The sequence below is a fragment of the Ipomoea nil genome, unplaced genomic scaffold (genome assembly GCF_001879475.1).
Source record: "Ipomoea nil cultivar Tokyo-kokei standard unplaced genomic scaffold, Asagao_1.1 scaffold1125, whole genome shotgun sequence".
Classification (NCBI taxonomy): Eukaryota; Viridiplantae; Streptophyta; class Magnoliopsida; order Solanales; family Convolvulaceae; genus Ipomoea; species Ipomoea nil.
Window position 1 is genome coordinate 19,873 of NW_017617553.1, and position 72,089 is coordinate 91,961.

The 72,089-nt window shown below is 35.8% G+C and overlaps 4 protein-coding genes and 1 long non-coding RNA gene across 5 annotated transcripts; 1 reads left to right on the top strand and 4 right to left on the bottom strand.

The window, feature by feature from the left end:
- Positions 1 to 22,118: 22,118 nt before the first annotated feature.
- LOC109183408 lies at positions 22,119 to 36,986 on the bottom strand. Its single transcript, XR_002054537.1, has 4 exons — positions 36,660 to 36,986; positions 29,499 to 29,506; positions 27,112 to 27,123; positions 22,119 to 22,131 (listed from the first exon to the last, which is right to left on the bottom strand). It is a non-coding gene; the product is annotated as an uncharacterized LOC109183408 (long non-coding RNA).
- A 4,874-nt stretch (positions 36,987 to 41,860) lies between these two features.
- On the bottom strand, positions 41,861 to 43,021 carry LOC109183378 (uncharacterized mitochondrial protein AtMg00810-like). The gene is made up of 2 exons (XM_019333459.1): positions 42,470 to 43,021; positions 41,861 to 42,421 (listed from the first exon to the last, which is right to left on the bottom strand). The coding sequence occupies exons 1-2, from the start codon at positions 43,019 to 43,021 to the stop codon at positions 41,861 to 41,863; spliced, it is 1,113 nt and encodes a 370-aa protein (XP_019189004.1).
- Positions 43,022 to 44,875: 1,854 nt separating this feature from the next.
- Positions 44,876 to 45,208, bottom strand: LOC109183379. Its single transcript, XM_019333460.1, has one exon. The coding sequence runs from the start codon at positions 45,206 to 45,208 to the stop codon at positions 44,876 to 44,878; it is 333 nt and encodes a 110-aa protein (XP_019189005.1).
- A 10,346-nt stretch (positions 45,209 to 55,554) lies between these two features.
- LOC109183381 lies at positions 55,555 to 57,524 on the top strand. Its single transcript, XM_019333461.1, has 3 exons — positions 55,555 to 56,131; positions 56,233 to 56,939; positions 57,102 to 57,524. The coding sequence occupies exons 1-3, from the start codon at positions 55,555 to 55,557 to the stop codon at positions 57,522 to 57,524; spliced, it is 1,707 nt and encodes a 568-aa protein (XP_019189006.1).
- Positions 57,525 to 67,046: 9,522 nt separating this feature from the next.
- LOC109183437 lies at positions 67,047 to 71,285 on the bottom strand. The gene is made up of 2 exons (XM_019333528.1): positions 71,145 to 71,285; positions 67,047 to 70,084 (listed from the first exon to the last, which is right to left on the bottom strand). Exon 2 carries the CDS (start codon positions 69,937 to 69,939, stop codon positions 67,693 to 67,695), a length of 2,247 nt encoding a protein of 748 aa, XP_019189073.1. The 5' UTR covers positions 69,940 to 70,084; positions 71,145 to 71,285; the 3' UTR covers positions 67,047 to 67,692.
- Between the last annotated feature and the right edge of the window lie 804 nt (positions 71,286 to 72,089).

Genomic DNA, 72,089 nt, shown 5'->3' on the forward strand with positions numbered 1-72,089 from the left:
GCAGTCATGCATGCGCTTTGGTTCCAACGTAACTCGGCAGTATGTGAGGCCAAGTTGGTTCATCCCAAGCGGGTTTGGACATCAGCACTGGGGTCCTTGGAGGCGTGGCGGCTGGCGAATATGGAGCAGTCCGCTTCCTCGTCACCGGATGCGCAGCTGGAAGATCATGTTTCGGCGGTGGTCTGCGCCTTTGACGCGAGCTACATTGCTGCTAGCGAGAAAGCCTCTTATGCTTTGTGGCGGCTACCAATGGGATTTTTCTGACTAGTACGAGGCCTTTTATACCGGAGGCGTTAGTTTGTAAGGAGATGGAATGTCAAAGATGTGGTGCTTCGTTCGGACTGCTTGAACCTTTGTCATTATCTTTCCTCGCATTCATCTAGTATTCGTTCGTATGATAATTTAGTCTTTTTAGATTGTAGGCGTTTGATGTGTTCCTTTGATTCTTGCTCTATTTCTTTTGTTTCTCGGGCATTAAACTGTATAACACATTCGTTAGCTTCTAAAGCTCTTACACAGGCACATTCAATGTATAAGGAGTCAGTACCTCCTGAATTTGTTTCTGCTTTGCTCAATTAATATAGCAGTTTTTTCTTTCAAAAAAAATAAAATAAAATTACTAGTGATACTAGCTAATCAATTTCTTAATATAATTACTCTAATATAATTTTCCTATCATATTTTAATTTTTTATGAGTACTGCCTATCATATTTTAATTAATTAATACTTTTCTTAATATATCTTACCTAAAAGGCTTCCTCCATTTGTTATAACTAGTATTTGCGCCCGTGCGTTGCACGGAATGAATTTGTTATAAAATTTTAAAAATATTTATATCGATATACAATTGTATAAATTATAAAATCGAATATTATATAATATAATTGAAGAATTGAGTTGCACTGATTATGTTTTCTAATGTTACCAATGCTTGAATTTGAATAAATAATTGCCCAATTAATAGCTAACGTGTAGACATACGCATTCGGTGTTGCAACTTTAGAGATTTTATATATCAGTGTGTATAATTTGTATTAATTGGGCTAATTAGCTCGTTGTCTAGCAACTCAGTTATATAAATTATTTATACGGAAGATATATTTTCTATGTAGATCAGCTATATAGCAATTTTGTCATTTTTGTATATATAAAAAAATATAATATCAATGGCTTAAATTATACATTATTGAAAATATCTTTATAGCTAGACGACATTGGTAGTAGTAACGAAATTTTATCCATCATCGTCTAAAGTTAAAACTATCAGACTATCAGGATGGGTGACTCAGAAAAAAGTAACATACAATTAACCGTGATTAAAGACTGATTTTTCAGTAATAACTCAAATATTATATAGTGCAATTAAAGATATGGTTTCGCCCGTGAATTTGTTGTAATATATTAAGAATATCTGGATTGATATATAATTATTTAAATTAGAACATTAAGTATTATATAGTACAATTAAAGATATAGTTTGGATCGTTTATATGTTTTGATGTTATCGTTGCTTGAATTTAAACAAATAATTGCTCAAATTAATAGTTAATGTGTAGATATACGCATGCAGTGTTGTAACTTTGAACCTTTTATTTATCATTGTTTAGTATTTTTATAAATTAGGCAAACGTGCTCATTCTTTAGCAACTCAGTTATAGGAATGAATTGCTATCCTAATTCATTTGTATGAAAAATATATATATATATTTTTTTGTCTAAATTGCTTTAAAAATTTTTATTTTATTTTTTGTGTGTAGATATATAGCAATTTTGTCATTAAAAAAAAACATAATATCACCAATTGTATTTACACATTATTAAAACCTCTTATTGTAGACGACATTGGTAGTAGCAACATAATCTTGTCCGTCCTCGTCTATAGCTAACATCTTCAGTCCATTAGAATGGGTGACTCGGGTGAAAATATATTATCGTAAAATATCAGTCAATTAGTAATATCATATTCATTTTCAACCAATTATTCTTTTTATTTTCCGTCAATTAATCAATTATAATATCATATGCAATGGTATTTTTACCTAATTTCAGTTTTATTTTTAATTGGTGATGTAGAATATTATTATTGAAATATTTCCGTTCAATTTTTAATTTACCTTTACTATTGTTTAAAATATGCCTTTACTATTGATGATGTGGAATATTATTATTGAAATATTATCTTTTCATTTTTAATTTACTTTTACTTGATGATTTAGAATATTATTATTGAAATATTTTTGTTCTATTTTTAATTTCCGTTCTTTTGTTTTAAATTTTGAAAGATTTCTTGTGATATAATTGGTTCACATATTTCAATTCTTTATTTTTTTTCTTTAATAATTATTATAAACAGAAATGATATTGTACTAATTAATTTATGATATTTATCAAATTGTATTTTTTAAAAATATAAGATTTACACATGTTATGAGGGGTTAAAAAAATATTTTAAAATGATTTTTTATTTGTATAAATTTTTATTTTAAAATATTTTATAGCAATCCAAACACTCCATTAGCCTCCCATAAAAAATTGATAAAAGAAAAGTCATTTCATTGAGGAAATTAAAATTAATTAAAGTAAATCAAATCATGCTATATTTATTTGTAACTGTATATTAATTTCATTTTGAAATCATTGGTTCACATATATGAATTTTTTTTAATTATTATAATTTATAAACAGAAATGATATTCTACTAATTAATTTATAATATCTATCAAATTGTAATTTTAAAAAATATAAGATTTACACATGTTATGGGGGGGGGGGGTAAAAATATTTTAATTTTTTTTATTAGTAAGTATTCAAAAAATAATAATAATTTCCAGCAACTCAAACACTCTCTTAGTCTCCCACAAAAAACTGATAAAGAAAAGTCATATCATTAAGGGAATTAAAACTAATTAAAGTAAATCTAATCATGCTATATTTATTTGTAACTGTATATTAGTTTCATTTTGAAATCATTGGTTCATATATTTGAATTATTTATTTTTTCTTTAATTGTTATAAATATAAATGATATTGTACTAATTAATTTATGATATTTATGAAATTGTATTTTTTTTAAAAATGTAGTGTTTTACCCGTGTGTTGTACAGATTTTTTGTTTTTTTTTTGTTTTTATGAATTTAAAATTCAAATAAAAAATAAAAAATATTAAAATGTACAATATAATAATATTGTTGGACTTTTATATATTTGGTCAAGTATATATTTTCATAACATACAAAATTTAAATTTAAATTTTGTATGGTTAATATAATCTCTAATCATGTACATATTTAGATAAATTTATAGAAAAAATTCATATAATTAAGTTAATTTATTCCAAATTGTATTTTATATATATATATATATATATATATATATATATATATATATATTATTAATTCTAAAAATATGAATAATAATAACTAAGAGAATTATACTTAGAAATCAATAAAAATATAAATTTTAAATTTTGTATGAATAAATATAAACTCTAATCGGATGCATATCCTTATATGATTGTATAATACATTGTATATACACATAATATTTATTAATATGTATATAGGAAAATTATAATATAATTTCATTAATTTTAATTTATATTGATAGATTTATACTTAAAAATTATATTTAGAAATTTAAAAAGTGTATGTATGTATATTTAAAAAAAAATTATAAATATTCATGTTTTGTTAATTTTATAATTTCATTTCTTTAATTATATTTCATATTTTATTAATTATAATTTAATGAAATTATCACAAATATTTCTACGGAAGAAATCTTATATTTCTCAAATTTCTTAATTATATTATTTATAATTACCAAATATTGTGGCAATTACAATACTAATTTCATTAATTATATTAATTATAACATTTTTTCTCTTCCAATATTTAAATACATTACCATAATAATTACACAAAAAAGGAAAGAAAAATTATGAGAATAATTACCTTTAATAAATTAGGAAATTATATTTAAAATAATCTATATATATTAAGGTAAGTATATTTATTTTGTGCCCAATAATATTATACATTAAGTATAAAAATATATATGTATATAAATTACCATAATAATTACCCCGAAAAAGGTGACAACGCATAATTATTAGGCAATAATATTAATAATTAATTATTAAGGCAAGTATAATTGATTTTGTACTAATAATATTATACATCTATACACTTTTAATTCTATATTGATAAGCATAATCTGTGTATATACTTTAAGAAAATATTCATTATTAAAAAGGGAATATAATTTAAAAAGTAAATTATTAATTATATTACCTAATATAATTTTCCTACTAATTAATTCCATGCTACTATGTATAATAATTCATATATTTGAAAACTTTTTAAAGCTAAATACCTATTAATTGCTTTAATAATTAAGATAATTTTTAGTCAATCAATATTCAATAGTACTAAATGTATTATTTTGAATTTTTATAAATAAGATATAATATTATTAAACCGAAATAAATAAAATAATGTGTACATATTACCAAAGATTTTATAATAGTAATTTTTATTGCCTAATTGAATTTGTCAATTATTAAACATTGTTTATGGTAATTATTGTATGACATTTAATACTAAAATTATTAGGTAGAATTTTTATAATTAAGGTATAATATTACTACGGAATGAGGCATCGTCGGGCTGTCAATAAGGCATTGCCGAGGCGACTTCAATTTCGCCGGAGACCTTTCCACCGACAGAGGAGTTGAAGAAACCAGACCATTCGTTATAGAAGAATCAGACCCGAATCTGCGTATACATGGTTTTTTTTTAAAAAAAAAAATTAGTTTGAATTTTGTTTAGTTATGTGTTCTGGAGGATATAATATCACTGTAGCTCTCTAGTGATGTGTGATTTAATATTTTTATCTTCTGTAAAAATAGATCCCGAGCAATTAAATGCTGTGAAGGAGGCATTGCATGTATCTACTGCTCTATCAACCATAATGTGTTGAGATGCTGAGCAAAATCGTGCTCTGGAATTTTGCAAGCAATGTGTTGAGCAGGGGAAGGCTGGAAGTTTGTATGTTTTGGGTGTCCAGGGACTGGAAAGTCACTCTCAATTGAAAAGGTCAAAGAAGCATTGGTTGATTGGGCTAAAAAGGTAGTGCTCTTATCATCATCATCACGTGGCTTGATAATAGATAGTCTGAAATATGAGGAGCATTGCAGTTTGAACACATAGCACAATGTTTGGGAGCTACAGTATTTTTTTTCCATATAAATATGATATGTGCATTTTTTGTAATTCAGTTGATTAGTAGATATTCTGCTGAGTGAATCACATCTGTTAGCTTTGTAAGATTGTATGCAAGTTAGAGACCTTGCTTATTCTTTTTAAAGAAAATTACATTTTCTTGATTGTAAACAGTATTGGACGCATGTTGTCTTTGATCTGTATATATTACATACTGGTAAACTTGATATAACATGTACAAATCTCGAAGTCAACATACTAACTCTAAGTTTAAGAAAATCTTACAAAATTATCAAATTTACCATCGTTATATCCTCGATCGCATCTTCACAATCTTCAGTAAAATATAAACATATTCATTCGTTTTTCATAATATTTCATTTCCTTTTGAATATATTCATTTCTTTTCTTTTTCCTTCATAAAAAAAAAATTAATATTGATTTCTATTCATTTTTCCTAATAATTATCGATTAATTGGCCTAATTTCCATGTCGATTAGGATATTAATAACGGATTTTTGTGTGAAATATTCATTTCTTTTCTGATTAAAAAATAATATAATTATAAAAATATAATTACTGATTATATTTCCAATAAAATATTAATATATTCATTTCATTTTTCCTTCATAAATAATTAATATAAGTATAATAATTATAATCATATAATTACTAATTATATTTTAAATGAAATATGAGTATATTCATTTCCTTTTTCACTCATAGAAGGAGTTAATATTCATTTCCATTTCTTTTTCCTTCATAATTTTTTCCTAATATTTCATGTGGTGGTTACTAATTTTTTCGTAGGGAAAGCGGTGTTATATTTTCAATAAATTTTTAATATTAAATATTTTTTTCATTTGGCATGATTCCTGTGTCTATTAGTAAAAAATATTAATAATAGATTCTCGTGTGTAAAATTCTTTTTTTTTTCTGTTCATATTCATTTCCTTTTTCCTTCATAAATAATTAATATAATTATAATAATATAATTACTGATTATATTTTAAGTGAAATATGGATATATTTATTTCCTTTTTCATTCATAGAAAGAGTTAATATTTGTTTCCATTTTTTTTCCTTCATAATTTTTTCCTAATATTTCATTTGGTGCTTACTAATTTTTTTGTAGGGAAAATTGTGTTATATTTCCAATAAATTTTTAATATTAAATCTTTTTTTCATTTGGCATGATTCCCATGCCTATTAGTAACATAATATTAATAATAAATTTTCGCGTGTAAAATTCATTCCTATTTCTGGTCATAAAAACAATCTGGTACGTTTGTAATATTCATTTTCAATCACAAAAACAATTTGGTACGTGTTTAATAATCATTTTCTTTTTTCTTTACCCTAATTTTCTGTGTAGCAAATTAGTTATTTACTTATTAAGCACATTTTTTTTTAATTCGAGTCCATTTTTAATATTAATTTCTTTTTTCTTTTGGTCTGATTTCTGTGCCAAAAGCTGTGTTATATTTTTAGTGAAATATAAACATATTTATTCGTTTTTCTTCATATTTCATTTCCTTTTGAATATATTTATTTCTTTTTTTTTTCCTGCATAAAAAGAATTAATATTGATTTTTATCCATTTTTCCTAATAATTATCGATTAATTGGCCTGATTTCCATGTCGATTAGTAACATGATATTAATAACAGATTTCTTTGTGAAATATTCATTTCCTTTCTCGTTCATAAAAAGAATTAATATTCATTTCCAAATAATTAAAAAGTAATATAATTATAAAAATATAATTACTGATTATATTTCCAGTAAACTATTAATATATTCATTTCATTTTTCCTTCATAAATAATTAATATAATTATAATAATTATAATCATATAATTACTGATTATATTTTAAGTGAAATATGAATATATTCATTTCCTTTTTCACTCATAGAAAGAGTTAATGTTCATTTCCATTTCTTTTTCCCTCATAATTTTTTCTAATATTTTACGTGGTGGTTATTAATTTTTTCATAGAGAAAGCGGTGTTATATTTTCAATAAATTTTTAATATTAAAATTTTTTTTTCATTTGACCTAATTCCCGTGTCTATTAGTATAACAGAATATTAATAATAGATTTTCATGTCTAAATTTTATTTTTTGCCTTTCATATTCATTTCTTTTTTTCTTCATAAATAATTAATATAATTACTGATTTTATTTTAAGTGAAATATGGATATATTCATTTCCTTTTTTTCATTCATAGAAAGAGTTAATATTTGTTTCTATTTCTTTTTTCTTCATAATTTTTTCCTAATATTTCATTTGGTGGTTACTAATTTTTTAGTAGGAAAAACTGTGTTATATTTCCAATAAATTTTTAATATTAAATCCTTTTTTCATTTGGCATGATTCCCATGCTTATTAGTATAACAGAATATTAATAATAGATTCTCGTGTGTAAAATTCATTCTTATTTCTGGTCATAAAAATAATCTGGTACGTTTGTAATATTCGTTTTCAATCATAAAAACAATCTGGTACAATGTTTAATAATCATTTTCTTTTTCCTTTACCCTAATTTTCTGTCTAGCAAATTAGTTATTTACTTATTAAGCACATTTTTTTAATTCGAGTCCATTTGTAATATTAATTTCGTTTTTCTTTTAGTTTGATTTCTGTGTCAATTAGTAATAGAATATTAATAAAAAAATTTCATTATTACAATTAATTCTTTAGTTTTTTTTTTTTAATTAGAATAATGATAATTGTAATTATATTAATTAATTAATTGTATGGATTTTTTTTGCAATGAGATACAGATCCACTAATATGCAATGTACCCAGATGTGTTCTCCTGCCTCAAAGCCTAATGAATCGTACACATGTTGCATCTTAAATGCACGTAGATATAGACATTCAATTTTTTTTTTTTTGAGAATGCTAATCGATTCACTGATAGTTGAAGGTAGATAACAATACTTACAATATGAAATTAAACCTTTTGGAAGAATAATATGAAATTAAACTCAAATCCAAGTTACTTTACATCTATTAATCCCTAATTGAGATTATATAAAAAGAAAACATAGATTTAAATGATTTCATCTAAGAGCTTGTAAATATGGTGACTGCTTTAGTGTTTTTAGAGAGACAACGTGCTTTACCAATTCGCCAGGAAGAACCAATCTCATGCCGGCCTGGATCTCGCGGGAAGTGATTATCGGCTTCTTGTTGTAGTGGGCCAAGCGAGTCACCTCTTGGGCGAGCTTCAAGAAGATATCGTTGATGAAGCTATTCATGATGTCCAAACTGCAAAACATATTGAAGTACATGAGAATATAGTTAGAAAAATGTAGAAAATTCATACAAAAAGAAAGCAGAAAGATGAGTATGAGATTCTTTGATTGAAGAAGCTCTTGTATTTATAGGTAGAAAATACAAATTCAAAAGGAAAGTATAATAATTTATTTATTTAAGGTAATAACATTATTATTATTATTATTATTATTATTATTATTATTATTATTATTATTATTATTATTATTATTATTTAATTTCCATTCGACATTTACTTACCAAATAAGTTTTACTACAAAAGTTTTGGGGGGAAAATTTGTTAGGAGGATTTTACTTTTATATATATATATATATATATATATATATATATTGATCCATATATTAATCCATTTATTATGGTAATCTATATATATTGATCCATATATTAATCCATTTATTATGGTAATCTATATAGGTAATTACCATATACTATTTACCGTCCAAATAACCTACGATAATTACCAATCATATTTAACATCTAAATTTATTATGGTAATTAAACATAGAGAATGAGTCGTTATGCTATGCAACCGTGTGCACCATGCATGGTGCACATGGTTACAAAAACGACGTTGTTTTCACGTCTGACTTAAAAAAATGCTGGATATTTAGTTCATTCATTCTAGATATTTAGTTCATTTAATATATAGTTCAAATTATGCACAACATATCGCCGTTGACGAAAATTGAAACTGATTTTTTTATTTATTAATTCTGGATATTTAGTTGATTCATTCTGGATATATATATTTCAAATTATGCACAACATAACGCCGTTGACAGAAATCGAAACTGATTTTTTTTCATTCATGCTGAATATTTAGTTCATTCATTCTGGATATTTAGTTCATTCATTCTGGATATATAGTTCAAATTATGCACAACATAATGTTGTTGACGGGAATTGAAACTGAATTTTTTTAAAAAAGTTGGACGCGCGTTTTTAGTCAAAACGACATCGTTTTTGCAACCGTGTTGCACAACATAATTTGCCATAGAGAATTCCTTCTCATGACGATTATATATATACACACACACACACACACACACTCTCTTCAAATAATATCAATTACCCGCGCACTTTCTTTGATTACTTTTGAATAAATTCATAAAAATTATGACAATTAAAGATTTAATACTTTCAGTAATATAAATTTTATATAATCAGTTAAGAAAATTGATAATACACATATTACGTCCATAATTAAAGGAGATTTAAGAAAAAATATAATAATTATTCCAATTCACAGTTTATTACGTTAATTCATAGATTATTACGTCCGTACATTTATGCAAAATATTTCAATTCACAGAGTATTACACATATAAAGTTATGCTAATTGTTACTTTTGAACAAAATCATTATAATTATGGTAATTAAGAAATCAATTCACACATTATACTTTGATTAAACTATTTTCTATACTTGTCGTAATTTAGAGTTTATCTAATCAATTAAGAAAATTAATGATACACATATTACAAACATAATTAAAGAAAATTAAACATACACATATTACGCTCATAATTAAACGAAAGTAAACATACACATATTATTTTATTAAGAATAATATATACTCCTTAATTACCATAGTTATTCAAATTACATGGACATCATAATTAACATAATTTTAATTAAGAATAATATATACTCTTTAATTACCATATAGTAATCATAATAAAATGACTTCATTTTTATTGGAATTAATGATAAATTTTCCTGCCCATATAGAAAATTAAACATACACACATTACGTCAATATTACTAACAAGTATTTAACACTTTAATCTTACTATGTTAATTAAACATAGAGATTCCCTTCATTTGATTATAGTATATTTTTGTTACTTAAAATAATATCAATTAGCCATGCTCTTTCTTCTATTTTTTGTTTAGAATTTTCCTAATATAATTTTGGGATAAGGGTCAAATAAGCCCATCAACTATAGGCCAAAGATCAATTAGCCCATTAAACTAAAAAATGCTCCAATTAGACACTTTATATCTTCACTTTGATACAATTTAGCCCATAACCTCTTAACTTTATACAACTAGCTTATTTTGTAGGTAAATTCAATGTAATAACAGATACATTTTTTTTTAATAATTTTAAAATAAATTAAAAAAAAAAACGTATTGCCACTGGCCGGCGGGATATACTTTGGCAGACCACGTCGTGTACACGTAGGTGGCGGAGCTCATCTCTATTTGACAGATTCTTACTGCGCCGAATATCTCTAATTTCCGGCAGCCCCTCCTCCGACTGCAATTCTTTTCTGATGGATGCTATACGATGGCCATGATTTGGCGTTATGAAACTGTAACTCAGGCAACCCATTTGATTTTCTTGTTGATTATCTTGTTCCATGATTTTGACCCCGGAATGGAAGGAAAGAGATGTGGGAATACCGGTGATGACAGTAGAAAGGCATGAGTGGCAACAACAAATATTGCGCTCCCCTATTTTGGGGGTTGTTGTTTGCTAGAGTTTTTTGCATTTTTGGTCCCACGACTATAGTGGCAGAATTGATTCACGACTTTCAAACCTTGCAATTTTAGTCCACGACTATTGTTTTTTTTGGCAAAAATGGTCCTTCTTGCTACTTTTCCGTCAAAATTCCACCGGAGAAAAAATTCTTCCTTTTTAGGAGGGCTAAAATGGCTAAATCTGCCTAGTACAAAAAGTGCAGAATATGCTTTTATATACAGTGTATTGCAAACCTGGAGTATTGATGTTGTTATTGCAAGCGAAATGCCAAATTTAGCCATATTCAAAAATGAAATTTTTTTTCCTCCGGTGGAATTTTGACGGAAAAGTGGCTGGAAGGACCATTTTTGCCAAAAAAACAATAGTCGTGGACTAAAATTGAAAGGTTTAAAAGTCGTGGATCAATTCTGATAGTGCCACTATAGTCGTGAGACCAAAAGTGCAAAAAACTCTTGTTTGCTAGGATTAATGTGCCAAAATGCTAATATGAGGTATTTGATAATTTTGATTTTTGCTTTTCATTTTTTCTTGTTGATTCTCTTGTTAAATGGGTTTTGATTATGAAAAGCTAAGAAAGAACAACGGAAATGCTGGTGAAGAAGAATTTTGGTTTTTGCTTTTCATTTTTTCTTGCTGATTCTCCTGTTAAATGGGTTTTGATTATGAAAAGCTAAGAAAGAACAATGGAAATGCTGGTGAAGAAGGAGAAAGAATGGTTTTTGCTTTTCATTTTTTCTTGTTGATTCTCATGTTAAATGGGTTTTAATCCCATGTCGCTGCCAGAAATTTTTTTTTTTTTAAAATTAATTACTTTATATTAATAATACGTTTTTTAATTAAAAAAATGACCATTTACTTAGAGGTAACCTGTTAAATAACTTAATTGCATACAAATGAGAAGTTAAAGTGCCTAATTGAAGCTTTTCTAAGTTTAGGGGGCTAATTGCACTTTGGCCTATAGTTGAAGGGCCTATTTGACCTTTATCCCTATAATTTTTAATTAATCAATTTCAACACTAATATACAAATCTTATAATTTCAAATAATTGTACACTTTCAAATATTAAAATTGGTTATAATTTTATCTAATTATATAATTTAAATATATAATAAAAAAAAATTATCCGTGCGTCGCACGGATAATTTACTAGTTATTATACTAGTTATAATTTACTATAACACTTCTTAAGCAAAATAAGGCTAAGTATGGAAAATATATGGAGTATAAATATGAACAATTATGCACTTATCAAGTACCCAGTTGATGATTCGAAAATAGATAAATCCTGAGAAAAAAATACATACATATCAAATTATCAATGCACCTCCACTAATTCGAAAATATACAAAATCTAGCCAAAAGTTACCTGCATCCGCCTCAGATTTGCAAAGCATCGAGGGTTTTTCAACCACCGCGGGCGAAAGGGATGCCGGTAATGGTTGACGACTAAGCAACGGGAGATGGTGGGCAACGAACCAGAGAACATTAGACGATGATGTGTTAGGAATATATTGTAAATTTTGATGAGCCGAATGTATTTTTGAAAAATCAAGTAGTCCCCATTTGTATTCTATTTGAGTTAGTTTAAGTCTACGGAGTATGGTGCACCCATATCATGCATCCCATGTACAAGTCTGGAAGATCATAATTTATTTGAAGAAGTTAAGTGGGATTATAGCTTAACACAATTATGATGTGGATAAGCCACCAAGAACCATGCTAGAGGAGTTGGAAGAAATGCGTGTGAGCTATGCTAAATGATTCTAAGTTTGAACCTTAAGTGAAGCATTTTTACCTTGCTTGGGAGACTAACCTCCACCAGCTCATACCGTATGGGAGAAGCTAATATGGAGACTAGCTGGGAGACTAACCAAGAGAGGGAGAAGCTAAGACTAAGTAAATTGGAGACTAACCAAAGTGAATGCACAAGTCTCATAAATTGGAGACTAACCAAAGCGAATGCACAAGTCTCACAAGAGCCATGCACCAAATAGAGAAACACACCAAGTATGGTGGACCAAGCTTAAAATCGAAACAGAGCATGGTGAACAACTATGAAGTTTTTTACAGAGGTTCCAGTATATTATTTTACAAGGATCATGAAGGAGAAAATATCTGATATATTTTCATCTGAACATCAAGTTTTTACGGTGAAACCGGAGACGCTTGAAGAAGGTTGATTCGTAGAGAAATTGTTTTATACTCAAGCAAGAATCAGCAGATAAATTATTTGATCAACTTGACATGTCAGAGCATTTATGAAGGACAAGAAATATCAAGCTTGCCGCGCCGAACTTATTCAAATTTTGGAGGCTACAAAATTCAAGACACGGCAACGGGCAAATTATTCAAATCATCTGACAAAAGGAGAAATGACATCTACCTAATATTTCAGATCAAGTTGACAATATCATTTGATCAACTACAATTCAAAATGGACGATCGAGATCGAAAGTTGATTAACAGATAAATAGTTTTCATTAGCTATAAATTGCCCAAGCAGACTTGAAGACAGAGCAATTCAACGACTTGAACAACGCTAAGACATACAAGCAAAAGATACAAGCTATATTTCTAATTAGCCGAAAAGGGGAAACAGAGCTTCATAGAATTACATTCAAGTCTGAGTGAGAGGGAATTTTTATCTCTTTGTAATATTCTCTACTGAGTGTAGAAAGAGGGCGGAGTAACTAGAGAGAGTGAAAAACCCTGGTTGAGTGTAGCTTTGTGCGTAGCACTCGTTGTAAAGAGCAGAGTAACAAGAGGAGCTTGTGAAAATCCTGTGAGAGTGTAGCTTTGTGCGTAGCACTCGTTGTAAAGGGCAGAGTAACAAGAGGAGCTTGTGAAAACCCTGTGAGAGCGTAGCTTTGTGCGTAGTTCTCGTGGTGTAGGAGTACAACTTGGTGCGAAGTACTCGGGAAGGCGGAGTAACAAGAGGAGCTTGCGAAAAACCTTGGAGGAGCGTAGCTTTGTGCGAAGCACTCGGAGAAGTGTCAGTGGACACTTATTCACTATTGTATCTGGGTTATCGAAGAATAGTAAATTTCCTCCTTGAAGTGAAAGGAGAAGAGTGGACTAGGATGATTACACCACCTTTGAATCACTATAAATCTCTCTCTCTATTTACTTACTACTCATATATTTTGTGCATGCTTATTCTAACTGTGAACTAACCCGATTACGATTTATCGCATATCTTTATCTGTCTGGGTTTGATAGTTCCCACGTTTGCATGCAAGTCAAACTTTACGTACATCATCTTTGAACCATATCAAGTGTTTCTAACGTGTTGCATGTTTAGAATCTCTCTTTGAGCACTGCACTATTAAGCATAACACTTTACCGCTACTTATTCCGCTGCACACTCTAAGTTGTTTATCTTGTTGATGCTTGTTACTTAGAGTTGAAATTACCAAAGTGTTATTTTCCTTGTGTGTTTTCGAAGAAAGTTGAAAAGTTAGAGAAGTCTATTCACCCCCCCCCCTCTAGACTTCTCGCCACCCTTTCGGGACCAACATGATGGAACCAAAGAACGTTGGACTGCGACGAAACTAGACAAGCGTCCGGATCTCACTGCTGGAAATCTGCATTTTTCCGACCACCCAAAAGTGGTCGGAAAAGGGAGATTTCCGGTCGGAAATGCAGTTTCCGACCAACTTACCGACCACTTCATGGATTCGGAAAAAAAGCCCTCGCTATTACCGACAACTACTCAAGGTGGTCGGAAATACCGGCTTCTTTTTGAGGACGTCGGAACTACTAGTTGTCGGACAAAGAGAACATATTTCCTACCACTGGTGGTCAGTAATTGGTCGGAATTACCATCCACCAGTGGTCGGTAAGATTTACAAAGAAAAAAATTAAAAAAATTGAATTACCGACCACTAGGTGGTCGGTAAGATTTACTAACAAAAAAAAAATAAAAAAATTTTGAATTAGACCTATTACAATTATACAAATTTCAGCACCACAATATTAAATTCTACAATACAATTAACAATTTAAGGAAATCAAACATTAGTCAATCATTTAAATCAAGGTGTAGCAATTGTTTCACCATCAAAAATACATTTATCAAAATATTAGCAAACATGCATGCTAATAAGGTTTTGTAGCAATTGTTTCAGCATCCAAATGAGTTATAAGAAGCTTGAAACAATTGCTACAAATGGTCGATTCTTAAGTGTTACTACAAATGAGTTATAAGCATCTATTTAAAGTTCTAAACCATAAATGGCTACCACAAAACGGGAGAAATTTTTGGGTTCAATGAAGGGTGAAAGAGGATTTGACGGAAATTTAAAAAGAAAATTGATTGCTCGAGTAGACAACTTAGATATCTAGGTACCTATCGGGATTATTTCTCATTTGGAAACGTGAATTTCTCTCTAACTTGAGGCCCCGATGATTTTTTAGAAAATAAGCTACGCTTTGTCGCTTTCCAACCGAGTGAATCTGCTTTTGCATAGCCTTTAGAAACACCTCGACCTGTAAGAAACAAAAAATTTAAGTTCTGTTAACTCATCATATGCATTTAAAAACAAAAATTAAACAATATTTTTCTTTTTTCCTCTTCTTTAGATTATACCAAAATTTTGTTTAATTGGTTGAAAACAAAATATTTCTTCTTTTTAATAACTATTAAAGTCTTGGACAACAAAAGCTCCAAATAAAAGAAGGCACTATTATCAAGGTCAAATGAAAGCAATTTCTCAAGTATAAACAGAGGGCAATTGTAGCTCAAACCTTGGATATAGTAAGCTAAATACTCTCTTATTACTAATGAGATTTATTCAAAACTCATGTACCATGGAGTAGTAGGTTACCTTAGCCAAGCCTTTGATTGATTCAGCTGTCTCTTCAGATAAGAACCTCTTCAAGACATTATATACAAAGCTACAAGGGTTTCTACCAGAATGCCAGTAGAGGGACTATTTCTGCCCACTTTCTATCAATTGAGGGGTCATTCTTGTCAATTTTTTTTAACTCAATGGGGAAAAAAAGGAATTTCCATCACAATGATCATATACAAAGGATGAAAAGTGAATTACCTTTATTTCATAATAAATGTTGAATTAGTGGAATTGGAAAGCTTTCTATTTTCATACTTCTATCCACACATCATACATGAAAGGGCAGAACTAGGATGCAAACATCAATAAGAATAGCATAGTGAATCATGTATATATGAACTATGAAGGCAGTTACCTTAACTGCAGAAAGCACAACAGCACAATTTGCATGCTGCAGTCGTGGAGTTACTCGCTCAACTATGTTTCCAGCTTCACGAGCATCAGTTGCTTTGTATTTGGAGAGAGCATCCAATATAAACACTCGACCCCGCCTAAATGAATGGATCATTACTCCCATTAGTAAAGAAAATAATAGAAAGTACAGCATGTTTCATCTAGTTTAACTGCTAGGAAGAAGTAATCACAACTTCTCATAAGCAAGCATTTGAGATTTATGCCAAATGAATACTAGATGAATAAACTTAAGAGCCAAAAGCATCAAATGTCAAAATCATAATACAGTCCTTTGCAGAAAACTTACTCAGTGCATTCATTCAAAGCTGTAAGGAGTTTAGACAGTGTATGGCTGGATGAAATAGTCTTTTCTGTCCAATGGCTTACCACCAGTTAGCAATGTAGCACCCTCCCTCTTCCCATGCTCTATATATGAAAGTATCTTCTCATACTGGTTTTTGCTAGCCTAAATGCATCAAATACACATGCATGTTAAAGCATATTGGTATTGGTAAACTTAATGGTGTATATGGCTTGTTTCAAGCAAACTAGATCATACTTGGGGTCCCTGTTGAACATTTGGATCAAAAGGGTCATCAACCACCTTTGCCTTCGCCTTTGCGACCACTTTCTCAACAAACTTGTCATAAATTCCTTCCTGGACAAACACTCGTGAGCCAGCCACACATATTTCACCCTGCCAAAATGCCAAATTAAAACCCCAATATCAATCAGTATATCTACATGCTAAGAGTTGAGGAAAGGAAACCTGGGATGGATATTACCTTATTATATGCGACACCAGCTAAACCAAGATAGCAATTAGAAGAAATGCATAGTAATGATCTGTATAGCTAAATTCTCACATGCTCTTGTTTTAAAAAAAAAAAAAAAAAAAAAAACAAAGTTTACATAATAAGAATTAGATAAGGCCACCTTAATGTGCAGTTGCTCCTTTTTAGATCCCACAATGACCTTTGTGTCCTGTTTTGATTGAGTGACCTTAGTTCCAGGAAAGATAAAGGCAGTAGTAAAACATCTTAACTAATAGGACAATGGCAATTGACAACCAATTGAAGTTAGGGTAGGTAGGTCTTGAGGAGATAATAAGAATCAGTGGTTTTTAAAATCATTTTTAATAATAGTGAAGATGGAGTGTGAAAGAAGAATAACCTTCAGGATGAGGTTCTGTCACGTGATGAGCATCAGAAGTGAAACTTCCACCGAGAAATTCAGCATAGATTGTTGCACCCCTTTTCTGCTCACTCAAACAAGGAAAATTCGGGTTGCATGTGATGATAAGGAATGGAATGAAACTACTAGACTTGGGAAGTACATGCAAGAGTTTACCTTTCCGTGCTCAAGTTCTTCCAGAAGCAGAACTCCAGCTCCTTCACCCATGACAAACCCATCGCGGTCCTGTCAATAGCAATATCAGCAGATGCATGTAATTCTAATCTAACAGAGAAGATGCAAATGAAAGAAATGACATTACACTATCCCAAGGCCGTGAAGCTCTAGTAGGATCATTGTTTCTCTGAGAAAGTGCCCTGCAAGCAATAAATCCACCAACTCCTGCAACAAGGACGTTCGATATGTGACAACCAAAAATAGCTAGCTAAATCAATGTATAATTACAAAAGAAGATATAATAACAGTTGGTATAATTACTGAATCAGATCCCCCAGAAAGCATCATATCCTGAAACTTTTAAAGCATTTTAAACAATATAAAGTTCAACTCATCAAGATATAGTCATCGTTTTAACCACATTAAAATTATTAGTAAAGTTCATGTTGTAGGAAGTAGGCAAATCCACTTACAGCTTCACCTCTGATGATGTGGTGTATGTATGATTCTTATAGGATAATAGAAGCATAGTTTGGTGATCTTAGCCTAACAGTTTATGTATATTGAACATCAAGAGTCATACATAACCCCTTTATGCATATTGAACAGCAAGAATCATACATACACCCACTGCATTTAATTAATCCAAACATGTGATTAATCTAGATTCTAGTGCAAGGAAATCCAGTGCATTTAAGCATTCCAGTGAACGGAACTTATATAGATTATTATTTTCATGACTTACAAAGTACTCCTTATATTGCATTACCTCAATGGTGAAAAGAGCTAATGCTGTTTAATTCACCATAATTACAAACTCACCTAAGAAAAGGTCAATCATAGCAATTAAAAAACTGCTCATGTCAATTTGGTTCAGAGCAATTTGCTAAGCCACACACCTAAAATGACTTTGTACAATTCTATGCACAATTACGAAATGACAGACAAATATGAAATCATGAGAATATAGATTTTACAATCCATACCAGTTCCTAATGATTCATAAATCTTTCTTTTCCAGGCAGCAACCACTAACCACCAAGTCAATTTTAATTAAACAATAACAATTCTAGACAATAAATCATCTATTAATCCTAAAAGAAATCAAGAAATAGAAATTTTACTGTCACAATACTTCGAAAATTTTCAAATTCACCACTTTTAGAATTAGGAATTTAGGGATTAAGGTTTAACATTTGAGTAATACAACTAACTTGTAGCGCAGCAGAGACGGCAACGAAGATGAGCGAATTTGACGGGAAGAGGCGTGCGCTGTCTCGATGGGAAGAGGCTCGACGGCAACCTAGCTCTGAGACGGAAAAGCTCGACGGCAACCAAGCTTGTTGTTGTTGACCAAGCTCTGCGACGAGAAGTGGCTCGACGACAGCGAGAAATTTGCAGAGGTGGGAAATATTATGAGATTTGCAGAGTAAACGTGCGAGGTCCGCGAGGAGAAGAGTGAACGCTGAGAGCAAATGCGCTTTTTGTCTTTTTGTTTTTTTCCAAGTAGAAAAAGATGTCTAAGCAAATTGAAGTGTTTTATTTTATTTTATTTTTGCATACTGAAAATTAAGATTAATTAAAAAAATTAAACTGCTGAATAAAATTTCCGAACATTCCGATCACTAATTAAAAGTGGTCGGAAACTCCGACCAATTTGCGTCCACCACAATCCTTCAACGAAAAATTGAAAAAATGTAACTTTTTCCGACAAATTTTTTAGGTGGTCGGAAAATGGTCAGAAAATTAAAGATTTCCAGTAGTGTCTGTACAAGAAGAGAGGAGTGTGGAGAGAGCAGCTTTTAGATAGAGAGGCGTTGGAATGTGAATTTAGCTTTTAGATTCGGAGAGGCATTGGAAAGGAGAGGAGATTTGGTGAAAGCTTTTAGGTCTGGAGAGACGTGGATTTGTTTAGATCTCCCGAAGCTTTTATTAGCTTTTTTAGTATTTTTCTGATCTGTTTTCAAATGTTTTTAATTAACTTTCCGCGACCCTTTCTCCCCAAAAGGGACGCGAAAAGTGAATACCTTTTTTATTATTATTTTATTAGACTAATTTCCACAACCCTTTCTAGGAGAAAGACTTGCGAAAACTCGGCACGATTTTTTAAATTTAGAAACCGCGTCCCTTTTTTAAAAAAAGGGTTGTGATTTCTTGTTTATTTCTTTATGATTATGCCATCACAAATTTGTTTAACAATACACTACCATTCTTTGAAGAAAGGTAGCCTAAAGTCACATTTATTTGCTCTTTTTTTTTTTGTACTAGTGTGTATGTAGAGATGATACAACTTAGAAATATAATATTTTTAACAAGTGTCATAAATATGCCATTTAATTTTAGTGTTTAATGAATCTTAAATATTACCGTCACAGTACTGGTTAATTGATTATGAAATATTTTTTCCAAAAAAGTTGAATTCCCAAACCCAAGGGCCCCCAACACCCTGGCCTGACAGAGCATATGGGAGAATGTAAATCATGGTGACTCAGCTGAACACAAATACTAGACCTTTGAATACTGCGCACAAGGAACCCCACTCACTTTGAGAGGTTGCTCCCACACTGCCGCTGATGAGACCCGATCTCTGATCATTCTTTCTAAACTTCACCCTTGAGACCAACTGAGCTGCCCATGCGAGCGTTATGAAACATGTATAGGCGTCATGCATGTCGTTTATAATTTAAAATTTAGCCTATGATTTGTGGTTAGTTGTTAAAAATTTTTAGGTCACGAGAGAAATTCATAATAATTATTTAACAGTGTGTTATGATTAAATTATATTTTTGTGTAATAATTCATAAATCACGTAAGAAAAGTAAATTGTATTAAAAAAGATTCAATGTAACGATGAGGATTGATATCTTTGAATGAATATCACGTAATACTATACAGAGATAATATATGAATACAATTAAGAATCCTAATACAATATAACTAGTCAACATATAATAGACTCCTAACACTCCCGCTCAAGCACAAAGTTTATGAGAAAGAACATTGAGCTTGTCCTGTAAATAAGTAAATCGCGGTCCTGGGAGAGCTTTAGTGAAGATGTCCGCCAGCTGATCCTTCGTAGAGATAAAATGCAACTGCAACTCCCTCTTAGCCACCTTGTCATGAACAAAGTGATAATCTATCTTCATATGCTTCGTCCGTGCATGAAAAACCGGATTAGCACATAATTATTGGGCGCCCAGATTATCACACAAAAGCGTGGGCGTGGACATATGACACAAACCAAGCTCCTTCAACACCGAAACCAACCAAGTCACCTTCGCAGACACATCAACCAGAGCCTTGTAATCATCCTCAGTGGAAGAACCCGCCATAGTGCGCTTCTTATGACACGTCCAAGGCACTACATTGCGACCCAAAAACCAAAAAAAAAAAAAAAAACACGCGTAGACTTCCGGTCGTCCGGGTCACCAGGCCAATCCGAATCCGAAAAGGCAAGGATTTCAACAGAAAATGAATTAGAAACATGCAGACCAAAATGAAGCGTACCTTTCACATAACGCAGTACACACTTAAGCATACCCCAGTGCTCCATAGTTGGAGCATGCATGTGCTGACATAGCTTGTTCACCGCAAAAGACAAATCAGGTCTCGTGACCGTAAGGTATTGTAGAGCACTAGCTAAGCTGCGATAGCGCGTGGGGTCAAAATAGAGAACCTCTGTGGCATCACCAGCACGAGACAAAGAGACCGGTGTAACACGCGCCTTACAGTCAACCATTCCAACACGCTTTAAAATGTCATTCATGTACCGTTATTGAGACTAGAGCAAACCACCACGCCAAGGAATAGTCTTAATGTCCACGAAAAAAGACGGGGCACCCATGCTACGAATCTTGAACTCAGATGCCAATTTGCTAATAAGGCAGACACCTGAGCCGAGTCAAATCCCATCACCAAGATGTCATCTACATACACAAGCAAATAAAACCGCACAGAATCATGGGAATAGATATAAATAAGGAGACATCCGTTTTTGACAGAGTAAAACCAATTGAAACCAAAAAAGTGTGTAACTGGTTAAAACAGGCACGAGGAGCCTATTTAAGACTATACAATAACCTCTGCAATAGGCACACGTGACCTAGCACAGTCTTATCTTCATATCCCGGTGGCTGCCTAATATAGACTGTCTCAACAAGAGTACCATTCAGAAACGCGTTATGGACATCCATCTACCTTATAGTCCAATCACGCGAGATCGCCAATGCTAGCGGGAGCCTTACAGTAGTCGATTTAACAACCGGACTAAATGTCTCGAAGAAATCATGCCCACCAGCCACTTGATTACCAACTGGGCTTTGTAACGCTCCACCGTACAATCGACTTTCCTCTTCATTCGAAACACCCATTTACACCCAATAACATTCATCCCGGGCGTAAATGGAACTAACCTCCATGTCTGATTATGTAGCTAGGCATTAAACTAAGCGTCCATCGCTTCACGCCACTCAAAGTGCACCACAGCCTGCGAGTAACATGTAGGGTCCGAAACACCAACCTTTTTCACTAAGGCAGCCAACTGATCACCAAGCTGGGACTTGCTCCGTGGGGTCATCGTGTGTGTGCAGACAGTGGATCGCCCGCGACGCACGCGACGAGCAGCAGCCATCCGCGACTCAACCACCCCAACATCTTGAGGAGCCGAGACAGTAATGGCACTCGAGCTGGATGCCTGCTTACCAACGTCGGGTAGGCGACTGGTCTCGAGTTGCTAACTGGGAGGCGGGCCGGCTTCAGAATCACACATGCTTGGAGAAGTAGCCGAAACAACAACACTGCCAACACCCCAAGGAACATCCGAAATAGAGCCTGGACCCTGTACATTCACAACAGAAGCAAACGGATATACGGCTTCATCGAATCGCGCATGGCGGCAAACGAAAACCTTGTTATTAGTAAGGTCCAAACAATGATAGCCACGAAAAGAAGATGGATAACCAAGAAAGACACATGGGGTGGACTTAAACTACAACTTGTTTTGGTTATATGGACGTAACAGAGGATAACATATACATCCAAAAACACGCAAAAAAAAAAAAAAAAAAAGAATAAGAGGGACAAGAATGATGGAGATGAAAATGTGGACTATCATTATTCAACACATGAGTAGGCATTTTATTAATTAAATACACCGCGGTTTCAAATGCGTAGTCCAAAAAACGAGTGAGAACCGAAGCCTAAGTCATTAATGCAAGCCTAGTTTCAACAATATGACGATGCCTACGTTCTACCCGGTCATTTTGTTCATGCGTATATGCGCACGATTGCCTATGATTAATACCAAGAGAAGAGAAGGTTTTATGTAGTCATTTGTATTCTCTGCTTAAATGAAACTTAACATCAAGAATTTTACGATTGTATGAACGCCCAACAAGTAAATGAAACTTATCAAAAATAGCATATAAATCAGTTTTGGCACGCACCAGATAGAACCAAACATAACGAGTAAAGTCATCAACAAATAAAACAAAATATCAATAACCATTAACAAAAACCAATGGTGTTGGGGCCCATATATCAGTATAAATTAATTCTAATACTTGCGAAGTAGTGGACTCAACACGAGGCAAAGGAAATCGTGATGATTTGCCTAACTGACAAGCCTGACACAAAGATATAGCACTAAGACTAGAAGAATTAAACGAACAAGAATTCAAAATTTTTCGTAAGACGCGAAGATGCGGGAGAACTAAACGGTTATGCCAAACAGAGGACGAGCCATGAGCAGCCACAAACGCTGCAGGACTCTAACGCAAGACAAGCCATGAATAGAGACCGCCCAAAGCCTGACCCTTAAACATGACGCCTTGGTTGAAAGGTCCTTCACAAAGGAACAACTCGAGTGAAACTCAAAAAGACACTATTATCTCTAACAAACCTTTGAACAGATAATAATGACGCAGATAACCTAAGAACATGTAAAACATTAGATAACTTAAAACACCAATTAGAAGTAGCAACCGAAGACATCACCGATGGGTTAGGAGTAGCATGATTGGACGCACCGGTGTCTGGGAACCACCGATTAGACTCAATCGAACTGCATAATCCATTTGATAGGCTATGTTTGCCTGCGGTCCCGGCGCTTCACTATACCACCGGTAACATGTCAAGGCCGACTGGCCACCACCGTTGCATATCTGACAGCGTAATCCGGTGTGATTCCAGCCACGACTGCGACCACAGTTATGCTCACGGCCATTGCCTCCTCGCTGCGATTGCAACCCTCGGTTGCCACCACGTCGAGTCATCATCGCTACTGGTCCAACCGCCTCGCCGCCATCGTCTGCGCATATGAACTCCTGCGAGACCAAAAAGTCCGACAGCTCATTCAGCGTCACCGGAGCACCACTCGTCAATGAAGCTATGAACGGCTAGAATACTGGACGGAGACCACGAAACACATACAGGTTTTGTTCATCAAGCATTATCGGACGGCCGGTTAATGCCAAATCATGCACCAAAACCTGCGCTTGGTCGAGATAGTCGGAAACCGACGTGTCTCTCTATCGCAACGACTGCAACTGGCCAAGGAGGCGAAGGGCACATGCACGAGTCGTCGACCCCAGCGTCTGCCCGATCGACGTCCACAACTAGCGAGACGATATCCTCCCTACAGCCATATGTATCATCCCCTGCGACAGCGAGGAGATTAAGAGAGAAAAAATAGCCTGGTCTTGGCGAAGCCAACGTCGAAGCAGGTTCACCACCATCGGCTGGAGCCTCCACCGGACAACGCAAGGTACCATCAACGAACCCTAACAGCCCTTGTCCGCGAAGAAACGGAATAAGCTGCGTTCGCCAAAAAAGATAGTTTCGGGAGGATAGTTTGATGGACACAAAAGGGTGGGCGGAAGAAAGGAAATTACTGAGTTGCAACGGATCATACATGGCCGCCTCGGAAACGGTCCGTTCGTAAGAAACTCCAACAGAGCTGTCAATGGAACCGGTCGTTGCCATGTTAGGAACCGTGAAATTACTGATACCGAATGAGGATTGATATCTCTGAATGAATATCACATAATACTATACAGAGATAATATATGAATACAACTAAAAGTCATAATACAATATAACTAATCAATATATAATAGACTCCTAACAATAACAAGATTAATCGATACGATATTAATAAGAATATAATTCATAATCATTCAAATATAAGAATACTCCTTCGCAGAGGTTACCAACTTTACTATTACCGATACTAATTACGCTCTCTTCCGCGTGCAGATTCTAGTTTGTGACTCCCGCAGACTTTCTCCCTTATCTTCTTTTGTTCCCACTTCTCTCATTCTATTTAATCTGACACCCAAGACATCATCGGATAACAACCAAAATTCGGAGTCTACTAAAGTTATCTGTCTGGCAAACATAATTCAACTTTTTTTAAAAAAAAAAAAAAAATAAGAAGAAAAGTTAGAAGTTAGCTAATAATAAAAATGTTAAGAAAAATGAAGAAGAAAAGTTAGAAGTTAGCTAATAATGAAAATGTTAAGGATTAAAAATAAAATTTGTTAAATTATATAATTTTATTAAAAATATTGGGGAAATTTTGTTTTTTTCTTTTTTTTTTTTTCCATCCTATATCATCATCATTATCATTATTATTATTAAAACAGAATACAAAATTAAAAATAAAAAAAAAATAAAGTAGTCACCAAATTACATACAAAAGTGTAATTAGGTCATCCAACTAAAAAATATGCAATTAGATCTCTAAATTATCTAAAAGGAAAAATGACACTTTTTCCCCTGAGTTATATACTTATAGCACTTTTTCTCCTGAGTTATTTATGTAAGCACATTAGCCCCTCAATTATCCTAAAAGTGACGATTTTTCCTCCTGATATATTAAATTGACATTCCTACCCTTATAGTAAACATTTTATTTATTTTTCTTCTCCAACAAATTATTGTTTATACGTAGGGATGACCACGGCTCGGTTCGAACCGAACCGGACACTATAGCAATTGAATTAAAAGTTTCCGATTATGATTCAGATCCAGAACCCCATATTTAGATTTCAGTTTATTAAAATTATGAATCAAAAAAATTGGTTTCTAAACCATGAACAGCGGTTCCGGATCCAGATCGCGATTTTGAATCTTCTTTATTTTAACATTTTATTTTTATTTTAAAAATAGTCCAAATTCAACAATAAATGTATTTTATTTTTTCAGTTTGGCACATGAACCGCCCGTTTCGGTTCGCGATTTTAATAAACTCTAAATATCAAGTTTCGATTCTAAATTGTAATTGGAATATTTCAATTTAGTTGCTATAGTGCCTGTTCGGTTTGAACCGAATAGTGGTCAAATTGTAATTGGAATATTTCAATTTAGTTGCTATAGTGCCCCGTTCGGAATTGTAATTGGAATATTTCAATTTAGTTGCTATAGTGCCTGTTCGATTTGAACCGAATAGTGGTCATAATTTGTTGAAGAAGAAAAATAAATAAAATATTTATTTTAAGAGTAAATATGTCCATTTAACATTTCAGGGGAAAAATAGCCACTTGAATAATTGAAGGAAAAAAAATGCTATAAGTATATAACACAGGGGGAAAAGTGCCATTTTCCCTATCTAAAATTATACAATTCAACTAAATTTGATATATTCTTCATGTCATCGCTGATGTATCGATCCTTTAATTTATTTTAATAATTTTAAATAAAATTTAAAAGCAAAAACAAAAACAATAAAGCAAAAAAAATAAAAACAAAAAAATCAACCCCCTCCCGGTCTTCATCTCGACCTGGCTTGGAGACGATGACTGGGAGGGGGTTTTTCCTTCTTTTTTTGTTTTGTTTTTTTTTTTGTTTTTTTTGGTTTTTTTGTTTTTTTTTTTTTTGTTTTTTTTTTGTTTTGGTTTTTTTTTTTTTTTTTTTGTTTTAACTTTTAATTTTATTTCATTTAAAATTATTAAAATAAGTTTAAAATAATAAATCTTTAATATGATGACCGCACTTCAGCAATGACTTGAGAAAAGTATATTAAATTTGATCGAATTGCATAATTATAGATAGTGGAGGGGCCTAATTACATTTTTTTTAGTTAGATATCTAAATTGCACTTTTACGTGTAATTCAATGACTAATTTGTATCTTTTTCTAGAAAAATTAACCATAATATAAATTATTATGGGTAATCATCAACTAAATAATTAAATTAATTTGATTTGATCAATTAACAAATTTTGAATCAATTTATGCACACTCCAACTATTGTTTTAAATTCAAACTATTGGCCAAAGGTGGCAATTTATATTCTACACCACGGCGCGCGTTGCACTGTGCGCCCAGATGCAAAACGATGTCGTTTTAATTTTTTTTTTTTTTTTGAAATTTCCCGCCCCAGTGTATGGCAATTATTTTTTCTTTAAAAAAAAAAAAAAAAAACCTCTGTTAAAAAATGTACATAATGTTATAGTAGAATACACATAATTGTATACATGAATGTACATAATTATATAACAAAATATACATACTCTTTTTAAAAGATAATACACATAATCTAACATAATACATAATAAACATAAACTTTTAACATAATACACATCAACTCTTAACATAATACACACAAATTTTCTGATCCGAATGTACATAATTGTATAAAAAGAATGTACATAATTGTATAAAAAATGTACATAACTGTATGAACAAATATAAATAATTGTATGAACAAATATACATAATTGTGTGAACAAATATACATAATCACAGCAACTTCCTACCGCGCCTCCCAAAACGACCACAAAACGACGTCGTTTTGGGAGACGCGCGGCGCATAGTGCTACGCGCGCCGTGGTGTAGGGTATAACGATTGGCCAAAGGTCTTGTGGTTGAGCGGCATAGTTGTAGCCCTTCAAATGAGAGGTCTCATATTCTAACCCCGGTGTGGAGACATTGACTCTTTGTGCTTCAAAAAAACTATTGAGACTGTTTTTCGTAATGCCGCAATCAGGACCGGCCCTGGGGCAAGGGCAAGGGCCCATGCTTGGGGGAGGGCCCCATCCTATCTCTTATATATATATATATATAGTATATATGTATTGAGTATTTTAGTATAATTAAGTAATTTATATACATATGTTTTATAGTAATTTGAATTTGCTTGGTTGATAAGATACTTGAATTTTAACCCCATTTAATCAAAGGCCCGTGATCCAATCCTTCCCTCCACATTTTAGAATTCCTCAACTTTACTTCTTTGCTTATATTCTAATGTATATTTTAAAATTTATTTTTATTAATTTTTTGAGTTTAATACCGAGTAGTTATTTTTAATGTAATTTTTAATTAAATATATAAATTTTCATATATTTATACTAAACATATTATGAATTTTTTTTATATTAAATATATATTTTTTTATATTAAATGTTTAATGTAATTTTTCTAAATTTATAAATTTTTATATACTTATACTAAACATATTATGAAAAATTGAATCAAAAAAACTTCAATCAACTCATGTTAACCAAACAAGACACGTAAAAATAGGACGGAGTGTGTTATATGATATATTTTGAGATTGAATTAAAAAAAAAAATTAAAAGATAATTTACTCGGTACCTTTTTATGAATATCTAATCAATGTAATATAGAAACTTTTATCATGAGTCATTATATGTATTCAAATTATTCTAAAAAAAGTTTAAAATTTATCTATTTAAAAAAAAGTATTTGTATTAAAAAAAAAAGTATTTATAAAATCATATAAATAATATAGAAGATGTGTGATTTATAATATACTTTATGTTCAAATTATTTTATCTAGATAATTATGTGGTCTAATGGTATCCGGGGTGGACTTCCAAGCGGAAGGTTGTGATTTCGAGCCTCAGTGGAGGCGTTATTGGCTCTTTGTGTTTCAGTAGGTTGAGAAAGTATATGAACAGATACTACAATGTAATAGAGCTAGTAGCATTCAAAAAAAAAAATTATTTTATCTAGATAATTATGTTTCGTATCTTTTCATATTTTTTTATTGCGTTTTGAAATATTTTAATTTTAATTTCTTGCTCCTAGTCAAAAAAGATTTTTAGATTTTCATATGTTTGTAATTATTGTTTTATAAATTTTTAATAATAATTAATTTATTATGATAACAATGTTATTGTTTATAAGTTTACTCGATTTTAAATTATTTATTCATTTTTATAAATTATAATATTATTTATTATTGTGCATTAATTTTTCATGATTATTGTTGTGTATGTAAAATTGTAAAAAACTTGTTAATCTTATTTAAAGTTATTGATATTAATAATTTTTTTTTCTTATTTAATTTAAATTTTAAGCATGAAATATATATTAATTGGGGCCCATTTTTTTATCCTGCCCCGGACCTATAAAATGATAGGACCGGCCCTGTCCGCAATCTACATAGTTTAAAAAAAAATTATAATATAAAATTTTGATTGGATTTTTATACGGTGTAATATCTCTTTGTGCATTTTTTAAATATAAAAATTAGAAATATTTTCATCATATCAGATGAGTTGAGAAAAAAATATTAAAATGTCTAATGTGGGAACAAAAATGTCCTCTATTATCTTTTGGAATAAGGGTCAAATAGGCCATCGAACTGCACAAGATAATGCAATTAGCCCACTGGACCTAAAAAATCAACAATTGGGTCCCTAAACTAACCAATTTCAAACAAATCTTCCAATTTGTAGGTTTCCAACAGGTTAACAGGTCATCCTCCCAAATTAATTATTTTTTAAAAAATAAAATTTAAAAATTAATTATTTAATTAATTTAAAAAAAAAAAAAAAAAAAACAGAAACGGCCGGAGACGAAGAAACTTCTTCGTCTCCGGCCAGTTTCTTCGTCTCCCCGGCCGGAGACGAAGACGAAGATTTCTTCGTCTCCGGCCATGGAGACGAAGAGTTTCTTCTTCTCCATGGCCGGAGACAAAGAAACTCTTCGTCTCCATGGCCGGAGACGAAGAAACTGGCCGGAGACGAAGAAGTTTCTTCGTCTCCGGCCGTTTCTGTTTTTTTTTTTTTTTTTTTTTAAATTATTATTTTAATTTTAAAATTTTATTTTTTAAAAAATAATTAATTTGGTTGTTGACCTGTTAGAAACCTTCAAGTTAGATGAATTGTTAGGAATTTGTTAGTTTAGGGAATCAATTGTTGGTTTTTTGGGTTCAGTGGCCTAATTGTATTATCATGTGCAGTTCGATGGCCTATTTGACCCTTATTCCTTATCTTTTTGGCAAAAAACCAGCAAAGGCAAATGAATTGTTAAAATTCGAAAGGTTAATATAATTTTTTTATTACTTTTTAATACTAAAATCGCTACAAATATTTAGTAAAAGTTAAAAAGGAATTTTTTTTTTTTTATTGACTAGTCGTATTTAAATTGATTTACCCTATCATGAATTAATAAAACGTATACAAAATAATCAAACAAAAAAGTATATAACACAATAATGACATGACATATTGTGATATTATGTAGTAGTTTTGTAAAAAGTAAATAAATAAAATGTAACACGACTTTAAGAAAGCTACACAAATTTAATTTCTCATTTACTTATAGTAAAGTTGATAAATTTACGAATAACCAATGAAAGTAAAAGAATCTTCCCGGGGGATTGGTAATGGTATAATGCTATGCCATTTCTTTAAAACACAGATTTTATAGTAATTTAATTTAAATCAACTTTTTTCTTTAAAAAAAGTTGCAATCATATATAATTGTTCTTGCCAAGCACCTTGTGCTCAGATGACACCTGAGTTGAACTTTCATATGGGAGATTATCTCTTTGTGTTTCAGTAAGTTGAGAAAGTAGTTATATATATATATATATATATATATATATATATATATAATTGTTCTTTTTCAATTTTAGAAAGGAAAATGTTTTAATCCACTCCTAAATTTTTTCTTCAACAATTTACTTCATGATCTGGCTTAATTCGGTGGTCATGAATAGACTAACTCAATCATTAATTAAAAAGAAAACTTAACACGCCTATTAGTTGGGGGTTTTTGTTGATTTTTAGGTTGCCATGTAGGAAAGATGAGAGACAGGAAATGTGAGAAAAAGAAAAGGGAAAAAAAAAAAAAACAAGCTTGACAAAAAAAAAAAAGACAAAAAAAAAAAAAAAAAAACAAAGTTGTTTAACGCGCGCTTGGCACATGGTGTGCACGGGCTTGGGCGCTTCTGGTGTGCCTCACGCACGCCAGGAGTTAGCTGCTTCTTCTTCTTCTTTTTTTTTTTTTTTTTTTTTTTTTTTTTTTGCGGTGGGCCCCACTGAATTTGACAAAAACTAATGCTTATTGCAACACTCATTTTATTCTCTCCTCTCTACATAAGTTTTGCTTTCTCAAAAATCATAATTGGGAATGCTCTTATCAATTAAATATTGACATGTCATGATGGATGAAATAGAATGAGAAAAATAAGAAGGTTATACACCGTTTTTAGAAATTAGAATTATAAAATTGTATTAGTGAATAACAAGATCATTAAGATCATACCAATTCTTTAATTGCATTTGACGAGATATTTAATATTTTGATCCAAATTAAATAAGACAACACTTTTGGTAAATAATAATAATAATAATAGTAATAATAATAATAATAATAATAATAATAATAATAATAATAATAATAATAATAATAATCTTTCAAAATAATAATAATAATAATAATAATAATAATAATAATAATAATAATAATAATTATAATAATAAATTCTCAAGTATTTTAATTTTTTAACTTTCAAGTTTCAACACATGTAGAAGGTTCTTTAGTCTTCGGACAATAATACTTTATAGACCGACACATTGCATGAGCCGTGGAAGCCTTCTACTGAAGGTAGGCTGTGCGTAAATGACTTTATCTGAATGCCATTTTCTACGTATATATTAATACTTTTAATTACTCCTTGCATTCTAGAAACTATCAGGAAATTTCTGTTGAATTTCCTGAGAACCTTTATACGTGGAAGATTATTATTGTTCTTGTGGTTCTTGATGTTGAGATTTTAATTTGTGAAACGAAGAGGTATGTATATTTTAATAAGTAAAAATTTGTGTGAGACTTCTTACATATTTTTATTTATGAAATAGGTCGTGTTGTAAATAACTGAGTAAGATGTTCAAAGTATTACAATTTAGTATTACAATATTTATCATAAGTAACGATTTATTTTTAATCCAAAATAATATTACATTTTATACAATAATTATTACAATTTCTTTATAAGTAACATTTCCCATATAAGTATTACAATATGTACATTTGAATTACACATTGTAAACATCACAATTTCAGTTATAAGATTTACAATTTTTATCATTAGTAACAATCATTTTACTATAAATAGTATCACAATTTCGCATATAAATATTATAATATTTATTATAAGTAATAATTTATTTATTTTAAATTGATATTAAATTTTATATAATAAATATTATAATTTCTATCATATATAAAAAGTACCTATCATAGATTTGATCAGTGAAACCGTCTCACACAAATATAACTTATTTTAATAAAGTTACGATAGATATTTTTATAATTGAATTGTCACATCTTATTAGTCACATTCCTAGACGTTTATATATATTTTTTTAATTTGAAGATATATATTCTTTATTAACTCAGAGTATGTACACTAATTAATTCATCAGTAATTCATTAATATAAATAGGTATTTCTTCTTAATTCAGAAGGGGTGTGAAACATTTTCCATTTTAATATGAATACATACATTCACAGAGGCCAAAGACCTTGTGGTCAAGCGGCATGAAGTGACTCTCTCAAATAGGATGTTATGAGTTCGAGCCTCAGTAGAGTCGGTATTGACTCGCATTTATAGAAAAAGTGATAAAAAAGAATAAGGGTTAAATAAGTCATCTATAATGCAACACCAAAATTATGCAATGAGGTCTAAAATGACCTGTTTATCTGAAATTGTAATTGCGAAGAACCAACATAAGTCATCTATAATGCAACACCAAAATTATGCAATGAGGTCTAAAATGACCTGTCATCTATAATGCAACACCAAAATTATGCAATGAGGTCTAAAATGACCTGTTTATCTGAAATGACCTGTTTATCTGAAATTGTAATTGCGAAGAACCAACAGAATTAAGTCACCTGTTTATCTGAAATTGTAATTGCGAAGAACCAACATTATTGAAGGGCAAAATCTTTTTATTTTACTTTTTTTTGTGTTGCCCAGGATTTTTACAAGAAAAAAGATAAATGATTCATCTATTGTCAACAATAATATATTGTCATTTCGTGTCATGTCATAGAAAGTAAAGTTAAGAGAATAGCAGTATAGATACGTAGTAAAATTCGAGTAGTAAGCACATATATAGTTTGGATGACTTTTTAAGTTTCCTATGATCTTCGTCCTTGAGCTGCAAACTTTTTATGCCTTTTCTGATGGGGTCCATCTCCTTCTTTTAGCATACTCTGTTGTTACGATTTGATTCAAATTGATGCAATGATAGATCATCTTCATTCTTTGAGCCCAAAAAAGATATGTTTACATAAAAAATTTGTTTAAGTAAAAAGTGAGAGTATTGAGAATCCAAGTAGGAGTTAATACCTTCAATGGTTCTCCGATTCGAGTATTTGAGGTTTACCAGTTGACCAGTTGTGGTCTTCCGAGTTTTAAATGACCTCAAATGATCTTTCATGTTTTAAAAAATAACCACTCGTGGTCCTAATTTTTAAAATAAATTAAGTTTAAAATGATCACGAGACGTCCGAAAAGGATCACAGATGGTTATTTTTTAAAACTTAGAGGTTCATGAGAGGTCATTTTAAACTCAGAGGATCATAGCTGGTAAACTCCTAATACTCGAATGACTATTGGAGGTATTAATTCGTCCAAGTAGTATTATTCGTTTAAGAATAAACCAATTTTGAAAAGTTCCAAATCGCGAATTGACCTTTTGTTTTTTGGACACGTCTTTATAGCTTTTCAATTTGAATTCGGGACATGAAGAGGAAGATTTATTAATTTATGGAGACTTACCTTGTAGTTCAGGCGTTTAGAAAAAAACAAACGACAAAATTAATGTCAAATCCTTTCAATAAAATTAGTTTTTAATATTTACTTATGATATATATATTACATTTAAAAGATTAAATTGGCAAATGAATTCTTAATTTATTTGTAGTGAAATTGATTAATTTATGAATAATTAATGAATATAAATATTATTTTATTGGGCTTAGATAGGCCTGTTAAAGAATAGAACATGAATAGCGGAGGTTGTTCGTGTTCGTTTGTTAAAATTTTTGAAGTTTTCGTGTTCGTATTCGTTTGTTAAAATTTTTGAAGTTTTCGTGTTCGTATTCGTTTGTTAAGATATTGAAAATCATGTTCTTATTCGTTTGTTAAGCGTTCATTAGTGTTTGTTAACGTTTGCGAACACGTTCACGAAAATGTTCATTAATTTTAGTCAACATGTCTATGAACACGTTCATGAACCCTTAAATAATCGAACACATGTACATGTTCATGATCACAATTCGTTCATGAACAAGAAAACCAAACAAACAACACAACAACTATATATATATATATATATATATATATATATATATATATATATATAAAGGTGAAAGTAGGTGCATTTGTAAGTGATTTTACTTGCACTTCGATGTTCAATTATTTACGAAAATGTCACCGTGTTTTTTTTTTAATCTATTAGATCTGGACATGTGTCGCGCGCTGATTCGTTCGCATTTCCCTCCTGGGCACTTATTCGCACCTGAGTGCATCCATATATATATATATATATATATATATATATATATATATATATATATATATATATATATATATATATCATGGTTGCAGTAGGCGCTAGGCGCTAGTCGGGCGGCCGGGCAGCGCCTAGCGCCTAGGCGGGCACCAAAAAAATTTTAAAAAATAGTAACAGACTTGTAGTTCGACAATTTTAATGAGGTTGTTTTCAACGTTCACGCAAATAACACATCTAAAAAAAATGAAATAATGATAATTTATAAGTCATAATAATATTAAAATCAATAATTAATGAAAGACGACATCGATCAAAATGGAACAAAATCGGTCAAAATCAGACAAAATCGATCAAAATCGATCAAAAACTGTCAAAATCGGACAACTCGGCCGAGTCGATCAACTCGGCCGAGTTGGCCGAGTTTGGCCGCCCAGGCCGCCTAGAGGCCGCCCAAGCCGCCTAGGCGGCCGGCCGAGTTTTGGCCGCCTTTAGGCCAAAACTCTAAGGCTCGGTGCCGCCTAGCGCCTAGGCGGCTAGGCGGCCGAGTTTTGCAACCTTTATATATATATATATATATATATATATATATATATATATATATATAGAATTGCACTCAGGTGCGAATGCTTCGCCCAGGAGCGAAATAGGAATGGATTCTGTCTGTCCACGTGTCCAGATCTAATGGATGAAAAACACTGACTTTTTTAAAAAAGCGCGGTGGCATTTTCGTAAATAATTGAACATCGAATTGCAAATAAAATGTATTACAACTGCATGTAAAATGTAGTATAGGTGCAAGTAAAAATTTACACTGAGCATCAATACTAAATGCACCTATAGTTATCAGTAGTTGCACCTATAGTTATCAGTAGTTGCACCTATAGTTCTAAGTAGTTGCACACATAGTTATAAGAAGTTGCACCTAGGTTCATGAATGTTTGCGGGTGGTTTTCAGGGGTATTACTACCCGCTGAACTCAGATCAATGAATGTTAACAAGACAAAATTACGTGCACTTATAGGTGAAAGTAGGTGCACCTATAGTTATACGTAGTTGCACCTATAGTTATAAATAGTTGCACCTATAGTTATAAGCACACCCAGGTGCATGAATGATTGTGGGAAGTGAATGCTAGCAAGGCAAAATTACATGCACTTATAGGTGAACGTAGGTGCACTTGTAAGTGATTTTACTTGCACTTCGATGTTCAATTATTTACGAAAATGTCACTGCGTTTTTTTTAAGCTATTAGATGTGGACACATGTCGCGCGCTGATTTGTTCGCATATTCCTTCCTGCGCACTTATTCGCACCTGAGTGCATCCCTATATATATATGCTCATGTTCACATGAGGACACATCTATAAGGATGACAGTGAGGACAAATCATATCTATTGGATGTAAAGATTTGAGTGGATGTGATTGATTTGGACATATATGATTGAAATAATGGAATCATAATTAATAAGGGAATAATTAGAGAATATATACATAAGGTTTAATTAATGATTGAATTTGATTAAGATATTATACTTGATTTTAAGAATGTATTTATGGTAAAATAGAATTCTTCATGCAGAATATTACATTTATTATGCTTCGAGTTAATACTCATTTTGGTCCTCTGACTATTAGCTAATACTCGATTTAGTCTCAAAGTATTAAACGTACCGAATTTAGTCCTCTAACTTTTAAAATCACACCCAATTAAGTCCTCTGTTACTATTGTCGTTTATTTACTGTTATTTTGAGGGCAAAAAAGTCATTTTATTTGGTCCAACCGCGTTTCTTCCTCTGGTCTCTATCGCGTCTCCGGAATCTGTAAATGACTACTACAACAATGGCCTGCCTCCAAATCTGTCAGGTGGCCGAAATCCCAGCTTGGATTATGGCTTCAAGGGGGCAGAAATCACGATGGCGTCTTACTGCTCAAAGCTGTAGTTCCTTGGCAACCCTGTCACCAATCATGTCCAGAGTGCGGAGGAGCATAACCAGGATGTGAACTCTCTGGGGCTCATCTCTTCGAGGAAGACAGCCGGGGCGCTTGACATTCTGAAGCTCATGTCTGCAACCTACATGGTTGCATTGTGCCAAACCATTTTTTTGTCATAAGAGCTGAAATTGATTGGATTGAAATCAAACTATCATAGCAATATTGTAACAACCAATCTGAAATTGATCCAGAACAGAACGCCCAATCTAACCCTAATCTTCAACCCTAGAGCTAATCAACACCAAAATTGACAATAATGTTGATACCAAAACCTAACCGCCGAATCCGTACAGAGTGCGACCCTGTCTCTTGAGAGTATACACAACGTCCATTGCCATGACCGTCTTCCGGCGAGCATGTTCGGTGTAGGTAACAGCATCGCGGATCACGTTCTCGAGAAAGATCTTGAGGCCGGAGATACGCTTCACTCCACCACCGCGAGCCAGACGACGAATGGCCGGCTTCATGATACCTTGGATGTTGTCCCGGAGGATCTTACAGTGTCATTTTGCTCCTCCCTTTTCCAACCCCTTACCGCCCTTTCCACGCCAAAACATTTTCGGAAAATTCTTTACTTCTTCACTAAGGAAATCTGACCCAACTTTTGATCGCGCTGTGCCAAGCCATTGACCTGAGGCATCTGGAGACTAGAGGAGAATCTGGAGGCCTACACTAAAGTTGGTAAGGGGTATTGTGTGCACGTAGCTTCATTTTAAGAAGGAAATGTGCTTTATCTAATAAAATGACGCTTTTGCCCTTCAAAATATCGGTTGATAGATGGAAATTGTATAGGAGGACCATATTGGGTATCATTTTAAAAGTTAGAGGACTAAATTGGGAACGTTTAATACTTTGGGACTAAATCAAGTATTAGCTAATAGTCAGAGGACCAAACTAGGTATTAACTCTTATGCTTATATTATTTATTTATTTTCAAAGCTTTTTCATATGTACTTATTTTAATAGTTGACTTTGATTTATCTGTATGGCAACGCCGACAGTAGTTTGGTGTGTGCACTGGCACTCAAGACCACACGGCAACAAGACGAGTGCACACACACCAACAAATGAGTGCGCACACTTAGCACTCAAACCACACTGCAACCAGACAAATGCTCAAACACCACCAAATCAGTGCACACACATGACACTCAAGACCACACGACAATCAGTTGAGTGCACACACATGGCACTAAAGATCACACGACAACCAGACAAGTGCACACATACCACCAAGTCAGTGCACACAATATTACATAAAAGTGTAAACACCGAACTACTGTTGACGTGATGACATACAGACAAATCAAAGTTAACTGTTAAAATAAGTACAGATGAGTATGACAACAAAGAAATAAATTAGAATAGATTAAACAATACAATAGTGTTAGGAATAAAGTGTAATGGTTTTGATATGCCAAATTTGTATTTGTAGATCCCCCAATTTTATTTTATAGGTCTAGTAGAGTCTTAGACCATGATCGTGAAATTATTTAATTATGAAAAGAGAAAAACAGAGGAAGATGGATGAAAATAAAAGAAGAAGATCTAAAGCCGAAAATCAAGAATTTGTCTGGAGAAAATGACAAATTGAAGAAGAAGATGAATGAAACAATAATTCACGTCAATGCTACTCAAAGAAGATATCCCAGAAGAATTTCCGTGAAGAAAATTAATGTTGGAAGAATGCATGAAATTGACTTGGAGATCAAGCATCTATGGAAAGAAAGGAGTACATCAAATATGATTGGAGATTTAATCAAAAGCTGTACGGACGAAGTGGATGATGCTTGATATATTATGCGAAATGGCTTAAGTTCGAAACTCACCATTAATAATTTTACAAGGTAAAATTTGAGAAGCAAATTAAATTAATCTGATGAAGTTGGGCGCTAGTTTAAGCTAAGCTTTGGGCGCCGATTACAAGTGGAAATGGGGAAGCAATTGATTACAAGTGGAAATTGGGAAGCAATTGAAATTGGGAGCCAGTTTCACATGAGAATCAATTCAAGATGGTAGTTCGAAGCAATTGAAATTGGGAGCCAGTTTCACATGAGAATCAATTCAAGATGGTAGTTCGAAGCAATTGAGAATCAATTCAAGATGGTAGTTCGAAGCAATTGAAATTGGGAGCCAATTGAGGTTGTAGTATGAGATGCAATTTCAAGTTGGGGACCGATTCAAAGAAGTAGAATTGAAATTGGGAGCCAATTGAGGTTGTAGTATGGGATGCAATTTCAAGTTGGGGACCGATTCAAAGAAGACATGAGAATCAATGTAGAATTGAAATTGGGAGCCAATTGAGGTTGTAGTATGAGATGCAATTTCAAGTTGGGGACCGATTCAAAGAAGTAGAATTGAAATTGGGAGCCAATTGAGGTTGTAGTATGGGATGCAATTTCAAGTTGGGGACCGATTCAAAGAAGACATGAGAATCAATTCAACATGGGAGCCAATGTAGAATTGAAATTGGGAGCCAATTGAGGTTGTAGTATGGGATGCAATTTCAAGTTGGGGACCGATTCAAAGAAGACATGGAGATCAAATTGAATTGAGATGAAATTCAATACCAGGAGAAGTCTGGGAGCCAATTTCGAAGTCAAAGTCAACAATTCAAATTGGGAAGCAATTGGAAGCACCAGGAGCAGTTTGGGAGCCAATTGCAAGTCAAAGTCAATTGGGAGCCAATTACAATGGAGAAATTCAAATTGGGTGCCAATTACAAGCCAGTTTGAAGTCTGAGAACACCCAGACGTGAGAATGAAGAAGATGAAGATGAACTTACAGTGAAAATATTCTCACAAGGAAAAATACTAGTTTAACTAGTATGGGATTAAATTGATGAATATTTTTAAATCCCAAAGATACAAAGACAACTTCAGAGCTAATCAGAGAATCCGTTCTACACCCAGATATTCCCACTCAACGTAAAACCAGAGGAAATATCAGATGAAGTTTGAGAACCCATTTACATGGAGATGAAGCTCTAACAACGGCTAACTTATCCTTTCTGACATCTTTTCAAAAATGAGAGCGTCTCTTTCCAACGGACAGATTCTCATTACCAGCTATAAAATGATGAAGATATGAAGACTTGAAGAATGGCGAAGTGTGAAGAGCATAGAGCAGAAAATTCGAAACTCATCAAGAGATCGAATAGAGCAATTAAGCTTGAAAAGAGCATAGAGAAAAAATCTCATTTGGTACAGAGCATACCAAAAATCTTCAAGTGAGAAGTGAGAAAAGAAAAAGAACTCAGAGAGCTTCAAAAGAGAAAAATTCTGAGAGTTCTTAAACAGAGCAAAGCAGAGCAAAAATATCAAGTGCTTTACTTGATATATTCATAGAGAGAAAACACTCAGAGCTATCAAGAGAAATCATTACAGAGTGTTTATCTTCATCAAAGAGACCTGCGCATCATTGAAGATCATCTACAGAGTCTCAGAAGTTGGAGGCAAGACAACACTTGTTTTGGAGCAAAACAAGAGAAGGGAGGAAAATAGCACGGAGCTGTGAAATCCTGGATTGTCACACGGAGCTGTGAGATCCGAATCAGCAATGTCGGAGGCACTGGGCGTGATTGGTGTGGGCTTGGTGATCAAAGCACCAGATCACGGGATACGTTTCTACCGGAGTGTGGAAGACGGGGGAAAAGTAACGCGGAGTCGTGAAATCCTGGGATAGTAGCGCGGCGACGTGAAACCCGAAGCAGCAGTGTGGTGTCACTGGGCGTGATTAGTGCGGGCTTTGTGATCAAAGCACTAGATCACGGAAATTCATTGTATCTTGGAACCAAGAAGTGGTAGATATAGTGAATTGCTCTTGGAGATAAGAGCAAGTGGAGTAGGAGGATTACACCACCTCGCGAACCACTATAATTGTCTTGTGTTCTTTACTGCTTTCTTTACTTACCGCTCTTTACATATTCGCTCTACACGAGATGTACTGCTCACACAATCTCACACACACTTTATGTTTATTTATTTCCGCTGTGCACCATACTCTAACAATCTAGTTAAGAGTTTTGGTTTATCTCTGGCTTAGCAATTGTTGTGTTGAGTTTGAAAGTCTATTCACCACCCCCCCCCCCCACCCCCTCTCTCTCTAGACTTTCACCTTACCTCTTTTGGGACTAACAATTAGCTCATAGGAGACCGACAAATTATACTATAGATCATGAATAAATATTAATTTTTAAAATACTGAAGGTTCATTATTTAGTAGTATATAAAATAATGAACCTCACCATACAAATAATATATATTCAACAAATGGACATATAATGTATTAAAAATGTACATTTAATATATTAAAAAGTAAAAAGGTACAAATAGGTCATTGAACTCTTTGGGGATAGTAATTAAGTCACCGAACTCGAATAAGCTCCAAATTCATCCATGAACCTGGAAAAAAAAAGAGCAATTAGCATTTTTAGCATGTTAACAACAGGTTTGCGCTGATTGGGATGCCATGTGTATATTTTATTTTATTTTATATTTTATCATTATTATCCTACTAAGCATTTGACCCTCTTATTGGATGTCATGTTTTCCTGATTTAATTTCCTGACGTGTCCGTTACTGTATTTAAAATTAATTTTTAAAATTTTATTTTAATAATTTCAAATAAAATAATTATTTTGATAAAAAAAAAAAAACAGACTCTATGGCTGGCCAGAGACGAAGGGAACCGTCTCTGGCCAGCCAGCCATGGACCCTTCGTTTCCGGCTGGCCATGGAGAAGAAATGGGACCCCTTCGTCTCCAGCCAGCCACGAAAATGAAGGGCCGACCATGGAGACGAGGGTTCCCTTTGTCTCTGGCCAGACTGTTTTTTTTTTAAATTATTTTATTTGAAATTATTAAAATAAAATTTTAAAAATTATTTTTAAATACAGTAATCGACACGTCAGCAGTCCAAACCTGTTGTTAACCTGCTAAAAATGCGAATTGTTCTTTTTTTTCCGAGGTTCATGAATGAATTTGGAGCTTATTCGAGTTCGATGGCTTAATTGTTATCCCCCAAATAGTTCAATGGCCTATTTGTACCTTTTCCCTGTTAAAAATGTACTTTATGTCAATGGTCCACCTTAAGGTCCATCTAGGGGTGTGCAAAACCCGAAGAAATCGAAGAACCCGATCGACCCGAAGACCGGTTCACCCAACCGGTGAAATCTGAACCCGATCAGCGGAAATCGAACCGCTCTTTAAACGACGTCGGCCTATAAGACTTCGGGTAGGGGTGGAAAAATTCACCTGAACCGTCCGATTATCCGATCTAACCTAGGGTTACCTACAGCTAATATGATGAACAAACGCAAATCACATTCAATCAGGAAAGAGATTACACAAGAGAGTCCTATATGAAAGCTACCACTAAAAGCTCTTATACAATAGAATAGACTAGTCAACTATAACAATAGCCACAGACAAATAAACTATATATTATATTATTAATAACACACCCCCTCAAGCACAAGGTTGGAGGGCAACAACGTTGAGCTTGTCTCGTAGAGCCTGATAGCGCGGAGCTGGTAGTGGTTTAGTGAAGATAACGGCCAACTGATCCTTAGTTGAGACAAAACTAACGATGAAATCCCCTGATGCGACCTTGTCTCGTACAAAGTGATAATCAATCTCAACATGTTTCGTACGAGCGTGAAAAACTGGATTTGCTGCTAGGTAAGTGGCCCCTAGATTATCACACCATAGCGTGGCTGGTGAGCCAGAGTGCAACCCTAGTTCACGGAGTAAGGAGATAACCCATGTGACTTCAGCGGAGACATCGGCAAGCCCTTTGTACTCTGCCTCTGTGGAAGACCTGGCAACAGTACGCTGCTTGCGAGAGACCCATGAAACAAGATTGTTTCCAAGGAACACAGCATAGCCACTGGTAGACTTACGGTCGACTGGACATCCAGCCCAGTCTGAGTCAGTGTAGGCATGTAGATCGGAGGAGGCAGATAGTGATAGACGAAGCCCGTAGTCCTGAGTCCCCTTAATGTACCTCAACACTCGTTTGAGTAGTGCCTAGTGGTCGTCAGTCGGAGAATGCATGAACTGACACAACCTGTTTACCGAGTAGGAGAGATCAGGCCTGGTGATGGTTAGATACTGCAGAGCCCCTACAATCCTGCGATATTGAGTCAGGTTCTCAAAAGGAGTTAAGGAGGGGGTAGCCGGTTGAGTTACTGCTGCTGGGGTAGCTAGAGCCTTGCAGTCCGTCATTCCAGACCTCGTGAGGATGTCCTTCATATACCGACACTGAGATAAGACAAAACCATCACCGGAAGGTACATTTTCTATCCCTAGAAAGAAGTGAGGTGTACCAAGATCTCGAATTTTGAAAGCAGTTGACAACTGACCGAGTAAAGTGTCAATTAACGCCGAGTCGTTGCCCATCATGATTATGTCGTCAACGTAGACCAACAAGTAGACCCGTGAGTTTCCCGTTGTATAGTAAAAGAGCGGGACATCGGTTTTGGATGCCAGAAAACCGGTGGATGTCAGAAACTCCTGCAAGCGATTGAACCATGCCCGGGGTGCCTGCTTTAGGCCATATAGAGAACGCTGTAAGTGACAGACGTGACCCGGGTAAGATGGGTCCTCATACCCAGGTGGTTGCTTCATGTATACCGTTTCGGATAGGCGACCGTTCAAGAAGGCGTTGTGGACATCTAGTTGTCGCAACACCCACTTGCATGATACTGCAAGAGAAAACAAAATACGAACAGTAGTCGGCTTGACTACGGGGCTAAAGGTGTCGAAAAAATCTTCACCAGCAACCTAGTTGAACCCTTTTGCCACTAATCGGGCCTTTTAGCGTTCAATGGTCCCATCGGCCTTGCGTTTGGTACGAAAGACCCATTTGCAACCGATAATATTCATATTCGGAGATGCCGGGATGAGTTGACATGTGTTGTTATGCATAAGGGCGTTGAATTCCTGATCCATAGCATCACGCCACTGCGGGTGACCCACAGCCTGGGAGTAGCAAGTGGGGTTCACGGTGGTGTTAAGAGCATAGAACTGCTCGTCTTGGCCTCGAGTTTTGCACCTGGTGCGCATGACATGATCCTCAACCTGAGAACGGGCACGTTTAGTGCGGCCCGGAGGCCGGCCCCGTCTTGCACCAGTCTGAGGTGGCCCTTCTATAGCCGTGGGGGCCGGCTGCTGAGCCAGAGGCAGTTCATTCAGAACCGGGGGATTGACAAGATTTATCATTACGGGCCTGGCTCCCCAAGGGGTAGGAGTAGGATCCGGAGTTGAATCAACCTGCAAAGGAGTCTGCACAGCAAAGGGGAAGATTGATTCATCAAAACGCACATGACGGCAGATAAATATCTTTCCCGTAGTTAAGTCCATACAGCGGTACCCCTTAAAAGAAACCGGGTAACCTAGGAAGACACAAGATGTGGACCGATATTCAATTTTGTGCCGATTGTACAGCCTTAGATACGGGTAACATTTGCACCCGAAGACACGGAAGAAGGTGTATGGAGGTGCTGTTTTATGTAGACGGAAGTGTGATGTTTCATAGGATATAGCAGAGGAGGGCAAACAATTAATTAATTGAGTTGCGGTTTCAAACGCATAATCCCAATATTTTAATGGAGTTGAGCTTTCAGCTAATAAGGCCAAGCCAGTTTCGACAATGTGTCTATTCCGGCGTTCAACACGGCCGTTTTACTCATGGGTATAGGCACACGATTGTCTGTGTGTGATGCCTAAGGACTCGAATATGTTATGTAGGCGACGATACTCACCCCCTAAATCCGACTGTATGGCTTTAATAGAACGGGAAAACCGTCGTTCTACCATCACCCGAAACAAATCAAAAACTTTATAGATATCTGATTTAACCAGCAATAACAAGTACAATCGTCTACAAAACAAAACAAAATAGCAATAACCAGAATCTGAAATAACCAGAGAAGGACCCCAGATATCTATATACAACAAATCTAAAACATTTAAACTTGAAGTATACACTCTATCTAAGGGAAATCGGGATGATTTGCCGAGTTGACACGCGGAACAGATTTGTGACGCATGAGCTTTATTTGACGAGACCGGACAGTGTTTTATGACTCGTTGAAGGGCTTGCTTATGTGGGTGACCCAAACGTTGATGCCAGACTGCAGGCGAAGCTTTTGCTGTTAAGAATGAAAAATGCGACCGTAGCACCAACAATTTATACAACCCGCTTACTGCGGAACCTATAAGGAGTGTTTCCCGAGTAGTGCAGTCCTTCACAAAAAACGAGTCTTTATGAAACTCAAAGAACACATTGTTTTCGTTAGTGAAACGATAAACAGATAGCAGGGATAAAGACAAATTCGGAACAAATAAAATATTTAACATATTTAACAATTTGGAATTAGACGGGATAGCTGTACGACCAACTCGAGAGATATTCAAACCTGCGCCATTGCCTACTTTCAACACGTCACTACCAGTGTAGGGCTCGGAATGTCCGATCATCTACTCGTCCGGCGACGCGTGAGTGGTGGCGCCGGTGTCGGGAAACCAAGCTTCGGATTGGGCAGTGTCAGTCGGTGGTGTTCCCGCGACAGCCATGTGGGCATGCGGCGGTGGCTCGGTGTATCGTTTGTTGCAGAAAACAGCAGTATGACCGTGACTCCTGCATATTTGGCAGCGAGGGCTGCCACGGCCACGACCACTGGACTGCCGACCTCCTCGCCCACGGCCGCGATTGGAGTTGTTCTGTCGCCCACCACGTCCGGATCCTCCGCTGGACTGACCACCACGGCCAGCATACATGGCGACCGGAGCGGCGTTCCCGGACTGATCCATCGCAAATTAATCCCCCTAGATGAAATCTTGCGCTTGCAGAAGATCACCAAGCTGTGATAAAGTCACCGGTGTGCCGGTCACTGTAAGTGCACTCGCCATTGCCCGGAATTCCGGGCGGAGCCCCCTCAAAATGTAGAGAACCTGTTCGTCAAGAGAAAGCCGATGACCGGCCAGGGACAAAGCTTCGACCAACATCTTCGCCTTCCCAAGATACTCCGAGGCTGACATGGCGCCCTGACGGAGCGTCTGGAACTGGCTGAGTAAATTGAGGCATCTAGCCCTGGTAGATGACGCCAGTGATTCATTGATGGAGAGCCAGACATCGCGTGACGTTTCCCGGCTAACAGCTAGCGGCATGACCTCGTCGGCTAGAGACGAGATCAGGAGAGACAGGATCGATTGATCCTGTTGAACCCACGTCGCATGCGCCAGATTAGCGACCATTGAGCCAGCTGGGGTGGTGCCGGAATCGCCTTGCTATGCCGTCGCCGGAAGGGTCGCCGGAGGGCATAGGGTGCTGCTATCAATATATCCTAAGAGCCCCTGACCACGTAAGAAGGGTATTATTTGAGTGCGCCAAAATAAAAAATTTCTATTGTTTAATTTTATGGAAACAAAGTGATGCGCTGCGTTTAGGGAGTTCCCGGTGGTTTGTGATGGAGGGGTGGTGGTTACGGTACGTTCAGAGGAATTTGTCGACATGGTACGGTGGTGGAGAAAAAACAGGGTAGGATTCCTAGCCTAACGCTAACTGATACCAGATGAACAAACGCAAATCACATTCAATCAGGAAAGAGATTACACAAGAGAGTCCTATAGGAAAGCTACCACTAAAAGCTCCTATACAATAGAATAGACTAGTCAACTATAACAATAGCCACAGAAAAATAAACTATATATTATATTATTACTAACAAATATGATACGGCGTCGTTTAGCCTTAGTATTATTATTATTATTATTATTATTATTATTATAATATATATATATATATATATATATATATATATATATATATATATATATATATATATATTGATAAGGTTGGAGACTTCATATCTCTCCTCATTTGCCCTTCGCGCAGTTGAAGCTAGGGTTTCTCTCATTCTCTGTCTCTCTCACCCTCTCACCCTCTCAGTCTCTCACTCTCTGAGTCTCTGAGATTTCTCTCCATTCTCCATTTGCGAATTGCGATTCTGAATTTCTAATTTCTCTCAACACACTACTCTGAATCTCTCACTCTCTGAGATTCATCCGTTGTGTAGTCCGGTACTTCGGTGGTTTGGTCTTAGTCTCTCAGGTCTGGTGGAAACCCTTGTTGCTGGTGCTGTGACTGTTGTCGTCGACCTCGACTGGTGATATCTATAAAAAGAAGCCCTTTTTCTCCGGGGTATCTGTGAGAAACGAAGTAAATTGTCTAACCCTAGTTTTTTAAATTTGATTTCCTAAAGTTGCTATGATATTATGCGAATTTGTGATATGTTATGTGACTTATGTCACTTATGTGAATATCTGGTGAAAATATTGAGTTATTGCAAACCCTAGTTTTATACTGTAATTACTGTCAGTTTGTGAAATGTTTTGAAGCATTTTGTGAGAATTTGTAATATGTTTTGTGAATATATGGTGGAAGCACTGACTTATTGATTGTTTATTGAAAACCCTAGTTTGATACTGTTAGTTTGTGAAATGTTTTTCTCATTTTGTGGGAATTTATGATATGTTCTGTGACTTATGTCACATATCTGGTGGAAGCACTGACTTATTGACTGTGTATTGCAAACCCTAATTTTATAATTTATACTGTCAGTTTTTGAAATGTTTTTGTCATACTCTGAGTCTATGTCTCAGAGAAATTGTGATATACTGATGTGGTGGAAGCCCATAAGTAGTGAAATCCAGATAATGATGCCTGATGAACATGAGGCCATGAGTTGTATATTAATTATAATAGTCTTTGACTCTCTGCCTCTGGAAAGGGAAATTAAAACCCTAAATCTGGATTTCAGTAAAAAAAATGTCACGTTTATGGATGTATGCCCTTAATGGTTTTGAAAATGGTGACACAAAGTAAAATAAATAAAAACAATTATGTATTCTTTGAAAATGATGACACAAAATGTGTCTGATTTTGGAATGGTTTCTGCTTTCATGCTCTGTGATTCTGTGTAATTGTATGGCTGACTGTGTGACTGTCTATTATTCTTGAATATGAACCATACTTATGTGTACTGATAGTTAACCATTTCTTAGATGGAAAATATCAGTATGCCTAGTAGTTAACCTCCCAACTGTTTAGTAGAGGGACCTTCAGAAGTGGAAGCCCAAACTGTTGAGCAAAATGATTAACAGAATGTGCAACCTCCTGCTGTAGTTCCTGAAAAGAAGAGGAAGTAGGTTGATTCTAGATCCAGAGTATGAGATCATTTTGAGAAAATAAATGACAATAATGGTGTTACTGTCAAAGCCAAGTGTATTTACTGTGCAAAAGTATATCAGTGTGAGTCAAAAAAACATGGTACATCTTCCTTAAGAAACCACATGTTGAGTTGTCTGAAAAATCCTTACTCCAAGAACACTAGGCAGTCTCTTTTAACATTTCAAGCTATTACATCTTCTGATTCTGCTCAGCCTACTGTGGGGGGAAATAGGGACCTGGGTATTTAATCAAGAGTCAATTAGGAGGGCCATGGTTGAAATGATAATCATTGATGGACTCCCCTTTAGATTTTTGGAGGGAATAGGTTTCAAGAGGTTCATAGCTATTGCTTGCCCTAGGTTTATAGTTCCATCTAGATGGACTATAAGTAGGGACATCCTAGTTGTCTATGAAGAAGAGAGACTAAAACTGAAGGCATTTTAAAGGGGAAGCAGTCATAGGGTTAGTATCACAAATGACTCTTGGACATCCATCCTTAGGATTAACTACATGGTGGTCACTGCCCATTTCATTGATTCTGAGTGGAAGCTTCACAAGAAAATCATTGCATTTCTCCCTATTACCTCTCACAAAGGTGAATATATAGCCAAAGACCTAGAAACTTGTTTGCTAGAGTGGGGACTTAGGAATGTCTTTTCTGTGACTGTTGATAATGCCTCATCCAATGACATTGCTATGAGGTTTCTAGGAATGTCTTTTCTATGACTGTTGATAATGCCTCATCCAATGACATTGCTATGGGGTTTCTAAAGAAAAAATTGGATTCTTGGGGAACATCTACTGTGAAGGCAAAGTATATTCACATGAGATGCATTGCCCATATCTTGAACTTGGCAGTTCAAGATGGTTTGAAAGACTGTGATAGTTCTGTTAAGAAGGTTAGGGAGGTGGTCAGATATGTTAGAAACTCTCCTGCTATGCTTAAGAAGTTCAGGGATTTGGCTGATTTCTTGAGTATTGAACGAAGGTCTTCTTTGTGTTTAGATGTTCCAACCAGATGGAACTCTATCTATTTGTTGTTGCAATCTGCATTAAATTACCAGAAAGTGTTTGAATCTTTGGAATCTGATTGTTCTTTCAAGGTTGACTTGAGTAATTCTATTCCTGATTTTATGGACTAGGAATCAGTTGGCAGTTTGGTCCAGTTATTGAAGTGTTTTTATGACATGACCATTAGAATTTCTGGTTCTTTATATGTCGCCTCAAACACATTCTTTATTGAGATTTATGATCTGTACTGCCTGTTGAAGGGCATGGTGGAAGCTGGTGGGGCAGTGGGTGATATGGGGAAAAATATGAAGGCAAAATTTGAGAAGTATTGGGGTGATGTTGATAAAATGAATCTAATGATTTTATTTATTTATTTATTTTTTGCAAATATTCTAGACCCTAGGGACAAGTTAGAGTATATGCCTACTTAGCTTAATCATATGTATGGTGAGGAAAAGGGTAAATCATACTATGTGAAAGTGCTTGCTGCTCTGACTACGTTGTTTGATGATTATTCTGTCAGTTGTAACCCTATTGGTGTGAGTTATGTCCCTTCTGTTCCTGTTTCTGTTTAGTCTTCATCTGCCTCTTCTGTTTCTGTTGGGAAGCCACAACATTTACTCAAGTCCCAAATTAAAAAACAAAGATTGGAGTCTGGGGGTAAGAAACAAACTGAGTTGGATATGTACTTGAGTGAGGCAATAGTTGAAGAGGCAGAATATTTTGTTATACTTGGATGGTGGAAGATTCACTCTGCCATTCCAATCTCAACTGTTGCCTCAGAATCTGTCTTCAATACATCTGGGAGAGTATTGGATCCTTTAAGGAGTTCATTAACTCCAAAAATTGTGAAAGCATTGGTGTACACAGGATTGGCTTAGAATGCAAGATATTCCTTTATGTATTGAGGAGAATTTGGAAGAGTTGGAGATGTTTGAAAAAGGTATAACTTTAGTCTTTAGGTCTTTAGTCATTAGTGTTTTATTGTTTTTACTGTTTTATACTTATATGTTAAATTGTTAATACTTTTAACTTTTGTTTACTTTGCATAGTTAAGTGGTGATGGTGGAAGTGGGAGGTCTCTTGGTTCTACACTTGCTACGATTCCTGTAATGTTATTCTCTACATTACTTGATAACATTGATTTACTTATGTAGTTCTGTCTAATTTTATTGCAATCTTTTACAGTATTTGACTCAATTGCAATCTACTCTCACTTGGTATTTTTTGAGCCCACTGTGACTGATGTTATTAGTTACTGGCTTGATCATTCATCTATTTCTTACACTGGACATCTGTAACTCTGTAAGTATGAAGGCCCGGTACTCTGTAAGTATGAAGGCCTGGTAACTTTTACTAAGTTGCTGCCTCAAGTCCCTTGGGCATTTGGTTGGTAATGTATGAACTATTTTAGTATGTTTGTTCCCTTTTAAGTTGGCAATGATGAAGCTTCCACCTTTAATCTGAAAAGGATTAAGTTGGTGAGTTGCAATATACTTAAGTTATATTGAAGCAATTTGCCCTTAATCCAAATTGATATGGAAAAAATGCTTACTGAGCCAAAATTAATATAATCCCTTCTCTGTGTTTCATTTTTTTAGAATTCTAATGGACAGAGTTGTTGACATAAGACATATTGTCAAATTCTAGTCAAACAAGGAATTCTTAATCAAACAAGAGTTAGGAATTATATTCCTAATCTAAAGAGGATTGACAATCCTAATCCTATCTATACCTCGTCTCTTGACCTATAAAAGGAGCCGCTCCACAACTCATCAATCACGCTTTCAACACCTAACTGTGAGCACGAGAGTCCCTGAGAAGAGATACCCAAACCCCCTTGAAAAGTAGTACAAGTGTTTAGGTCACAATAGTTTGATAGGATCTCATATTGTGTAATCCCAGTTCCCTAAACCAAGTGTACTTTAAATATCGTGCTTTTAGTGGATTTAGGCAAATTCTCAACTCGAGAAGTGCCTCGCAGTTTAGGGTTGTTTGCCCAAACTGCGTTATAAATTAATTGTGTCACAACGCCACAGAATCCATCATCTATATTAATTTCAATTGGTATCAGAGCAGGTCTACTCAAGTTATTAGCAGGATCCAAATGGAGTTCCCAAGAGAAGGTCTTTCAAACAATAGACCACCGGCTCTACTTGGCACAAACTTCTCCTACTGGAAAGCTCGAATGCAGATATATATTCTAGCACAAGGAGAAGGCGTCTGGAATGCAATAGAAAACGAATGGAAAACTCCAGTCGATGACAAAGGAAATACAAAACCTAGAGTTGATTGGAGTGAAGAAGAAAGAACTGAATATGACTTTAACTCAAAAGCTATGAATGCAATATATGGAGCGATAAGAGAAGACACATTTAAGCTAATCGCATCAACTCGCATAGCCAAAATTGCATGGGATATATTGTGCGATCATCATGAAGGAAACACAACTGTAAGACAATCTAAGCTTCAGATGATACAAACTGAGTTTGAAAACCTGAAAATGGAAGAGGAAGAAAACATCACCCAATTCAGTGCCAGAGTTTTAAGCATATCCGGAGATGCATTCAACCTAGGCGAACCTATACCCGAACATAGGATCGTCAAAAAGGTACTACGTTCACTACCTGGGAGATTCCAAATGAAGGTCACCGCTATCCAAGAAAATAAAGATCTGAACACGTACAAACTTAGTGACCTAATAGGAAATCTTCAAACCTATGAACTTGAGATGTTACAAAGCCAGAAAAACAATGGTAAAGGAATAGCACTGCAATCCAGACAAGAAGAGAACTCAGAAACTGATTCAGAAACCTTGGAGCAATCAATCGCCCTATTAACAAAGAATTTTAACCGAGTTCTCAAAAAGTTTAACAAGTCCAGGAATAAAATTTTTCCAAACAGCCAAGGAAATTCTACGAATCAAAAACCATCCAATCCAAAGAGAAGAGATAATACAATTACGGAAGGAATACAGTGCTATGAGTGCAAAGGCTTTGGACACATTCAATCAGAATGCGCCACATACTTGAAAAGGAAGAATAAAACATATATAACAACCCTGACTGATGACTCAGATAGTGAAGAAGATGACAGCAACACAAACTTTGTGGCCTTCACTGCCAGTCATGAAGACAACAATAGTGATGACATGCAAGAATTACTAGAAGCATACACTCAATTAAATGCCAAATGGGAACAGATCATCAAGAAAAACTTAGAGCTCATGTAAGATAATCATTATTTGAAAAATGAAAAGGAACGAATAGAAAAGCAATACGAGGAAACTCAACACGAACTGTTAGATGCAAAAACCAGAGAAGCTAAACTACTACAGGAAATTAAGGAGCTTACTGAAAGACCCAGGACTCCAAACACGGACACCAGTGAGAATAACCAACCTGAAATACAGGAAGTGTCGCAACAGCACTTCCGACATCGAAGAAGAATAAGGTGCTACTACTGTCACAAACTAGGACACATCAAAGCACATTGCTACAAGAGACAAAATGATTATTACTACAGACAAAACAACAGAGCATGGCCACCACACAACAGAAATAATAGCAAGAAAGCCTGGGGTAAGAAAAGACCAAAATGTTGCATACACCTCCAAAACAAACAAAGAGCATGATATATGGTATTTTGATAGCGGATGTTCCAGGCATATGACTGGAAATCCAGAGAATTTAGAGAACATACACTATAAGGATGAAGGATATGTTACCTTTGGAGATGGAGGAAAAGGAAAAATTGTTGCAAATGGAACTCTGAGTGTGCATGGACTGCCAAAACTGTCAAAAGTATTCCTAGTACAAGGGCTAAAAGCAAACTTGATTAGTATAAGTCAACTGTGTGAAGATGAACTTAAAGTGGAATTCACAAAAAATAGTTGCAACGTTCTTAATCAGAATCATGAATGTGTTATGGTCGGAAGAAAATCCACGAATAAATGCTACACATGGGACGGTGATCTATCTTGTCTACAAACAACCGTCAATCAAACACAATTATGGCACCAACGGATGGGTCACATAAACTTTCATGACATGAAAAAGGGTTTGAAGAAGGGAGCCTATTGAGGAGTCCCAACACTTGACATTGATGAAAACAAAAAATGTGATGTATGCCTTGAGAACAAAATAACCCGAACAGTCCATAAGAAGACCGCAGGAATACACACTTCTAGAATCCTAGAACTACTTCACATGGACTGATTTGGACCAACTCAGACAGAAAGCATAGGAGGAAAGAGATATGTCTATGTAACAGTTGATGACTACTCAAGATTCACATGGGTAAACTTTCTTAGAGAAAAATCTGAAGCATTTGCAACTTTCAAAACCCTCATTATCAAAATTCAGAATGAAAAAGAGGGAAGAATAGGAAAAATTATTCGCCTAAGAAGTGATCATGGAAGAGAGTTCGAGAATTCAAAATTCAAAGAATACTGCACAGAAAATGGAATTCATCATGAGTTCTCCGCACCAAAAACACCCCAACAAAATGGGGTAGTTGAACAAAAGAATCGAACCATCCAAGAAATGGCAAGAGTCCTCTTAAATCACAAAAGACTTCCATCAAAATTCTGGGCAGAAGCAGTTAACACAGCATGTTACTTGATAAACCGAGTATTCATTCGAAAAGAAATCAACATGACACCATATCAAATCTGGAAAGGAAGAACACCAAATTTAAAACACACACATGTGTTTGGAAGCAAATGCTATATTCTAAAAGATAGAGAACCATTGGGAAAGTTTGATATCAAAGGAGATGAAGGGATCTTCCTAGGATACTCCTCAAACAGCCGGGCATATCGAGTATATAACCTTAGGACAAACACTGTTATGGAATCTATCAATGTTGTGGTCAATGACACAACAGAAGATTTCCCCAAAAATGATGAAGAGATAACTGGTGTTGAAACAGCAGTTCCAACTTCACACAACTAGAAATCAGAACCAGAAACATTAGAAAAAGAAGAAGCTGTAGATCTTGAAGAAAAAGAAGAACCACACCGCTGATGAAACCAGGGTACAGAAAAACCATCCAATAGAGAACATCATAGGAGGACTAAATGAAGGAATCAGGATTAGAGGAAAGAAACGAGACTATCAAAAAATGGAAGAAGGAGACTATGACTACTGCTACACCTCAAAAACTGAACCCAAAAACATCACGGAAGCCCTAAAAGATGAATTTTGGGTAGAAGCCATGCAAGAAGAATTACAGCAATTCGAGAGACACAATGACTGGGAGTTAGTCCCTAAACCGGAACATGCCAATATCATAGGGACAAAATGGATTTACAAAAATAAAACGGATGAACAAGGAAACATCATATGTAACAAAGCCCGACTAGTAGCTCAAAGATACACTCAAGTAGAAGGAACAGACTTCGAGGAAACATTCACCCCAGTAGCCAGAATTGAATCAATCCGCTACTCATAGCAGTAGCTTGCATACTCAAGATAAAACTCTACCAAATAGATGTGAAAACTGCATTTCTGAATGGACATCTAAAAGAAGAGGTCTATGTTGCTCAACCAAAAGGATTTGAAGACCCCCATTTTCCACAAAGAGTTTTTAAACTTAACAAAGCACTATACGGACTAAAACAAGCACCACGGGCTTGGTACGAACGCCTCACTGATTTCCTAGTCAAAAAGGGTTACACAAGAGGTAGCGTGGACAAAACCCTATTCGTCAAACACTATGATCAAGACATAGTCATTGCCCAAATCTATGTTGATGACATAGTATTTGGCTCAACACTTGAGGTCCACAAAAACCAATTCATCATCAACATGGAAGGAGAATTTGAGATGAGCATGGTTGGGGAACTAACATACTTTCTTGGTCTACAAATCAGACAACTGGACAATGGAATCTTTATTTCTCAAAGCAAATATGCCAAAAATTTAGTCAAAAGATTCGGTCTAGAAGAAAGCAAAGTTGTCAGAACACCTGTTCCAACAACAGAGAGAATATCAAGGGATACGAAGGGAAAACCGGTTGAACAAACCCTATATCGAAGCATGATAGGAGGGTACCTGTATCTAACTGCTAGCAGACCAGATCTAAGCTTTGCAGTAGGAATTTGTGCAAGATACCAAGCCAATCCAACCGAGCAACATTTAAAAGCGGTCAAAAGAATCATTAAATACATGAAAGGGACATCCGATCTAGGAATATGGTATTCATTTGACACCAATCATCATCTCTCAGCTTATTGTGATGCTAATTGGGCAGGTAACATAGATGACAGAAAAAGTACGTCAGGAGGATGTTTTTTCCTAGGTACTAATCTAGTATCATGGATCAGCAAGAAACAAAGCTCTATTTCCCTATCAACAGCAGAGGCCGAATATATTGCAGCAGGAAGCTGTTGCACACAACTACTTTGGATGAAACAGATGCTAGAAGACTATGGAATGCAACAATCAACCATGACAATCTACTGTGACAATAAGAGCGCAATAGATATTTCAAAAAACCCAGTCCAACACTCAAGGACAAAACACATAGACATCAGACATCACTTCATAAGGGAATTAGTTGAAGATGAAATCATCAGTCTTACTCACATAAGTACAGAAAGACAACTAGCAGATATTTTAACCAAAGCTCTAGATGGGAATAGATACACAAAACTAAGAGCTGAAATGGGCCTGTGTATCCTATAATACTCACCAATTAAAAGAGAAACACATGGGCCCAATCCACAAAACAAGTCCGTCAACCCAAAACCGGCCCATGTCTGTACCATTACACCGCCCCTTCACAAAAGCCCAAACCCGGATCCATACCTCAGAAGCCCCAAATCCAAAACAGAGTCATCATTTTCACCCGATCCACTCAACTCCCACCTGAGAAATCACCATCCATCCTCAACCTTCATACAATAGTAACCATGGTGAGAACCAGAAATCAGAGAATGGGAAAGTTACCTCGAAGAGGAACAACCAATAGCACCTCAAAACACACCGGCACTGGAGAATCATCGAACCCTGTATGTGTCGAAGAAGAGAATTCCGCCAACATTGTGATGGATCCTGTTCCGATAGCTAGAGTACCATTCGGAAAACCCCAAGAACAAAGCACCAATCCTCCAGGTAACTCGAATCTCCCACTGATAGATCATGAGGAAACCCCTATACCCATGCCCATTGCGGCTGATTTCAGAGACAATAGGATCGTTGTTCTAAATGATATAGTGGTACAACTTCGGTTTTCCATAAACCAAGGCTGGGAACCGGATATGGGTTCCTATGTCAGCTCCGAACAAGAGGACAATCCAAGGGAATCAGAAGTTGAGGGACACACAGATCCTCACAATCACGAGGAAGTACATCCCTCAAGTCCTAACATTGATGAACAAACCGTAATTGAAGAAACCCCCAATCCAATTCCTCAGGTCTCCAAAAACCCTAGAAAGAGGAAAATGCCTGACCCATATGAAGGAGCTGATCCAAGGGCCAAAAGGCCAAGTGACTTCCCAGTACGTGCATGCCCTCCTCAAAGACCACCAAACATCCCACCGAAACCCACTAGAACCAAGAAACCAAGAAATCAAGAAATGTCAACACAGAGGATGAACAAAACTGGGTACCAAATGATGAAATTGAGCCCTCTGGCTGTGAGAAAATAAGAACCCGAGCCCAAAAGAAAACCAATCTAGAGAGAAAACAGCCACAAATCACCAAAGTGTCCATCAAAGCAAAGGGAAAACAAAAGGCAACTGCCAAAGAAAAAGGGAAACAGAAAGTAGTTAGCACTGATGATGACCTGTCAAACCTACCCAACCCACACAGTACAACCTTTCTAAGTAAAGAGTCTGGAAAATTATGGAATAGAATTGTGGAGAAAAGGATTATAAACCAAAAAATTCTGGACACAAACAAACTGGACAACTCAGAACAGATCCAAGAAGCCCTCATCACAAACCAACTCCTAGGAACAGTCACCAATATAGAACCTTATGATGAGGAAGTAATCCAGGAATTCTACTGTAACCTAACCAAATCCACCACAATTCCCAGTAGTCCTATGTATGGCAAAATATATGTGAGAGGGAAATTATATGAGTTCACACCAGACACAATTAACAACTACCTTGGAACATCTGAGATTGAGCAAGAAATTGAACTAAATAGTGAACAAGTAGCCAAGGAACTCACAGCAGGAAATGTTAGCTTTGAAAAGAACAAAATCAAAGCAGCTTCTCTTACCAGCAAGTATGCAATCCTACAGAAGATAGCCCTTGCAAACTGGATGCCCTCACTTCATGAATCCACAGTAAAATGGACCCTAGCAGAACTGCTGTACAAAATAGGAAAAGGAGTGAAAACCAACATGGGTTCAATCATTCATGCACAAATCACAAATCTAGCATAAGATACCAAATCCAACACCTCCCTAGTCTTTCCAAGCCTCATTTTTTCAATCCTGACAAAACAGGGCCTCAAGACTCAAGGATCCAAGACCACAGTCAAGAACTTCAACACAACTGTCAAACTAAGGAAGGGAAACCACCAAAATGATCTTAAATCCACAGCTCCAAATAACAACCCACTTGACTCAAAAACACTGATCACTTATTTTAAAGGCAGATTGACAGAATTGGAAGCCTCAGAAAAACAACTACTGAGAAGACACATGATCATCAAGGAAGAAAAAGCTGAAATAATAGAATGGCTGGCAGTATTAAAGGCAGAAATTGAAGATAACCAAGAGCAAGGAACAGAAGAAGATATTCAAGAACACTCTGAGGAATCAGAAAATGAAGATAATCAAAGTCAAAACCAAGGATCAGAAGAAGACATCCAAGAAAGAGGTGCTGAAACACCAGTTTCAACACCAGAACCAGGAGAAAGAGAATAACTCATGTTTTTAGCAAAAAAGGGGGAGAAACAGACAGACAACCACCTCATGTTGTGATTATGTATTGTGTATTGTCTACTGATAGGCAGACTTCTTTTTGCTGTTCCCTCTTTTGTGCACCAGAAGAATGATAGACAAGCAGAACAAGACCACCTTTTGCTTTCTTTTTCTGTGCTTACTGGCAGACTCAACTAGAAGAATCAAACAACAGGCAAATTTTTTTTTCAAAAAGTCAGACATAAGTACTAGGCAAATTCTCTTTTAAAAGAGTCAAATGATCACCCACATTTACTGCCGCAAATTAAGGGGGAGATCCACTGATTAAGGGGGAGACACCTCCACGTGTCAACTCTAGATTAATAAACAAAAGGGGATCAAGGTTTTTGCTAAAATTTGACAAAGGGGGAGAATGTTGACATAAGACATATTGTCAAATTCTAGTCAAACAAGGAATTCTTAATCAAACAAGACTTAGGAATTATATTCCTAATCTAAAGAGGATTGACAATCCTAATCCTATCTATACCTCGTCTCTTGACCTATAAAAGGAGCCGCTCCACAACTCATCAATCACGTTTTCAACACCTAACTGTGAGCACAAGAGTCCCTGAGAAGAGATACCCAAACCCCCTTGAAAAGTAGTACAAGTGTTTAGGTCACAATAGTTTGATAGGATCTCATATTGTGTAATCCCAGTTCCCTAAACCAAGTGTACTTTAAATATCGTGCTTTTAGTGGATTTAGGCAAATTCTCAACTCGAGAAGTGCCTCGCAGTTTAGGGTTGTTTGCCCAAACTGCGTTATAAATTAATTGTGTCACAACGCCTGTTTCAACGCCACAGAATCCATCATCTATATTAATTTCAAGAGTAATGGTACTGGCACCCGACCCAGATCATAAGCAGCATCTGACCCGTCGCCATATTTGACCCGGCACCACATGGAAACCCAACGGGCAAAATTCCAACGGGTGTCACCTTTACTGCCATTGATGCCACCATTGATGAGAGAGAATTAAAGGCTCAGCTCCCCATTTATGTCCCATGTTGTTACCGTTAGGACCTTGGTATAAACAGGACTCTCCTTAGCTAGCAAAGGGGACACTGTATTTCTATACTAAGACACTAAGGCAATACAACCATTGTACTTCCCACAACAATATTAGTCTCATAATAATATTCCCGGTAACATATTTACCGTCATTGGTGCTTTCATTGAGAGCTTGAGTCCAATACTCAAGCAGGCGACTATACACACAACTCATTCCCACTTTCAACAGCAAGCTTGAAAGAATGGCGTCCGGCAGCTCACATGGTTCCTGCAACTTGAACAACGGCAACGCCTCAGGTGACCTCCGAGACCAACTCACCAACAATCGTGGAGGGGACCTTCGAGAACAGCTCAATAACAGGAGGCCCGGTGACCTTCGAGAACAACTCAATAATGGAGGAACAAACCAAGTCGTAAACCTCCAAGCGACCGCCGATGCCATTCGGCAAGCAGCAACGACACTAACTCATGCAGTGGCGGGATTGCAGGGCCAAGTGCCCCCGCCGCGGCCCCAGGAAATAGAGGTAGAGTCCCAACGAAGGGTAGAAGTTCAGTGACAACATGACACAACCCGTGCGGCGAGGGACGTGGGACGTCATACCAGGACAGGTGGTCCAGAGGAGGGCGCCCAAAGAAGTGGACCGGCCAGACGATAACCAGGCCCTTCCTAATCTGCACCAAAACGATTGGGATAAAGGGCGCCCGTGCGTCAAAGATTAGGATAATAGGCCAAGGGGTCCTCTACCAGAGGCCCTCGCCAACACGAAAACAGAGAAGCAGAGAGATCACCCACAGAGAAGATGAGCGAGTCTCGGGAACCAACCCCACGCCGACACGTTGATGAGTCGGCCCTATGTCGACACTTGGATGAGCAGCGCGTCAATGAGCCGGCTCCACGGCGATACTCGGATGAGCGGCGCGTCGATGAGTCGTCTCCACGCCGACACTTGGAGGAGCAACGCGTCGAGGAGCCGGCTCCACGCCGATACTCGAATGAGTGGCACGTCGATGAGCCGGCTCCACGCCGACACATGGATGAGTCGGATCCGCGTCGTCGTTTTGATGAACCGGCCCCGTGCCGGCACCCTGAAGAGTCGGCCCTGGTCGAGAGGCTGCAAATAAGAATCGAGGAGTTAGCAAAGAAGGTGGAGGCACGGGAGTAATCGTCGGAACCCGAGGTACTGATGGCAGCACCGTTTTCCCCAAGTATAATGGATGTGCATATGCCGAGGGATTTTAGGTTGCCCGCCATCAAAGCATACACGGGGACCACCGACCCGCGTGTCCACATGACGAGATATAAGGCTGCTATGGTAATGATCGGGGCGGGGGATGCTGTCATGTGCCGAGCATTCTTGTCCACCTTGGATGGAGCAGCCCAAGACTGGTTCAACACTATCCCGGATGGATCGATACAAAATTTTGGAGAGTTATCCAAAAGCTTCCTGACATACTTCTCCAGTAGCATACAACGTAAGAAACCCTTCTCTCACCTCTGCGTAGTTAAGCAAGAAAGAGGCGAGACCCTAAAGGATTTCCTAAACAAATGGAAAAAGGAGGCCAATAATGTCTACGACTTTGACTCCAAGGCGGCGATCCCGATATTTACCCATGCCCTAAGATCAGGATATTTTCACAAGCAGCTGAACGCTCATCAACCTCGCTCTTACGAAGATTTGATGAGGACAGCTAACCGTTATGCAGAAGCAGAGGAGGTTGATAGGAAGAAGAAGGATGAAGAAGATGGTAGAAAGGCTGGGAAGCATTGGAAAGCTAGTCTACCCAGCCAGACACCACGCGCAAACCACTCGCCCGCAGGGAAAGACCGAGACCACGAGCGACCTCGCCTGGTCCCCCTACGTAACTTGACCCCGCTTACCCATCCTATCAGTGTCATTCTAAAGCAAGCTGAGGAGATGGGAATAGTAGAATTCCCTGAGGAGTTCATGAAGGTCTCTCCAAAGGCAGACCAAACAAAGTACTGCAGGTTTCATAGGCAAGCCGGCCACAATACGGATGAGTGTCAAGTTTTGAAGAGACAAATAGAAGAACTCATCCAACAGGGCTACTTCCGACATTTCTTCAAGAGATCCAAGCAGCAGCAACAGCCGCAACACAATCCACCATAAAATGTCTGGAAAAATGAGGATGGCACCGAGCCGTCCACCTCGAATGCCAAAAAAAGAGAACACGACCAAATATTTGAGAAAGATGATAGCGAGAAAGAAACCGAGGTGGCGCCCAGACGACAAAAGAAGCACACCATACACTTTATCTATGGTGGACCCGCGGGGGGCGACACGCCCGCGGGAAAGAAAGAAGTGGAGCCGGCAGCTACGTGGGAGAAGTGGTGAGTCTTCCCAGAGAAAAGAAACAGAGACGGGAGGCCATCACCTTCTCTGATGATGACCTCCCAGAGGGCCCGTTACCCCATCGTGACGCCTTGGTGATTAAGATGGACGTCAACGATGTCATTGTCCGCCGCATCTTAGTCGACACGGGAAGCTCAGTCAATGTGATGTATTATGATGCCTTCACCAAGTTAGGGATACCTAGAAACCAGCTCAAAGAGGTACGTACCCCACTCTCTAGATTTACGGGTGATTTAGTGGAGACGGAGGGGTCAGTGGTCTTACCAGTGGAGATAGGCACGAGCCCTAACTTTCGCAAACTTGACGTGGAATTCATCGTGGTAAGACTCACTTGTGCGCACAACATCATATTGGGGAGGTCGGCACTGGAGGACCTCAAGGCCATAGTGTCGGTGGAACACTTGTGTATGAAGTTCCCTACTCCGAATGGGATAGGAGTCGTCAGAGGAGACCAGCGAGTAACCCGCAGTTGTTACGTAAAAGCATGCAAAAAGATTGGCAGAAAGGACCTGCAAGTCCACACCATCTGCAAGGATGATCGATCGGGTATGGAACTCAGAACATTCAATAAGATATTATCAGTAATACTTTGTAGTCGTGATCCGCCCAGACCTATAAACAGTATTTAGTAATCATGGTCCGCCCAGGTTACTTCACTCAAAGTTATAATATTTTGTAATCATGGTCTACCCAGGTTACTTTGCTCAAATAAAAAGGTTCTCAATACCACATTCGATCAACCACGGTCGTCACTACACTTTATAGGAGATTTAAAAAAAAAAAAAAAAAAAAAAAAAAAAAAAAAAAAAAAAAACGGGCCGAGGCCACGCTCCTCGGCCAATGGCGGAGGCGGCGCCTCAGCCCAAAGTCTGGCCGATAAGTTGGGAAAATGGCTAATTTTTGGGTTTTGATAAGTCCTCGGTCACACCGGGTTATAAGGTGATACGTAGGAGTAAGGATGACACCACAAGTGAGGTTCCACACTTGATAAGTCAGATTTGCCATGACCAATTCACGACTGTATTGAGCTGGTTTCAAAGATCACCTGAGGTGTTGCCATTGCCGTTCAAGTTACGAGAACCGTGGGCGTCGTGGGAGTTGCTGGATCCTGAACTAGCCATCTTTTCCAAATGCGCAATGTATTTGCTTGAGATTTGACCTTTCCTCTCAATGAAAGCATCAATGACGGTAAATATGTTACCGGAGTATATTTGTATAAGTGAATTCAGACGATTGTATTGCCAAGTGTTTTAGTACAAGAATCAGAATGTGTCCCCCACTTTGTTACATGGGCTCAGCTTCTATAATAATCTAAACTTGTAACCGTTACAATAATTGCACAACGGCTACCTACTAAGTGCAACGGCTGACTCCTTAGTAAATTGAGGCACCCTCCTCCATTAAGTGTGCTGGTCGTTCCTAACTCCTCTTTTTGATGAGGCGGCGCTCTTAATGCGTGGTCTCTTGTAACTCTTCACATGTTCTTTGCTCTTAACCGTTAATGCTTGACTGTCATTAATGCATTGATGGGTTAGACCAAATGTAACGAGTCGGATTCAGTACCTTGCCCAATTATCCTGTCAGAAAGTAGATATATTCTGTTCATTTGAAATAAAGAGTTTCCTAATAAAATACAAGTCTTAAATATTTTACAAAAAAATCCCGATTAATATTGACTTTTTTTTTAATGATGTGACATTCTCTCCTCCACTACCGATGTATAGCATATATACATCGACGGTGCATCAAATATTAATCCCAAGAATACTCCTTTAAATATGTCTATTTGGCCCAAATTAAATGAGACTACTTTTAGGAGTATAAAACCTTGTAAAAATTATTCATTTCTTAAAAGTATTGAGAAGGTTGAGATCAAACTTATAATATTATTTTTTGAAATTTCAAATTAATGTAATTCCATTATAAAATTATTAGCATTGCAAAAATTCTTTAATTGCTTATGAAGTGGCATTTTGATCCAAATAAGACAATGCATTCGGTCACAAAGTCAAGTATCATAAGTTTTTTTTTTTTTTTTTTTCAAGTTAAGTGGGAAGGTTCATTGATCTTCAAACAATTATACTTTGGGGACCGACGCCATTGAATGAGCCATGGAAAAAACTTCCATTGGAAGGAATGTCATTTTCTAGAGATTTAGGGTGTGTTTTATTCGCACATGAGAATTAGAATGGAAATTAAATACTTGGTAATGGTCTGAGTTTTGGTGAAAATATTTTACATGTTTAGTAGTAGAGTAGAATTAGAATGATTACTAATATTAGGTTATGTATAACCCTATAATGAGAATAAAGGTTTTAAAAATACAAAAATAAAAATTCAAGGCAATTGATCCTAATATAATGACATTCAAAATACCAATATGAACAAAAAAAAAAATCTAAAAGCATTAATCTAAATTTAAAAATCATATTACCAATAAGATGGAATGATATTTTTTTTTTAATTAGGGAATGAGTTTTTAATTAAAGGGGTAATCAAATCCATAGTTATTTTTTAAAAAGTTATCAACCAAACACTAACTATGTTTCTGATTCTCATTCTTATTCTCATTCCTAGTGTGTAAACCCATGAACCAAACATACATTTATACATTTATTTATTTTTGTCCTTGCATTGAATTTGACCTTGGAGGCCGTTCAAGAAGTACAAGGAAATTTCTCTTCGATTTCCCTGTAACCCTTAGAGCATCCTTATACATTTATTTATTTTTGTCCTTGCATTGAATTTGACCTTGGAGGCAGTTCAAGAAGTACAAGGAAATTTCTCTTCGATTTCCCTGTAACCCTAAGAGCATCCTTATCAGTTGGAGTTATTTCTCAATTATTTGTGGGTCCCAACATCCACCTCATCCTCCACTATCTCAGTCAATCACAAAAAACTCTTCTCCACATCAGTTTTGAGTTATTTCTCAATTTTTATGGATCCACCATTTAATAAAAATAAACAAATTAAATGTTAAAAACCTTGGGAAGAGAAATATCTCAACCCCTTGCAGGAGGATTCTTTTTGAATTATTCAATTCCCACATCAGCTTTGATCTTCACTTGGGAGAATTAATTCTGACATTAACTCCCAAATCTTCTCTATAGTGGAGGCTCTTATACGTAGCGAGTTGTTGTTAGAGATGAGGAGGAACGAAATTTAAATTCAATAAATAAGTTCAAGGATTCAAGAAAGATTGATTCGTTAGTGGAAAAGAAATTACTGAGAATATTGATTATATTATTTGATTGGATTTAAAATTGTAAAGAACATTAAGTATAAAGACCAAAATGTTCTTAGACAATAATAATGATAATAAAAATAATAGTGATTTATAAATTAAAATATTATAATTAATAAATTATAATATCATAAATTAAAATATTATAATTATAAACTTTATTTTGATAATAATAAAAATTATTATAGATATTTGTTCTAAGAGTAAATAAGAAATTTCTATAAGGACAAAATTATCTTATCAAGTAATAATTTTTTTCCTATAGGCCCATGAAAAAAAGATACCAATTTTGAGCTAAGAATTCTTTTTTCTCATATTTGAGGAAAAATATTTTTCATTGACTAAACACAACAAAATAATGCCTTCCTCATGTATCTTTCATTGGTTAGATTAAATGAAAAAAAAAAAAAAAAAAAAAACTACATCCACTAATAACCAACATATCGCCACATCATGTAGTATGGAGTAAAATCCAACTAGTGCATTGACGGGATGGCTCTTCCTTTACAGCACGTTTGGTTCAAAGAATGAATTTTGAGGTAATAGGAATGTTATTCCATAAGGAATGGAATAGGCAAAGAATAGAATATGAATTGTATTCTATTGTTTGGTTCGCAGAAGGAATAGACTTTAGGAATTATATTACAGTGTTTGGTTGATTTAAGGAATAGAAATGAAATATATTTTAAAAGACATAAATACCCTTATAAAAATATGTGATGGTGACGATGGTGGTGGTGGCGGTGGTGGTGATAGTGGTGGTGACGGTGGTAGTGGTGGTGCTGGGGTGGTAGTGGTGGTGGTGGTGGTGGCGGTGGTGATGATGGTGGTGGTGGCGGCGGTGGTGGTGCTGGGGTGGTAGTGGTGGTGGTGGCGGTGGCAGTGGTGGGGTGACGGTGGTGGTAGTAACGGTGACGGTTGAGGCAGTGGTGGTGGAGGCGGCGACTGTTGTGGCGGTGGTGGTGGTGGTGGTGGCAGTGGTGCTGCTGGGTGGTGGTTCTGGTGGCGGTGGTGGTGGTGGCGGCGGCGACGGCGATGGTGGTGGTGGTGGTGATGGTGGTGGTGGCGGTGGCAGTGGTAGGGGCGGCGACGGTTGTGGCGATGGTGGTGGTGGTGGCGGCGGCGTCGATGGTGGTGGTGGCGGTGGCGACGACGGTGGTGAAATAGGATAAATTTATATATATGATAAAAAAAAATTAAATTAAAGAAAGGGGTAAAAAAAAAAAATAGATTGTAAAATTTATTCCTAAGCGTTCAGTAATAGGCTAATACCAGAGGGCCCTAGTAATAGCTATTACCAGGAATACTATTCCTGGTAATAGAAATAGTTACCAAACAAAGGAATAGGTCTATTACTGAGAATGCTATGTCATTTCCGATCTATTCCGTGAACCAAACGGGCCATTAATCTTTCTTGGCTAGACACCTTTGATGCCCCTTATGATGGGGTTCGTTCTCTTCCATTAGCAGACTCTACTGGTATAATTTGATCCAAATTTATGTAATTGTTGTTAATTTCTATTCAACTAATCTTATTTAGGGGTGTAAACGAGTCGAGCCGAGTCCGAGCCTGGGTATGCTCGTGCTCGTTAATGATAGCACTGCTCGAGCTCGAGCTCGAGCTCGTTCGAGCTCGTGAACTGATGCTCGAACTCGAGCTCGGCAATTGTCAAGCTGGTCAAGCTCGAGCTCGAGCTCGAGCAGCTCGATTGCTCGAGCTCGAGCAGCTCGATTGCTCGAGCTCGAATTCGAGCCTCAACTCGAGTTCGAATTTAGGCTCGAATTCGAGATCGAGTTTAGGCTCGAATTTGAGTTCAATTTTGATCTCGAATTTGACCTGTTTGATTTAAAATTTAAACTACTTTGTTTTATGACTTTTATCCATACATAATTATTAAAGTATTTTAATTTCCCTCCCCCGAATTCGAGCCGCGAGCCTACAATACCTAAGCTCGGCTCGTGCTCGTTTAATCCACGAGCTGCTCGAGCTCGAGCCGAGCTCGATTTTGACCGAATTCGAGCCGAGCGTTGACCGAACCGCTCACGAGCGACTCGCGAGTGGCTCGGCTCATTTACACCCCTAATCTTATTCATATCAAGTAGAACTTCAAAGGTATTAATACTCTTTGCGCTTTAATTTTCTCAAATTTCATTCAATCTTATATCTATCCTCCTAAATACAAAATAAAATCGTAATTCCATTTTTCATTAAGAATATATTAAGTCATGTCAAATCAATCTGAGCCCTTTCTCTTACTACCGCTTACTAATGTTTTAGAAGCAGGAATTTTATTACATGGACTCTTAATTTTTACTTTTTCATTTTGATGATAAGTTATCTTCATTATGTGAGTCCCAAGAAAAATGTCTAACATCTTTTGAATGAGAGAGTAAAAGTAGGAATTAGAAGAGGTTAATACCATCTGGGATCCTCCGAACTGTGATCCTTTTGAAAGTAGGAAGTAGAAGAGGTTAATACCATCTGAGATCCTCCAAGCTGTGATCCTTTCAAAAGGACCACAACTAGTTCAAAGTTGAAAATTGAAGGATCATAAATGGTTAAATTTTGAAAGTTAAAGGACTACGGGTGGTTAACTTGAAAGTTGAAGGATTATAGATAATTAACTTAAAAATTTAGGACTAAACATATAAAATCACTATACTCGGAGGACTCCAAATGGCATTAACTTGAAGTAGAAGAGTGTAAGTAGTATTTTCTTAGAAGCAGAAGCCCCTGCCTGCCTGAATTGAAATGAAACAAGGAACACTACTTGGAGAATATCAGGCAGGATTAGGGTTGTGTGTGAAAAAAAAACACAGCTAGGATATATGATTCTTGAAATTGCTGCTTCTCTATGAAATTCAAGCCGATTGTAATAACAAATAACCATTAAAAACAGAGAGAAAAAATGTAAAGAATTCATTAGGAAATGACAAGCAAAACTGATGCATAGTCAATGGTCATGAAACATAGAAGCAAAAAATGGGAGGAAAGCCTGACGTATAAATTTCTAAACCCAATAGATATCTGTGTTTCTGAGGGAAGATTTAGAACTGGCAGCAGCAAAATCTTCACATTGCTGTTCTATATTTATATATAGCAGAAAGCTAACATCTTCTTGTCTTCAATCAAAATATCAGCCTGCTTCATCTTGCATCATCCTTTCACATTAGATACCAAAAATCAACATCCTTCTTCACCTTCTCAACTACATTCTTTTTGCAGTTAAGGTCAGGTCAAACTTGTGGGGATATTAAGATTAAACCTTGAGCACAAAGTTCCCGTCTAAATCTCCCCACCTTTTTCTTTTTTCTTTTCCACTACTGCATCAAAAGTAAACTCCATATCACCCAAAGGAGTAATAACAACGAAAGAATAATATTCAAAAATATACTCAATGCCTCATTCCACCCTACTAATTTGGCATGACCAAAATTTCCAGTCCCTTCTCAATTTCAGTATAGCCCACCCTGTCTATTTTCTTGCTGTCATCACTATTTCCTAGCTAGCTTCCCCATGCCCCAGAGCTGCAGCAGTCTCACTTATCCTTGCTTCCTGAGAATTCGGTAGTAGATTTCCCTTACCTTCTCCATTACTCTGCGTTGTCACCTGATTAGCATCAGTTGTTACCTGAAGAAGTTCTAGCGGGGTAGCAGCAGGGTCCAACTCCAAGCAACCCTTCGGAGCATTTTGAGCTTCTTCACCTGTAAGCAAGTAGCTTGGGACCTGATGCGAGAAACGAAACATCTCTTCTTTTGGTATTCGTTTTACCTTTTCTGGGTCCAGATGGGGTTGAAATACTGTTCTAAAACCATCAACCTTCACTAGTGGGGCAACAGAGACACCTTTTTCCTCATTGTAGTCATCAAGTACTACAACCATGTTGTACTTGTGTATCACTTCATCAGGGGTATGCTCACTCCAATTGGGAGACCAATCTCTGTAAAGGGCCCAAGTTTGCCCTTTTTTAGGAAATATGTGAATAGTTCCACGTGGACCTTTAGACCACTTGACCTTCTGGGAGAAAGAATTAATAGACGTGCTCATTTCATGTCTACCAACCCTGAATTCCCCACATGTTTTATAGAATCCTGAAGCTACCCATTCCATTGGACCAAATTCACTATTGGTTTTTGAGTTTAGCCAGCTGAGCTTCACCTTAAATGGGCTCCTTGAGATCACTTTATGAATCAAAGCATAGAAACGAGGCATGCCATCATCATCATCATATGCCGCCCAGGCTTCGTTGTCTCCAAAACAACTTTCAGTCCTATCCGAGTCAAAATTATGAAAATCAGGATCAGGAACATTCATAGACTCCGTTACAGGATCAACCTCATTCACATCACCAGCAGAAGCCTCAATATTATTATTTGCATTTGGTACTTCCTTCAAGGAAGATGAATTAGAGTTCCAATTTGTGCAAGGTCCAGAAACCTTTGCAGTTCTGGCTTTCTCTTTCTTGTTTACTTTCATCCTTTCTTTCTCTGACTTTGGAGCCTTTGACAATGGTTCTAATCTCCACTCATTCAGTTTTCTGACTATGTCCTTTTTAGCCTTCTCCATCAGCATGTTACGGATCTCAACATGTGTCAACTCCCTAGGGATGTTAAGTTTACTATAATTAGCAGAAATACCAAAGGCCCTATCTGTATTCCGTGCTGCATTTGAACCATAACGGGCAATATCCTCATTTAGTCTCCTCTGTTTAAAGAGCATCTCATCTTTGGGAATGGAGCCAGAAACATGAGCTCTATCCCACCCAGTAGCAGTCTGTGAACTATCACGTTCCCTTTTCATCCTCTCATGTGCCTGTTGGACAACATTTGCTGCTTTTGCTGCAATTGAAGGATCAGTATTACCAATCCCAGATGCTCCAGAAAGTGGATCCCAATTGATGTTTGAGTAATTAGCAGTGTGATGACCTCCCGGTGCATGTCCTGAAAGTTTACTAGATGCAACATTTCTTCCAGAGTGAAACTGGTTGCCATTGGCTGCAGGATTGCCTATATTCTGATGCTGTCGAGAGTTTGAATTAGACGGCTTGGGATGATCGAATGGTGGGGGTGTCTCTGTTGCCAAAAATGCCTCTTGACAATTAGGGCAGAGAAGAGTGTGATTAAGATATATCTTCAGATATTCATAATGCATCTTGCAACGGTGGCATATGGTCCAGAAAGTATCATTTCTTTGATGGGATGGAGGATTAACTTTAGTAGGGTGTGCACGGGCACTTGCACTCTGGGACTTTGAAGACGAACTTGTCTTGCCACTAGAATTATGAAATCCATTAGCTCGTGAAGATGCTGAAGGACCAGCAGAATGCGTTGGGCCTTTCTGTTGAAACCCTTTAGAGCTTCTCCTCTGGTTATAAGCTAACCTCTTAGATTTGTCAGATAACAAGCTCCAAGCCTCTGAGAGAAGCTTAAATGCACCATCAGCACCGACAGACTTATTTTTATCCGGGTGAAGTACAAGGGCTAACTTCCGATATTGTTTCCTCACAGTGTCATCATCTGCAGAGGGGTTCACACCCAGCACTCCATACCAGTCCACTTCACCACTTATCCTATTTTCACCAGAGATGTATACATCAAGAATTGTTAGCAGTTGGTAAAGGCCTTCAAGTGCAGGATATAAAGCCTTTGCTTTCAGGGCAAACTTTTTTGCACCTGCAAAATCCTTCTTCTCTAACTTTCCCTCGGCAATTGTTTTAGCCCTGATAGCCTCATCTCTATTACACTCCATATTTGATAATGATGCTCCTATTGTTCCTATGGCTATTTAGAGTCCCAGTATGCCATTAAAAGCTTCCAGAACCAGGCAAAATATCAATGCATTTGATTTTTAGCACAAAGATATTTCCAGCCCCTCTTGCAGCAAATACATGTCCCTTCATTAAAGAAAAGAGTCAGAGAAAAGGATATGAGGCAATAAAAATGCTTCTTAGAGAACTAAAATTTGAATTAATACAAAACACTCAGTGAGAAACAATGTTTAGGCTAAGCTAAGAGCAAAGTCACAAACATATTGCAAAATTTTCAAAACCGAAGACATACAATGTCTACTTACCCAGCATTCAGAAAACCAAACACTAGTAAATAAATAAAAAAATAAAATAAAAATAAAATAAAATAAAATAAAAAGGTACATGATTGGGTTCCAAATAATCCGGGCCAAGCTGCTGTTGGACCTCATTCTGGGGGAAACCAACAGGCCAGTTACAACTTACAAGCTTCAAACCAAGACTCTTTTTTTTTTTTCTAATTAAGCTGATAATGCTTCCATATGGCAATGTGAGACATGGGCACTTTTTGTTTCACCCAATCAAGCTTTTACAATACAAACTTTGCTATCAGTACAGCTCAGCCAAAATTATTATTTAAAAAAAAAAAATGAAATCAATTTCATACTCTGAAGACCCAATTATCTACATGTATATCCCAGTGAGACAAGACTCATATCAATCACAGACTCATTCTCCATGTCAAATCAAATCTTCTACAATTCACAAGCAAGAAAATCAAACAAGGAGAAAGAATAAAACAGGTGGCCTGTTAGAAGAGTTTACCCTAACAAGCCATCCACAATGAAACTTTCAAACTTCCAATGTTCAGTGCCCTATACTGAATTTAGCTACTTAATAACGACATAAATCTATAATTACGTAAAAAAAAAAGTCCAAATTATGAATCCAACAGGCAAAAAACAATTCATTGAAAAGCTTCAGATTCGAAACGAAACTCCAACAAAAAACCGTCCAACGGATCTGAACCAATTCTTATTTCTAAATAACAAACGACGGTAGAAACTCAATTATTTGAAATCAAACATTTGAGCAAACTAGCAATGAAACCCTAGAATTCAGTGTGAAAGAGAACTTATCACGTAATACTATTAAATTCAAGAAAAAAAAAAAAAGAAAAAGAAAAAAGGGAATGGAAATTACTCACCCAATATATTTTAAGTTTTTGAATCAGAATGCCCGTGATGCTGCTGTTTATTTTTCCCACCAAATTGAACGAAAAGAAAAGTTTTTGGTCAAAACCCCTCAGTGGCAAAGAAGAACTCGAAGATGCCCACAAAATCCCTAAATTGATAAAATTTGTGTAGACGGCCTTCATAATTTATATTTTCTTTACCCAAACTTCATTTTGCTAACTCTAGTTAGATTACCTTAGTTAGTTAACTCTAGTTAGATTGCTTAGGTTTGTTTTAAACCATGGTTTCCTTTGCTTTGGATTTTTTAAATAATTTTTATATTTTAATTTTTTTTTCTTTTAAACAATTTAGCGAATGTCATTCTTCTCGAGAAATGAATTAATAACAAAGTTTATTATATTACGTTTATTATTTTTATGATTCGTGAATTTTTAAAATCTTTTTAACTATGTTTTATTAGAAAAGAAGTGATTTTTTAAAAGGTATTTTACCTCTCTCCTTTTTTTTTTAGTGAAATAAAAGGTATTTTATAAAAAGTGTAGTAATGTAAAAAGTCATATTCTATGTGTTTATAGCTTATTCATTGAATGTATTATAATACATTAATTAATTAATTGAGATTATAATTGTAATATATCATATATTCGTCGTTTAAAAAAGAAAAACAAAAGAAAAGAAGAAAAAGAAGAAGAAACATTGAATTCTATACTCTTGTGGAATAATTTTTACTTATATCCCTAATTAGGAAAATAAAATTATAATTTTCTTTTTCTTTAGCCAAACTATATTTAGTTAACCCTAGTTAGATTGCTTAGATTGGGTTTAACACACCATGGAATTATGGATCTTAACTATGGTTACTTTTTTGTTTGGAATCCTTTAATTTTTCTTTTCATTTTTCTTTATTTGTTTTATTAATAGTTTACCGGCAACAAATTTCGTTGTTTGTTAGCCAT

Excerpts from the sequence above, each read along its gene's own strand:
- LOC109183379 (XM_019333460.1), bottom strand. The coding sequence starts at position 45,208 with ATGGATCAGTCCGGGAACGCCGCTCCGGTCGCCATGTATGCTGGCCGT.
- LOC109183378 (XM_019333459.1), bottom strand. The coding sequence starts at position 43,021 with ATGAAGCAACCACCTGGGTATGAGGACCCATCTTACCCGGGTCACGTC. Across the intron at positions 42,422-42,469 it reads GGCCTGATCTCTCCTACTCG|GCACTACTCAAACGAGTGTT; the intron begins GTAAACAGGTTG and ends GACGACCACTAG.
- LOC109183381 (XM_019333461.1), top strand. The coding sequence starts at position 55,555 with ATGGTGAGAACCAGAAATCAGAGAATGGGAAAGTTACCTCGAAGAGGA. Across the intron at positions 56,132-56,232 it reads TCCAAGGGCCAAAAGGCCAA|AGGATGAACAAAACTGGGTA; the intron begins GTGACTTCCCAG and ends ATGTCAACACAG. Across the intron at positions 56,940-57,101 it reads CCTCACTTCATGAATCCACA|GGCCTCAAGACTCAAGGATC; the intron begins GTAAAATGGACC and ends CTGACAAAACAG.
- LOC109183437 (XM_019333528.1), bottom strand. The coding sequence starts at position 69,939 with ATGGAGTGTAATAGAGATGAGGCTATCAGGGCTAAAACAATTGCCGAG.